Source organism: Aegilops tauschii, chromosome 5 (assembly GCF_002575655.3).
Source record: "Aegilops tauschii subsp. strangulata cultivar AL8/78 chromosome 5, Aet v6.0, whole genome shotgun sequence".
NCBI classification, from domain to species: domain Eukaryota; kingdom Viridiplantae; phylum Streptophyta; class Magnoliopsida; order Poales; family Poaceae; genus Aegilops; species Aegilops tauschii.
The window spans coordinates 435616866-435688452 of record NC_053039.3 but is presented as its reverse complement, the minus strand read 5'-3'; the positions used below and the strand labels follow the sequence as shown (position 1 = coordinate 435688452).

General features: G+C 49.0%; 3 protein-coding genes across 3 annotated transcripts; 1 reads left to right on the top strand and 2 right to left on the bottom strand.

Annotated features, from left to right (window-relative positions):
• Positions 1-23829: 23829 nt before the first annotated feature.
• Positions 23830-29194, bottom strand: LOC109749137 (wax ester synthase/diacylglycerol acyltransferase 11). Its single transcript, XM_020308124.4, has 7 exons — positions 28774-29194; positions 28070-28678; positions 27807-27873; positions 26130-26203; positions 25468-25683; positions 25220-25357; positions 23830-24200 (listed from the first exon to the last, which is right to left on the bottom strand). The coding sequence occupies exons 1-7, from the start codon at positions 29029-29031 to the stop codon at positions 24033-24035; spliced, it is 1530 nt and encodes a 509-aa protein (XP_020163713.1). The 5' UTR covers positions 29032-29194; the 3' UTR covers positions 23830-24032.
• Positions 29195-46289: 17095 nt separating this feature from the next.
• Positions 46290-49719, top strand: LOC141022955 (uncharacterized). The gene is made up of 5 exons (XM_073499246.1): positions 46290-46637; positions 46796-47152; positions 47471-47680; positions 47985-48593; positions 49597-49719. Exons 1-5 carry the CDS (start codon positions 46290-46292, stop codon positions 49717-49719), a joined length of 1647 nt encoding a protein of 548 aa, XP_073355347.1.
• A 12902-nt stretch (positions 49720-62621) lies between these two features.
• Positions 62622-68135, bottom strand: LOC109749144 (wax ester synthase/diacylglycerol acyltransferase 11-like). The gene is made up of 7 exons (XM_040390699.3): positions 67866-68135; positions 67141-67761; positions 66178-66244; positions 65997-66070; positions 65360-65575; positions 65087-65224; positions 62622-63027 (listed from the first exon to the last, which is right to left on the bottom strand). The coding sequence occupies exons 1-7, from the start codon at positions 68133-68135 to the stop codon at positions 62860-62862; spliced, it is 1554 nt and encodes a 517-aa protein (XP_040246633.1). The 3' UTR covers positions 62622-62859.
• Positions 68136-71587: the final 3452 nt, after the last annotated feature.

The window sequence follows — 71587 nt, the reverse complement described above, 5'->3', positions numbered from 1 at the left end:
CATAAAGGGCTTATATTGCAAGTAATATACAAAACATGCCACAGTCGGACGTCTGAGCGACATCACATAAAGGGCTTATATTGTAGCTTAATAATACAGTAGCTCGAGAACATAAATTATCACCAATATGAAACAAAAATAAGGTTAGTCCATCCGCAGGAATAACAATTCAATTGGGTTTACCACTTAAGCTTGTTCGCCGGGAATATATTTCCACGAGGATAGATATAGATGTACCGATTACTCTACTTGATCATGGATACGATGACTTGGAAGGATTAGACTCTGCAGAGTTTGTACTTAACCACAGCCAACGGATTTCAGTAGTCACAGGGACTAGTTCCGTTTACGGTGTTTTGGAAGAAACGCGTCTAACCAGTACACACCCATTCAACATTCCGAAGCCAGGGATCACCCTCGGCAACGTTCAAGAAAAACCTTGAGACGGGGAGGCTACAACCTCGCGTAGCATGGGATCAAATTTCTATACGCGCGCTCTAAGGGGGTGCCCCCCCTCTCGGTCCCAACCGGAAACACCCATGCTCCCTGACCGGATGACTGGCTTTAATCCTGGGCCAAGGAACCATCATCCCGGCCCCTCTGTTTGGTGTGTACACGGAAAGAGGTTACCAACTTACTAAACCGCATCTTGGCAAAGAAACACGTGGTAGCACGGAAGGGAAAAGAACGACAACGTGACTCCGTCCACGTTAACGTTGGAAATTGTCGGATGACGCAAGGCTGGTATGCTACAACAGTACCACCTTGCTGCCCTTCATGTCACCACATGATTAGGCCATCTCTCATCAGAGATCATCGCAACTTTGGAACATGCGGGTAGTTGCCTCACAAGCAACGAGGTACTCACCGACACTCATATGCCACGCACAAGCTTTCACGCAAACATGTAAAACACCTATCATATCAAAGGTTCAAACATGCTTGCCTGGTTCGGAGAAGTCGGAGTCTAGCTCGGCGAAGTTCGCGGCTCCGTCACCTCTTCCGGAACCTACGGCATAACGAAAACGGGCACTAACGTGAAAACCAACGCGTGCACAGAAACTTCTCCAATTTTTTTTCCAAATAAATCCCATAAAAAACTAGACAAAATTTTAAGACTGTCAAAAAAAGAATCACTCAAAAATCCTTTTTTATTAAAAAGTTATAAAGGTTTCTGTCCAGGGACTCATCTGTAATGAAACAGAAAAGTTCCAGGGTTTAAACTGAGAAACCAGAAAACGCTTCGGAAAGAAATGCGCTAGCTAAGGAGGGAAAACGTATTTTGCCCGAAGGCGCCAACAGAAAACGGTTCGAGGGAGAATAGAACAGAGGCTGACATGGGGGTCCACATGTCAGGTTTAAAAAAAGCTCGCCGGCGCCAGAAGACTGCGGTGGACGCCGGCGTTGAACCACGGCGAGTCAGGAGGATCAGAGGGTACCAAGAGCTTCAGCGTGTCCTTCCGCGTCGGTGGGTGGTGGACTCGACCGTCGGAGAGCACCACGTCGACGGCGACACTTTCTCCGGCGGACGGCGGCTCGGGTGATGGTGGGGAACTCCGGTGGTGAGCTACAAACCTCGAATTGAAGCGCGGGTCAGAACAGTGGATGCATAGGGAAGCTACTGGCAAGAGATGGGAGGCAGAGGTGCACGCACGGGAGCGAATCGAGCTGGATCCCGTGGCGGGTCGCGACGGCCGGTTGAGGAAGGAGACCTCCTCGGGGCTCTTCCAGTGGCTAGGCGTGCTCTAGGTGGAGTGCAGGGATGGTGTGGGTTCGAGTTGAAGCTCGGGGCCTCTATTTATAGGCGGAGCGAGGGGGTGGCCGTGAACGGAGAATCTCCGGCGAGCAATTACGGCGATGTCGTGGATGAGCAGGTGGTTTAGGTGGCCAGGCAGCATCAGTGAGGTGCACTGGTGCCGTTCCCCCGCAAATCTCGGTTGGTCTTGGCGTAATGGCGTCGGTCCACGGTGTGGTGGCCGCACGGGCACGACGGCGGCAGAGAGCGCGCTCCGCGCCCTGCGGTTCACAACGAGAGTGGCAGCGTGTTCTGGGGAGTGGAAGGCCATGCGGCGAGCTCCGGTGGCTTGGGCGGCGCTGGGTGGCGCCGTCTGCGCCGCGCCTCCCTCTGGCGGCCGCAAAGCCGCCGCTGGCGTCGGTCACGGGGCGGCGCACCTCTTCCTGCTCGTCGCCGACGTCCGCAAGGCTCCAGGCGTTCGTGCGGTGCAGGGACAAGGGGGAGGGGACGGGGAGCAAGGCGACATTGGGGCACTGTCGAGATCGACAACAAGTTCTGAAGAAAACGACAGTAGCACTGAAATGTTCTCTGAACTTTTCTGAATCTGATTTTGACAATGCACTGCAGGTGTTCGACAGAATGATTTGGCAATGAGAAAAATTTTCCTGGGGCTGGGACTTGGTGAGGTAACTGTTGGAAATATGCCCTAGAGGCAATAATAAATAGGTTATTATTATATTTCCTTGTTCATGATAATCGTTTATAATCCATGCTAGAATTGTATTGATAGGAAACTCAGATACATGTGTGGATACATAGACAACACCATGTCCCTAGTAAGCCTCTAGTTGACTAGCTCGTTGATCAATAGATGGTTACGGTTTCCTGACCATGGACATTGGATGTCGTTGATAACGGGATCACATCATTAGGAGAATGAAGTGATGGACAAGACCCAATCCTAAGCCTAGCACAAGATCGTGTAGTTCGTTTGCTCAGAGCTTTTCTAATGTCAAGTATCACTTCCTTAGACCATGAGATTGTGCAACTCCCGGATACCGTAGGAATGCTTTGGGTGTACCAAACGTCACAACGTAACTGGGTGGCTATAAAGGTGCACTACAGGTATCTCCGAAAGTGTCTGTTGGGTTGGCACGAATCGAGACTGGGATTTGTCACTCCGTGTAAACGGAGAGGTATCTCTGGGCCCACTCGGTAGGACATCATCATAATGTGCACAGTGTGACCAAGGAGTTGATCACGGGATGATGTGAGTTACGGAACGAGTAAAGAGACTTGCCGGTAACGAGATTGAACAAGGTATAGGGATACCGACGATCGAATCTCGGGCAAGTAACATACCGATGGACAAAGGGAATTGTATACGGGATTGATTGAATCCCCGACATCGTGGTTCATCCGATGAGATCATCGTGGAACATGTGGGAGCCAACATGGGTATCCAGATCCCGCTGTTGGTTATTGACCGGAGAACGTCTCGGTCATGTCTGCATGGTTCCCGAACCCGTAGGGTCTACACGCTTAAGGTTCGATGACGCTAGGGTTATAGGGAAAGTATTGACGTGGTTACCGAATGTTGTTCGGAGTCCCGGATGAGATCCCGGATGTCACGAGGAGTTCCGGAATGGTCCGGAGGTAAAGATTTATATATGGGAAGTCCTGTTTTGGTCACCGGAAAAGTTTCGGGTGAAATCGGTAATGTACCGGGACCACCGGGAGGGTCCCGGGGGTCCACCAAGTGGGGCCACCAGCCCCAGAAGGCTGCGTGGGCCAAGTGTGGGAGGGGACCAGACCCAGGTGGGCTGGTGCGCCCCCCCCCCCACCAAGGCCGAAGGCGCATGGGAGAGTGGGAGGGGGCAAACCCTAGGTCCAGATGGGCCTTAGGGCCCATCTAGTGGTGCGCCCCCCCTCTCCTCCCCTTGGCCGCCCCCCCTTGATGGGATCTAGGGCTGGCCGCCTCCTCTTGGGGGTGGAAACCCTAAGGGGGGCGCAGCCCCCTCCCCCCTATATATAGTTGAGGTTTGGGCTGCCCAAGACACATGAGAACGTCTCTCTTTCGGTGCAGCCCTTCCCCTCTCCCTCCTCCTCCTCTCCCGCGGTGCTTGGCGAAGCCCTGCGGGATTGCCACGCTCCTCCACCACCACCACGCCGTCGTGCTGCTGCTGGATGGAGTCTTCCCCAACCTCTCCCTCTCACCTTGCTGGATCAAGGCGTGGGAGACGTCACCGGGCTGCACGTGTGTTGAACACGGAGCCGCCGTGTTTCGGCGCTTAGATCGGAATCAACCGCGATCTGAATCGCTACGAGTACGACTCCCTCATCCGCATTCTTGCAACGCTTCCGCATCGCGATCTACAAGGGTATGTAGATGCACTCCCCTTCCCCTTGTTGCTAGATTACTCCATAGATTGATCTTGGTGATGCGTAGAAAATTTTGAATTTCTGCTACGTTCCCCAACAGTGACCACTCAAAGCACCCAGAGGCTGCCTGATTTTACTTGGAATTTTTGGAGAAAGATTTGAATGAATTTCACCAAATTTGACAAATCTGGTCCAAACTTGCAGCAAGTATAGTTTGAAAAATTTGAACTGAAGACCAGTGGATCTTCCTGGATCTTGGTTGAGGGTTCAAAGGACTAGGAAGGGGAATTGGTTTGGGGGCAAAAATCAAAGCAGAGATGGTAGCTCCTTTGTAAATCTCCAAGGGCTAGAATAGAAGGCAGAAATTTATTTGATAAGTTTCAAATGGAAAAATAATCATAGGGGGAGGTCCAACTTGCTGGATTTGATGCAAAACATGATCCAAAGATGAGGGGAGGGTTAGGAGAGGGGATTTGCACTAAGGCCATGGCAAGAGAGAATTGTTGAAAGTGGTAAAGGATTATTCCAAAAGCCATAGTGCATTTTCAAAGAGATTTTCAAAAGTCACTTTCCCCAAATGAAAAGCATTTTGTCTTGAGTCCAAATAAAAAGCAAGAACCTCCAAGACCAAAAACAGATCTTGGGTGAATCCAAATAAAACTCTTGCCATAAAAATATTTGAAAGGGAGAGTTCTTCTGAAAAATTTAAATCACCTCCCTCAAGTCAAATAAAATCTTTTGAAAAATCCAAATAAAAACTTGGGTGTCACAACACCTACCCCCTTAGGAAAAATCTCGTCCTCGAGATTTCTGCTGATCCTCAAATAGATATGGATACTCTGCCTGGAGAAAATCTTCCCTTTCCCATGTAGCTTCATCCTCGGTGTGGTTGCTCCACTGAACCCTGAAATTTTTTGTCGTTTTCTGACGGGTCCTCCTTTCAGACTCTTCCAATATCTTTACTGGCCTCTCTCTGTAGGTGAGGTCTGGTTGCATATCAATGCTCACATGAGGTACATGCTTCTCCGGGTTACTCACACATTTTCTCAACTGTGAGACGTGGAATACGTCATGGACGTCTGACAGCTCCTTGGGCAAGTCTAGTTGGTAGGCTACCGTGCCTCTTCGTGCCTTTATACAAAATGGTCCAATAAATCTCGGGGCTAGCTTCCCCTTAATTTTGAACCGTTGCAGACCCCTCATAGGAGATACTCGGAGGTATACGGAATCACCGGGTTCAAAGCTGACCTCTCGATGTTTTTGATCATAGTAGCTCTTTTGTCGGCTCTGTGCTGTCTTGAGTCGGTCCCTGATCTGCTTAACTTTCTCCTCGGCCTCTTTAAGCATGTCTGGGCCGAAGATACGGCTGTCACCTGTTTCTGACCAATTCAGTGGGGTACGACACCTTCGTCCGTACAATGCTTCAAAGGGTGCCATTTGCAAGCTGGCTTGGTAACTGTTGTTGTAAGCAAATTCGGCATACGGCAAACTCTCTTCCCAGCTGGATCCATAGGTGAGCACACAGGCAGGCTCTTAGCATATCCTCTAGGATTTGGTTTACACGTTCCGTTTGTCCATCAGTCTGAGGGTGGTACGCTGTACTGAAAGCTAGTTGCGTGCCCAGAGCTTGTTGTAGGTGATCCCAAAATTTGGAGACGAATTGTGTGCCTCGGTCGGATATTATAGTCTTTGGGACTCCATGCAAGCAAACTATACGGGAGAGATAAAGTTTTGCCAGTCTTTGGGTGGAGTAGGTAGTCTTCACGGGAATGAAATGAGCAACCTTGGTTAGTCGGTCTGTGATGACCCATATGGCGTCATTTCCGCGTTGTGATCGGGGTAATCCAACAATGAAGTCCATTCTTATTTCATCCCATCTCCACTCCGGTATCCGGTTTCGCTGGAGTAGCCCCGCGGGCTTTTCATGCTCGGCCTTGATGCGCTGACATGAATCGCAACAAGCAATAAATGTGGCTATATCTCTTTTCATACCGTGCCACCAAAATCTTTCCTGAATGTCCTTGTACATTTTGGTCCCTCCAGGATGGATCGAGTATGGAGCGGTGTGGCTTTCGGTCAAGATTTGCTGCTTGAGTTCCTCAATGTTAGGTACGCAAAGTCTGTCTCCGTACCATAATGTTCCTTCACTGGCTGTGACGAACTCTGAAGCCTTACCAAAGTTCATTTTCTTCTTTATACCTTCGATGCTGGGATGTCCCTGTTGAGCCTTCTTAATTTGTTCCACCAGGGTGGGTTGTATCTCCAGATTTGATACGGTGCCCTCAGAGACTAACATCATGTTGAGCCTAGCAAACTCTTGCTGAAACTCAGGCCTCAAGTTTTGCGGACCGTCATTGTCCGGGCTGGGGTTTCGACTGAGGGCATCGGCCACTACATTTGCTTGGAATTGTAGTCCTTCGAACTCAATGACCACTCCTTGGCAGTAACCCAAAGCGATTTGCTTATTTCCGGGGGACTTGATGATCATAGATTTTTCCAAGGGAAGTATCGAAAAACCATGTTGTAAAACAAAACTCTTCGAAACGAACGAATGGGAAGCTCCAGAATCAAACAAAACCGTGGCAGGTACTGTGTTGACAGGGAACGTACCGAGCACGATGTCTGGGGCATTCTGCGCTTCTTCCCTAGTCACATGGTTCAGGTGACCCTTCCTGTGGTTGTTGTTGGATTGAAATTGTTGCGCTTGGGGGCTGGATTGTTTCCACCATTGTTTGGCTTGGGGGCCGAGTTCCTCGGCTTTGGGCACTGTTTAGCATAGTGCCCTTCTTCACCACAAGCATAGAAGGTGACCCCTGGACGGTACGTGTACTCCTTGTCTCTGGCATGAAATTGTCTGACGGGCCTTGGATCAGTAGTCATGGATCTCCTTGCCTCTGTCCTTGGGACCTCAGTCTTGCTTCGGTTGCTGCGGGCAAGAGTCGTCTTGTCCCTCTTTCGCTTACGGATATCTTCCAGACTACGGCGCTCATTCTCCAAGGTAATGGCCTTGTCCACCAGAGTCTTAAAATCCGGAAAGGTGTGTACAATCAGTTGGCATCTTAGTGCTGGTGCCAGGCCGTCCAGGAATTTTTCCATCTTCTTGTTTTCTGTCATGTGTTCATCGTAGGCATAACGAGATAGCTGGGTAAATTGACCATTGTATTCTGTCACTGACATGCCTCTCTGCTTCAGGTCATCAAATTCTTTCTTCTTGATCTTTATGATGCTCCTGGGGATGTTTGCCCCACGGAAGCCTTCCTTGAACTCTTCCCAAGTGATGTTGTGTTCACTGGGATGCATGTGTAGGAAGTTTTCCCACCATGCGGCAGCTGCTCCAGTAAGGTAGTGTGGTGCATAAAGCACCTTCTCATGATCTGAACACTGAGCAATGATCAGTTTCCTTTCAATGTCACGGAGCCAATCATCGGCTTCCAGCGGCCTATCGGTGTGAGCAAAAGTTGAAGGGCGAGTCTTCTGTAGCTCAGATAACTTGGAATGTGGTTGATAGGGTTCACGGTGGTTTCCCATATTGATGACATGATTCATCATCTCTTGGTGTTGTTGTTGGCTTTGTTCGAAGAGACAGCATACTTGAGACAGGGCTGCTTCGCTGTCCTATTGACTGGACTGACCCTAAGTGAAATTGTTGCTAGTCTGTGTCCCATAAACCTCTTCTGGCTGATTGGGCATGGAGCGAGTCCACGGACGAGACATATTTCCAGTCTGGGGTATTATTTTACAAAACCCATGAGAAAAACTGTGTAGCATAAGAAAAATCTTGCAAAGGCAACAATTTAAAAGCCCTCAAGGTTTTCAAAGAAACATAAGCGATTTTGCATGGAGAGGAACCGCTTAGCTTATATCTTACACGCGAAAAGCAAACACACGATACAGCACTCAGGATGTGCGTACACATTCCTGACATGTTATTAGACTAGCGTACTCCTCCGGAAAGCAGCAAACACACCAATACAAACTAGCGTACAGAGGAAACACATCATACAAGCAGACATAACGCGCGGCTACTCGGCGCTCTCAGTCGGACATGGTGAAGATTTCCTTCCCCTTGCCGATGGCAAGACTCAGAGGTCCAGGAGAATCAACCTCCACCTCCTCTTTAGCTGGCTCCTGGCGCGTAACGCTGCGCTGCGGTGATGGCGCGGGGGCGACCGGCGGTAGAGTGGGAGTGGCAGGCGGTGCAGCTCTGACTGGCGTAGGAGCGATGACTCGGTCGAACTCCTCAGTGGTAGGCAGACGGCGAGCAGTGGCCAAAACGGCCGGTGCATAAGATGCTGAGGACGAGACGAATGTCAGAGGCGGTGCTGTGTGAAGAAGCTCCTTCCTGCAGGCAGGACCGCCCCGGACTAAGTCCATGCGGGCAGCCACAAGATCGTCCACGAGGTTGTCGAAAGACTCCTCCAGGGCCTTGAGATACTCCACAACCATCTCGATGGCTTCATCTCGCTCTCCCCGATGGCAGGCGAATGCATAGTGACTAGTGTAGGGCACATGGCATGGGAGGTAACGGTAGCGACGAGTCTTCATCGTAGGAAGGATGTCCCGAAGACGAGCTATCGCCTCACGGGCAGCCATCTGCATGGCATGCCTCTCCGTAGGCATGGCCCTTCCTACAAAACGGAAGTGGCGAGCTGCTGAACGTCCTCCTTTGAATTGCACCACAGCCTGGTGCATAGACACGTCGTCACTGAGCTTGTGCTGGTAGAGCGTGAACTCCGGGCGAGCCGCTGGCCCGATCGCGAGCTTGGTGATGGAGACGAGGAGCTTGACAACCCCTCGGGCACGTTCGTGAACACTCGATTCTCACAGCTGCTGCCAGCCATCTACAAAAGTAGGCAAAAATTCTGAGTAGTCATGTCATAAATTTATGATGACCAACAGAAAATAGCTACAATTGCAAAATGCTGAAAAAGCACAAACGACGCTAATAACCGATTAGCGATCGCACCTAGTGGCCTCCTACAGTCAGCCTGGCTCTGATACCAAGCTTGTCACGACCGGTTTTTCAATAAAATAATTATTGAGAGACCAATCCCATTTATGGACCAGTAAGGAAGAATTCCTTCTCATTGGTAGACAATATCTTGGTCACAGAAGAAAAATACCAGGAGTACTGAAATATAATACAAGGTTGAGCGGAGACTGCCCAACAATTTTATTACATGCACGCCGATAAAACGAGACGGCGGATGGGGTGGCATAACTACTACTCACGATAATAACGGTGGTGGAAATATCACCGCGAAGCAAGTGATATGACTCCTGAAGACTACAGCTCTTCGAGCATCGGAATCAGGCTCGAGGAGACTTATTGCGGGTGGCGGAAGCGTATATAATACAAGTGACCAATATCCGGGATCGCGCAGGACTGACTGGGACTCCTCTAGGCGTCGGACGCGCTATCAAACTCTTCATCCAAGAGATCGCCTTCGTCAACATCTGGCCAAATCAACAAGCCAGGTGAGTACTATGAAAGTACTCGCAAGACAGTTCGGACATGAGATATAACAAATGTAAACATGAAGCAATAGAACAAGTTAACCAGTGCGTTCAGACATAGAGATAATAAATACTGGGTGCCAAACGAGGGTCTGAATGACTCCTCGAGAGGAAACTGCAAGAATAGTAATACTGGTGCCAAACGAGGGTCTGAATGACTCCTCGAGAGGAAACTGCAAGAATAATAATGCTGGTGCCAAACGAGGGTCTGAATGACTCCTCGAGAGGAAACTGCAAGAATAATAATGCCACAGTCGGGCGTCTGAGCGACATCACATAAAGGGCTTATATTGCAAGTAATATACAAAACATGCCACAGTCGGACATCTGAGCGACATCACATAAAGGGCTTATATTGTAGCTTAATAATACAGTAGCTCGAGAACATAAATTATCACCAATATGAAACAAAAATAAGGTTAGTCCATCCGCAGGAATAACAATTCAATTGGGTTTACCACTTAAGCTTGTTCGTCGGGAATATATTTCCACGAGGATAGATATAGATGTACCGATTAATCTACTTGATCATGGATACGATGACTTGGAAGGATTTGACTCTGCAGAGTTTGTACTTAACCACAGCAAACGGATTTCAGTAGTCACAGGGACTAGTTCCGTTTACGGTGTTTTGGAAGAAACGCGTCTAACCAGTACACACCCATTCAACATTCCGAAGCCAGGGATCACCCTCGGCAACGTTCAAGAAAAACCTTGAGACGGGGAGGCTACAACCTCGCGTAGCATGGGATCAAATTTCTATACGCGCGCTCTAAGGGGGTGCCCCCCCCTCTCGGTCCCAACCGGAAACACCCATGCCCCCTGACCGGATGACTGGCTTTAATCCTGGGCCAAGGAACCATCATCCCGGCCCCTCTGTTTGGTGTGTACACGGAAAGAGGTTACCAACTTACTAAACCGCATCTTGGCAAAGAAACACGTGGTAGCACGGAAGGGAAAAGAACGACAACGTGACTCCGTCCACGTTAACGTCGGAAATTGTCGGATGACGCAAGGCTGGTATGCTACAACAGTACCACCTTGCTGCCCTTCATGTCACCACATGATTAGGCCATCTCTCATCAGAGATCATCGCAACTTTGGAACATGCGGGTAGTTGCCTCACAAGCAACGAGGTACTCACCGACACTCATATGCCACGCACAAGCTTTCACGCAAACATGTAAAACACCTATCATATCAAAGGTTCAAACATGCTTGCCTGGTTCGGAGAAGTCGGAGTCTAGCTCAGCGAAGTTCGCGGCTCCTTCACCTCTTCCGGAACCTACGGCATAACGAAAACGGGCACTAACGTGAAAACCAACGCGTGCACAGAAACTTCTCCAAAAAATTTCCAAATAAATCCCATAAAAAACTAGACAAAATTTTAAGACTGCCAGAAAAAGAATCACTCAAAAATCCTTTTTTATTAAAAAGTTATAAAGGTTTCTGTCCAGGGACTCATCTGTAATGAAACAGAAAAGTTCCAGGGTTTAAACTGAGAAACCAGAAAACGCTTCGGAAAGAAATGCGCTAGCTAAGGAGGGAAAACGTATTTTGCCCGAAGGCGCCAACAGAAAACGGTTTGAGGGAGAATAGAACAAAGGCTGACATGGGGGTCCACATGTCAGGTTTAAAAAAAGCTCGCCAGCGCCCGAAGACTGCGGTGGACGCCGGCGTCGAACCACGGCGAGTCAGGAGGATCGGTGGGTACCAAGAGCTTCAGCGTGTCCTTCCGCGTCGGTGGGTGGTGGACTCGACCGTCGGAGAGCACCACGTCGACGGCGACACTTTCTCCGGCGGACGGCGGCTCGGGTGATGGTGGGGAACTCCGGTGGTGAGCTGCAAACCTCGAATTGAAGCGCGGGTCAGAAGAGTGGATACATAGGGAAGCTACTGGCAAGAGATGGGAGGCAGAGGTGCATGCACGGGAGCGAATCGAGCTGGATCCCGTGGCGGGTCGCGGCAGCCGGAGTTGAGGAAGGAGACCTCCTCGGGGCTCTTCCAGTGGCTAGGCGTGCTCTAGTGGAGTGCAGGGATGGTGTGGGTTCGAGTTGAAGCTCGGGGCCTCTATTTATAGGCGGAGCAAGGGGGTGGCCGTGAACGGAGAATCTCCGGCGAGCAATTACGGCGATGTCATGGATGAGCAGGTGGTTTAGGTGGCCAGGCAGCATCAGTGAGGTGCACTGGTGCCGTTCCCCCGCAAATCTCGGTTGGTCTTGGCGTAATGGCGTCGGTCCACGGTGTGGTGGCCGCATGGGCACGACGGCGGCAGAGAGCGCGCTCCGCGCCCTGTGGTTCACGACGAGAGTGGCAGCGTGTTCTGGGGAGTGGAAGGCCACGCGGCGAGCTCCGGTGGCTTGGGCGGCGCTGGGTGGCGCCGTCTGCGCTGCGCCACCCTCTGGCAGCCGCAAAGCCGCCGCTGGCGTCGGTCACGGGGCGGCGCACCTCTTCCTGCTCGTCGCCGACGTCCGCAAGGCTCCAGGCGTTCGTGCGGTGCAGGGACAAGGGGGAGGGGACGGGGAGCAAGGCGACATTGGGGCACTGTCGAGATCGACAACAAGTTCTGAAGAAAACGACAGTAGCACTGAAATGTTCTCTGAACTTTTCTGAATCTGATTTTGACAATGCACTACAGGTGTTCGACAGAATGATTTGGCAATGAGAAAAAATTTCCTGGGGCTGGGACTTGGTGAGAATATATGTTGCTTTTATATGTTGCTTTTATAAGAATGACCGTGATGCCCTCATGTCCGTATTTTATTTTATCGACACCTCTATCTCTAAACATGTGGACATATTTTTCGATATCGGCTTCCGCTTGAGGACAAGCGAGGTCTAAGCTTGGGGGAGTTGATACGTCCATTTTGCATCATGCTTTATATCAAGATTTATTGCATTATGGGATGTTACTACACATTATGTCACAATACTTATGCCTTTTCTCTCTTATTTTACAGGGTTTACATGAATAGGGAGAATGTCGGCAGTTGGAATTCTGGGCTGGAATAGGAGCAAATATTAGAGACCTATTCTGCACAACTCCAAAAGTCCTGAAACTTCACGGAGGCACTTTTTGGAATTAATAAAAAATACTGGCGAAAGAATCAACCGAAGGGGGCCCACACCCTGGCCACGAGGGTGGGGGCGCGCCCCCTGTCTCGTGGGCCCCCTGGCAGGCCTCCGGTGCCCATCTTTTGCTATATGAAGTCTTTCTCCCTGGAAAAAAATCAGAAGGAAGCTTTCGGGACGAAGCGCCGCCGTCTCGAGGCGGAACCTTGGCGGAACCAATCTAGGGCTCCGGCGGAGCTGTTTTGCCAGGGAAACATCCTCCGGGAGGGGGAAATCGTCACCATCGTCATCACCATCGATCCTCTCATCGGGAGGGGGTCAATCTCCATCAACATCTTCACCAGCACCATCTCCTCTCAAACCCTAGTTCATCTCTTGTATCCGATCTTTGTCTCAAAACCTCAGATTGGTACCTGTAGGTTGCTAGTAGTGTTAATTACTCCTTGTAGTTGATGCTAGTTAGTTTATTCGGTGGAAGATTATATGTTCAGATCCTTTATGCATATTAATACCCCTCTGATTTTGAACATGAATATGATTTGTGAGTAGTTACGTTTGTTCCTGAGGACATGGGAGAAGTCTCTTGTTATAAGTAGTCATGTGAATTTGGTATTCGTTCGATATTTTGATGAGATATATGTTGTCTTTCCTCTAGTGGTGTTATGTGAACGTCGACTACATGACACTTCACCATTATTTGGGCCTAGGGGAAGGCATTGGGAAGTAATAAGTAGATGATGGGTTGCTAGAGTGACAGAAGCTTAAACCCTAGTTTATGCGTTGCTTCGTAAGGGGCTGATTTGGATCCATATGTTTCATGCAATGGTTAGGTTTACCTTAAATCTTCTTTCGTAGTTGCGGATGCTTGCTAGAGGGGTTAATCATAAGTGGGATGCTTGTCCAAGAAAGGGCAGTACCCAAGCACCGGTCCACCCACATATCAAATTATCAAAGTAACGAACGCAAATCATATGAGCATGATGAAAACTAGCTTGACGATAATTCCCATGTGTCCTCGGGGGCGCTTTCCTTTATATAAGAGTTTGTCCAGGCTTGTCCTTTGCTACAAAAAGGATTGGGCCATCTTGTTGCACCTTATTTACTTTTATTGCTTGTTACCCGTTACAAATTACCTTATCACAAAACTATCTGTTACCGGTAATTTCAGTGCTTGCAGAGAATACCTTACTGAAAACTGCTTGTCATTTCCTTCTACTCCTCGTTGGGTTCGACACTCTTACTTATCGAAAGGACTATGATAGATCCCCTATACTTGTGGGTCATCACATCATCATCAACATCCTTCCAAACTGATACTGCTCACATATATCATATAAATCATCTATAAGTCATTCCGTCATGTGAGTGTTGATCGAACAATGTGACCTAGTAAGAACTTGTGCTCATGACCGATGACGCGGCTATCGATAGATTAAGCACACACACTCTGCAGAGGTAGCGCACTTTACCCACACCACGGAACCCATGGCCTCGCACTCCCATTCGGGTGGACCAACGGCGTTCCGACAAAACCGATCTACTGCCATGATACTCTCCCGGCCACTCCAACCAACGCCCTTCTGGTCTAAGTCATGGGTGGCCCCGTGCCTACCAAAGGCATCAACGGCTACCGTCGTGGCAAAACAAAAACGGTCCCAAACGGGGACATGTGCTCAAAACCAACCATGCTCACACAAGGCTTATGTCGTCCTACCTGATCAGGGTAGCGCCTGCGCATAAACTTACCTCGTTGGAGGCACCGGCGAGAGGCACGACAATAGAACGCATTAGGGCCTTCCCCATAAAAAGCAAATGTGGTTGCACTGGAAAAGCCCGGTTTGGTGGCATCCGACCAACTAAATGAAGGAATTTATCCCCAAAGTATCTCTGTGATAACTAATACTCCGATATCATCTATCAACCTGTAATCCAAGTCATAGCAATATCCACCAAATAATCCAAAACATAATATCGTCATATCAAAATACTCCGAGGATAGCATAACTCTACGATCATGATAAATCCAAGAACAATAATATTCTACTCCAAAACATAACATCAACTAGCATCACGATGGAAATAACACTAGCCACTAGTAATCCAATGGCAACGTGATATCCAAAGTAATACTCCAAAGCATAATACCATCATGAAAATAATCATAACAGCCACTCAGAATCCAAAGACTACATGTCAACCACATAAGATGCAAAATATTAAACCTAGAACTCCAAACAATATCATGGCAATAGCAAGATCAACCAATACTCCGAGAAATGCCATGAACAAATCACAAGTAGCTAAAACAATATTTTAAACAAAAATAAGAAGAACCATGTCACTGCATTGCAATCATGCAAATGGAGGGTGTGGCTTGCCTGGGGTGGAAGAAATCACCGGGAGAAAGTGCGAGAAGCTCGCGGAATGAATCACCGGAAATCTTTCTCTCTCGGAGGGGGCTGAATAAGGGAAAGGGCATAATGGTAATTTTGAGAATGTCAAAACATGGTGAAAATGAATCCATCGGAACGGGTTCGACGAAACGAAGAAGTGGGCTTTGGATTCACCAGATTTGGAGCTACGGGTAAAAAGATACGGACGTTTAAAGCTTAGGGACTAGTCTATAAAAATACTTCTACAAACAGGTCCCTAGTAGTTAACCAGAACGTGTCTTTTATGAAAATACGTCTTCCACATTGGAAAACGCTTTCTGGCCCGAAGAAGAGCTGGAAGGAGTTTTCGTGTAGGGGAGACGTATTAGCGGTAATACGCCTCCACTTATCCACGTCAGCATCCGGCTGGGTCAACGCGGAGTGGCTGACGCGCGGGGCCCGCGACCAGTTGGCAGGGAGGGGTCATTGATACGTGTCCAACGTATCTATAATTTATGAAGTATTCATGCTATTATATTATCCATCTTGGATGTTTATTGGGCTTTACTATGCACTGCTATATTATTTTTGGGACTAACGTATTGACCCAGAGCCCAGTGCCAGTTCCTGTTTTTTCCCTTGTTTCAGTGTTTCGAAGAAAAGGAATATCAAATGGAGTCGAAACGGAATGAAACCTTCTGGAGAAGTTATTTTTGGAAAGAAAGCAACCCGATAGACTTGGAGTGCACGTCAGGAAAGAAACGAGGGAGGCACGAGGCAGGAGGGCCACCCTCGTGGGCCCCTCGTGGCTCCCCTGACGTATTTCTTCCGCCTATATATATATATATATATCCATATACCCTAAAACCATCTGGGAACAGAATAGATCAGGATTTCCGCCACCGCAAGCCTCTGTAGCCACCAAAAACCAATCGGGACCCTGTTCCGGCACCCTGCCGGAGGGGGGGATCCCTCACTGGTGGCCATCTTCATCATCCCCGCGCTCTCCATGACGAGGAGGGAGTAGTTCACCCTCGGGGCTGAGGGTATGTACCAATAGCTATGTGTTTGATCTCTCTCTCTCTCGTGTTCTTGATTTGGCACGATCTTGATGTATCACGAGCTTTGCTATTATAGTTGGATCTTATGATGTTTCTCCCCCTCTACTCTCTTGTAATGGATTGAGTTTCCCCTTTGAAGTTATCTTATCGGATTGAGTCTTTTAATGATTTGAGAACACTTGATGTATGTCTTGCGTGGGATACCCGTGGTGACAATGGGGTATTCTATTGATCCACTTGATGTATGTTTTGGTGATCAACTTGCGGGTTCCGCCTATGAACCTATGCATAGGGGTTGGCACACGTTTTCGTCTTGATTCTCCGGTAGAAACTTTGGGGCACTCTTTGAGGTTCTATGTGTTGGTTGAATAGATGGATCTGAGATTGTGTGATGCATATCATATAATCATTCCCACGGATACTTGAGGTGACATTGGAGTATCTAGGTGACATTAGGGTTTTGGTTGATGTGTGTCTTAAGGTGTTATTTTACTATGAACTCTAGGGCTGTTTGTGACACTTATAGGAATAGCCCAATGGATTGATCGGAAAGAATAACTTTGAGGTGGTTTCGTACCCTACCATAATCTCTTCGTTTGTTCTCCGCTATTAGTGACTTTGGAGTGACTATTTGTTGCATGTTGAGGGATAGTTATATGATCCAGTTATGTTATTATTGTTGAGAGAACTTGCACTAGTGAAAGTATGAACCCTAGGCCTTGTTTCAACGCATTGCAATATCGTTTGTGCTCACTTTTATCGCTTGCTACCTTGTTGTTTTTATATTTTCAGATTACAAAAACCTATATCTACCATCCATATTGCACTTGTATCACCATCTCTTCGCCGAACTAGTGCACCTATACAATTTACCATTGTATTGGGTGTGTTGGGGACACAAGAGACTCTTTGTTATTTGGTTGCAGGGTTGCTTGAGAGAGACCATCTTCATCCTACACCTCCCACGGATTGATAAACCTTAGGTCATCCACTTGAGGGAAATTTGCTACTGTCCTACAAACCTCTGCACTTGGAGGCCCAACAACGTCTACAAGAAGAAGGTTGCGTAGTAGACATCAAGCTCTTTTCTGGCGCCGTTGCCGGAGAGGCTAGGTAAGCGGCACTCACACCCCGTCAACTAAGCTCTTTTCTGGCGCCGTTGCCGGGGAGGTTAGTGCTTGAAGGTATATCTTTAGATCTTGCAATCGAATCTTTTTGTTTCTTGTTTCATCACTAGTTTAGTCTATAAAACAAAACTACAAAAAATGGAATTGAGTTTGTCTCATACGCTTCATCTTTTTAATATCTTTCGTGAGAATGATGGAAAGGAGAATTGTGCTCAAGTGCTAGGAGAAGAAATCTATAAAATGTTTGGCACTAAATCTTTGAATGATGAGCATGATTGCAATGTTGTTAGTATGAATTCTTTGAATACCCATGATGCTAATGATATGCAAAGCCACAAGCTTGGGGATGCTATATTTGATGAAGATGATATGTTTAGCCCCCCAAGTTTTGATGAGCAAATTTATTATGATGAAAGCATGCCTCCTATTTATGATGATTATTGTGATGACACGTATTCTATAAATAATAAAGATAACCATGAAACTTGTCATCATGATTTTAATTTTCAATTGGATTATGCTTCACATGATAGTTATTTTGTTGAGTTTGCTCCCACTACTATTCATGACAACAAATTTGTTTATGTGGAGAGTAGTAAAATTTCTATGCAAGAGGATCATGAAAAGAATGCTTTAGGTGCTGGTTATATTGTTTAATTCATTCATGATGCTACTGAAAATTATTATGAGGGAGGAGCACATGCTTGTAGGAATTGCAATAATATCAAGTCTCCTCTCTATGTGCTTAAAGTATTGAAGTTATGCTTGTTTTGCCTTCCTATGCTAGTTGATTATTGTTCCCATAAGTTGTTTTCTCACAAAATCCCTATGCATAGGAAGTGGGTTAGACTTAAATGTGCTAGTCATATTCTTCATGATGCTCTCTTTATGTTTCAATTCTTATCTTTTATGTGAGCATCATTGAAATCATCATGCCTAGCTAGGGGCGTTAAACGATAACGCTTGTTGGGAGGCAACCCAATTTTATTTTAGTTTCTTGCTTTTTGGTTCTGTTTAGGAATAAATAAACCATCTAGCTTCTTTTTAGATGTGGTTTTGTGTTTTAATTAGTGTTTGTGCCAAGTAGAACCTTTGGGAAGACTTGGGTGAAGTCTTTATGATCATGCTGTAAAAAACAGAAACTTTAGCGCTCACGAAATGAGCTTCAACTTTTTACTGGAGAGTGCTATTTAGTTGATTGTTTTTTCAGATGATTACTAGACAAATTCCTCAGGTCCACCAATTTATTTTAGAATTTTTGGAGTTCCAGAAGTTTGCGTTAGTTACAGATTACTACAGACTGTTCTGTTTTTGACAGATTCTGTTTTTCGTGTGTTGTTTGCTTATTTTGATGAATCTATGGCTAGTAAAATAGTTTATAAACCATAGAGAAGTTGGAATACAGTAGGTTTAACACCAATATAAATAAAGAATGAGTTCATTACAGTACCTTGAAGTGGTGTTTAGTTTTCTTTCGCTAACGGAGCTCACGAGTTTTCTGTTAAGTTTTGTGTTGTGAAGTTCTCAAGTTTTGGGTAAAGATTCGATGGACTATGGAATAAGGAGTGGCAAGAGCCTAAGCTTGGGGATGCCCAAGGCACCCCAAGGTAATATTTAATGATAACCAAGCGTCTAAGCTTGGGGATGCCCCGGAAGGCATCCCCTCTTTCGTCTTCGTTCATCGGTAACTTTACTTGGAGCTATATTTTTATTCACCACATGATATGTGTTTTGCTTGGAGCGTCATTTTATTTTATTTTGTTTTGCTTGTTGTTTGAATAAAGTATCAAGATCTGAAATTCTTAAATGAGAGAGAGTCTTCACATAGCTACATAATTATTTAACTACTCATTGATCTTTGCTTATATCTTTTTGGAGTAGTTTGTCATTCACTCGTGTGCTTCACTTATATCCTATGAGTAAATGGTTGAATGATTTGAATGTCATAAATCTGAAATTATATATGTTTCATATGCCTTTCCCATGGGGAGTAATGCCTTCACACATAAGAAGTAGAGGTGGTAAATTTATTGAAGGTTAGCAAGCATTGTATTGGTCACTTGAACAATTCATGAAAGAATATTGAAGGAAGAGAGGTTTCACATATAAATATACTATCTTGGACATCTTCTATGTTTGTGATCCCCATTAATTATTTTAAACCTGAGCAAATTAGTTGAAGTTGGACAAGGAAGACAACATAATGAGTTATGCTTGGGTATATTTGTATAAGTTATATTGTTTTGGATCCTCTAACATGTGGTGCTTGCTATTTAGAATCCTTTGCTAGCCAAAATACCTGTACTAAGCGGGAATACTGCTTGTGCATCCAAACTCCTTGAACCAAGTTTCTTCCATGAGTGTCCACCATATCTACCTATATGCGGTATTTACCTGCCGTTCCAAGTAAATTTGCATGCGCCAAACTCTAAACCTTCAAATAATAATCTGTTTTGTATGCCCGAATCGCTCATGTAGCGACTACGGGTTAGCAGTATCTTCCATGCTAGGTGGGTTATTCTCACGATGAGTGGACTCCGCGCATCATTCACGAGAAAATGGCTGGTAACCGGGATGCCCAGTCCCATGATCAAAAGATCGAAATCAAATCAAAAATAATTGCAAACAAACCTCCCCCAGGTTTGATGTTAGTTGGAGGCACCCGTTGTTTCGGGCAAGCCATGGATTGATGATTGTTGGTGGAGGGGGAGTAAAAATCTTTACCTTCCTGTTTGGGAACCGCCTATAATGTATGTAGTATGGAAGATATTGGGAACTCTTGGTCGTTATGTTGACAATGAAAGCATACCTCTCAAAATTATTTTCATCTCTGTTTTTGCTTCGAGCTCTGGCACCTCTGCAAATCCCTGCTTCCCTCTGCGAAGGGCCTATCTTTTACTTTTATGCAAGAGTCAGTAGTATTCCTTCTCATTCCAACCTACTCTTTAGTTGGCAAGCATCATATGATGGAAAGATCTAAGCATATATGGCCATTCAAATATATTTGATCATGAATTATTACTGTTGACATTACCCTTGAGGTAAAAAGTTGGGAGGCGAAACATTAAGCCCCTATCTTTCTCTGTGTTCGATGAATACTATTTGTTCTAAAAATATGCTTTGAGTGGTAGCAATCATGGAAGACTAAATGATAGTTGAGTATGTGAAGTTTGCTCAATCAAAGCTCTGACATAGACTCTTCCTGATAATAAGATGAATTGTAATTGTTTGATGACTAATAACACGGTTTGTTAGTTTTCAAGAAAGTTTATAATCTATACTTTAACATGTGAATAGTTTGTTACTTGATCATGCAAAGTTCTATGAGTTGAGCTACTGTTATGACATATAATGATGCTAGAAAAGGTGATTGAAATTATCATTGATCAAACTTATGCACCTGCTAGCATTCACACTTCATAAATTATTTCTTTTATCATTTACCTACTCGAGGACGAGCAGGAATTAAGCTTGGGGATGCTGATACGTCTCCAACGTATCTATAATTTATGAAGTATTCATGCTATTATATTATCCATCTTGGATGTTTATTGGACTTTACTATGCACTTTTATATTATTTTTGGGACTAACCTATTGACCCAGAGCTCAGTGCCAGTTCCTGTTTTTTCCCTTGTTTCAGTGTTTCGAAGAAAATGAATATCAAACGGAGTCGAAACGGAATGAAACCTTCTCGAGAAGTTATTTTTGGAAGGAAAGCAACCCGATAGACTTGGAGTGCACGTCAGGAAAGAAACGAGGGAGGCACGAGGCAGGGGGGCGCGCCCACCCCCCTGGGCGTGCCCTCCACCCTCGTGGGCCCCTCGTGGCTCCCCTGACGTATTTCTTCCGCCTATATATATATCCATATACCCTAAAACCATCTGGGAACAGAATAGATCGGGAGTTCCGCCGCTGCAAGCCTCTGTAGCCACCAAAAACCAATCGGGACCCTGTTCTGGCACCCTGCCGGAGGGGTTGATCCCTCACCGTGATGTGTTCTAGCTTTGTCTCTTGGAGACACACCACACTAGGACTAGCCGCCAGCACTACTTGATACACCGCATGCCTCCGCGCCGGTGCGTTTAGGCCACGCACATTCCACACCATCGTCTTGATAGGTTGTGTCGCCATGGAGCAAGCCCGCCGCTAGCAGCCTGACCTGGTACTCAGAGAGCACCTGCCACCTCCTGTGGCACCTCCACCAATGGCAACACCGAACCCTCCCAGCCAAATAGGGCTAGCAAAGCCCTAATGTGTTCGTCCGAGAGCGGCGACTTGAACAGCTGCACATACATCTGCAGCGCCTCGTACCCAATCATGTCCCCCTCGTGAGCCAAGCAAAGCTTGCGGATAATGATCTGCTGCTGTTTGGTGGCCGAAGATGGCCGCCTAGACTTGGCGATCCTAATGCGCCTCCTTGCCGAGCCTGCTGCCTGATATTTCCTCCTAGGGCGACGCGAGCTGGGCGCCCCTTCCAACATCAGCGCGCCGGCAGCAGTGGATTCACGGCACATTGGATGCCATTGCAAAAAGCCACCGCATTCGCCGAGGGATTGGGGCACAGGGTGTGGCTAGTGCTATGGACGTGCCCACCCTCTACGTCTGCATGGATTCCCGACAGCTGCATGGGGGAACCAGCCGCATGCATATCCATCTCGGGATGGGGTAAAGAGGTGTGGCCCCCCACATCTCCCTCGTCCGACAGGCTGATTTGCAGCCAACCCGCGCTGCCCGCCTGATCCTGCCGCGCATCCCCAAAGGCCCGGCGGGGCCCCACGGGCGTGGCCGGCCAAGACAGGTCGCTGTCGTTGTCGTGTGCCCCATCGCTCAGGTCCAACACACCAGCCGGGGCCCGCTGATCATCTAATCCTGCAGGGGGGAGATCTCCATCTCCCCAATGAGGACCGAGCCCAACTCCTGCTCCTCCGGCGCACCATCATCAGCACACTCCACCATGCTCTCCAGCCCATCCAGCGGCTGCCACCTATTAAGGCAAACCGACGCGGGTGACCGGTCCAACCTCTGACCCGCCAGCGTCAGCATTGGGCCACGAGCCGAGCCACAAGACGATGCCCGCGCCATGCATGCCACTTGTGGTCGGACACCGCTTTCCGCAGGCAGGGGGTCACCCCCTGCTGCTCCACCGCCACACGTCGCACAGCAACAGGCTCCACAACCCTTTCCACAACGGGCCGCTCTGTGGAGCGGCCCCCACCATCCACCGGATCAGCCCGCGCCAGGGCATCTGACGTAGGCGATGACGCGGCCAACACTGTGGTTTGAATCTGCGCCTGCCTCGCCGGAGGCGCCGAAGCCATCGAGGAGCCAGCCGAGGCCGCGGGCGAATCGATTGACCACGAAATGATGACGCGGCCAACAACACAGATCTCAAAGCGCATCCAACGAACGGAAAATCGATTGACCACAAATTAAAAGTCAGCTGACTGAAATGTAGCTAAAGTGGAGGTTGAACAGTGCCCGATAATCACCCTCCGAACCCCGCACAACTTTGATTGCGGCGACGAGGAAGCCATCGATCGCCGCAGCGGCCGTCACTGCGTAAGCGCAGTATGCCAGTGAGCTCTAGGTAATAACGGAGATCGGGGAGCAGGCGAAGCATCGGCGTGTGGCGCCACCGGCCTGGTAGACGAAGTACTCGCTGGAACTGTCGGGCGAAGCATGGGCATGCCGCTTATTGTGGACCCCGCGGCTGACAAGGAGGAGGACCATGTCGTCTGCGGCGGCGATGATCATGGGGAACTGGCGGGGCTCGTACGTCGGGCCCCACGCCGTCGCAGTGGACGGTGAAGCAGGAGACCCGCGGCGGGTGGGCCACCCAGAAGGTCACCCGAATGACGCCGCGGCCCGTCGGGGTACACGCGTAAGCTGTAGCCGGCGTCGATGTAGCCCCGGACGTCGAGAAGGATCGACTTGGGAGGCAAGCCCAGATCGTCGAGGTGGATAGGTGGGCCGGGGTTGTCGGTGTCGTCCTCCTCATCCGTGGAGGTATCGTCATCGTCGTCCTCCTCCTCCAATGGTGTTCTCGACGTCGTCGTCCTCGTCGACGATGAGCGACGAGAGATCGATTGGACTCTCTTCCTTCCCCATAGGCGGCGGCAACCGGCGAGTCCTCGTGTTCGAGATTGAGAGGGGAATGAATTCTTTTTTTAGGAACGAGAGGGGAATGAAATAGGCCTCGATTCTGTGATGGGCCGTGAAACTCCAAACAAGGTTTGGGGCCCAAGAAAGTTTGAAGTGTTGATTGCATCAACTTTCTTTTTCTTTTCTAAAAAATAATCAACTTTTCTCCTTCTCATATCTATGTTATTTATTTTCTCTCTAAAAAAATCTATATTTTTGCAAGGAAAAATCTATATTGTTTACCGAAAAAATGTACTCCATCCGTCCCATACGGATGTAATAACGTCTTATATTATATATAGGACGGAGGAAGTATGTTTTTTTAGTTGAAAAAAAACTATGGCGTGATCAGAGAATGGGGGTTGGTCAAAATCCATTCTGGCATTAAAACAAAAAAAATTCAACGTTAAAGAAACGAAATCAAGATATAAGATGAGTATAATATTATCCCTGTTGGTGCATCATTGTCCATACTTAGTACATTTGACTTGTAACCTTAGTTTGGTACATGTTCTGGTTCTTAATTACTATGTTGCAACTCGTGATACACACAACAAATATATAGGAGCATATTGCTGCCGTTATACAATTTTAGGAAGCACACTAATGTAACTGCATATTGATTATTCTTTCTTGACGAATGTTGAAAGTCTTGAAGCCCCATCCTTAATGTGCCCGAAAGACTCAACGAAGTCATCCATAAGTTGAATATAATCTGGAATTATTTCCTCGTCGACCGACAAACTTACCATAATAGTGCTATTGTAACTCTGGCATTGCACAAGCAGAGCCTGCAAAACAAATCTTTTTGATTAAATAAAAAATTGGGTGAGAAAATGATTATAATTTTATAGGTTTACTTATGTTCATTTTATTTTTCATGATGAAGTTTTACGTGTGTAGTTACAAAAAATTGAGCCTAGCTTGGTTGGAAGGGTGTGCTCGTGTAATGAAGTGTTACATGTAGTGTTACTGCAAAGAACTGACGTTAGCTTCTTGGTAGGGTGTGCTCGTGTATTCCCACCAAAGGTCAAGCCATATCCTTAAGAGCAATGCTAGGTTCACGGGGTATTTTTTCACGGGATCAACGGACTAGGGCTAACGTGGGTGCTTGGGATGGGAAGCTGGGGATGAGGCGGGCCCCACCCCACTGAAAATCAGGGGGGAGGTTAGTTAGTTGGAAAGATTAAGTAAAACCTTCGTAATTGTCCGTGCGTGTAGGTTTATTGTATCCTAATTAGGTGGCCATTTACTGACAGAATATCAAGATAGATGTAACTTAAAATGCCTCTACCTTTTGTTGGTCTTGGGTTGAAGTTCACACATAGCAGAAAAAAAGGAAGATGAAATGCATCTATGAAAATACTATAAACACTATTGGCGAGAGGCGTCAGATTACAACTCTCCTTGTTTGAGTACTCTTTAACTCGAATTTGTTCGTTACAATTATATATATATATATATATATATATATATATATATATATATATATATATATATATATTGTAGTTACTCCCATGTGCATCCATCATTTTGGAGGCACTATATGACCAAGTGGTAAATTAAGCATGCACATGCGGTTTTTTGATGTTTTGGGTCATATTCTTGCCTTTTTGCTCCAATAAGCTAGAGTACATAACTTAGCAGAGTTCTTTTGATAGTTCAGAAATAATTAGAGTGATTTTTTGATTGAAAGTGATGCATGAGGACTAGTGTCCGCGCATTTTATCTGATAGATTATTAGGTTGAAAAAAAAGTACAAAGCTGGATTAAGGTTGAAGGTTTTGATGCAAGATCATGAGTGACTTACTTGTGGAGCTCCATAAACACTAGGCGCAATGAAGACAACAGGGTGCCCATAGAACTCTATTTGTTCAGTTGGTCCAACAAGGTTTGAGAACGCAAGTGTTGTATTGGCAAACATACGACCAAAGATAAAAGCGCCAGCCTGGTTGGATTATCAGTGTTAGTTTGTTAAACAAGGTGTTGCTTAATTATGTGAGAGTTAATTGTAGAAGGAGAACAAAATAAACTAGTACAAAGTGGCAGCAAAAATACCTTCAAACCAAACATTTTGAGAAACGATTCACCCATCTTACACGTGAAGATAACTTCAAGCGAGCTCTTCTTCCTATCCACGGTCTTCTTTGCCTTGCGAACATATGCAAGTGGATCATCGTGGATCGCCAAATGAAATGGAAGGAGGATATAGCCTAGTTGATTTCCCCAGTCCACATCGTTGCTCTTACCAGAGTCGATCATATCAACATATGTCTACACGGTTATAAGAAAACATTAGGCCTTAATGGCATGCTACAATTGGTATTGAAATTATGTAAACCTCTGTCTGGAAATAAATTATGTCCCAACAAATGTGTAATCAAACTGACCACTCCAATATTGACTAGTACTCCCTTCGTCCGAAAAAACTTGTCTCAACCTTTTGTCTCAAAGGAATGTATCTAGCACTAATTTGATGCTAGATACATCCATTTGAGGGACAAGTTTTTTCGGACGAAGGGAGTAATATACATTGAAATTATTTAGGTTGGTTGGGCGAACTCATTAGTTTGTCAAGAAACATATTCACACATACAATGATTTCTATTATTTTAATAAACATGTATATTTGTATGAAAAGTAACGATATATAAATAAATTTTAAAACTAATGGCATGCACTTCAAAAAAAATTGCACACATTTCCATGAAGAAGCTTACTTGTAGGCTAGTGGTTGGTCTTGTATCGACAAGGAGGATAGAGCGCAGACATATTTTGCTGGTGTTATTGGCACCTATCATAAATTGAAGGTAAGTTCACAGGCGTGTATAGTTCACAGATAAGTACTCTCTGTCCTAAATTACTTGTCGCGGAAATGAACGTATTTAGAACTAAAAATATGTCTAGATACATTCATGTCTGTGACAGGTAATTTATGACGGAGGGGTCCAGCAGAAGAAGTTATAACATATGGACGCGTCTAGCCGGCGGCCGGCTGCCCACTAGCACTCCGTGGTGGCCGGCCGAAAAAGGTAAGTTTTTGTCTCCCTGACTCATATTAGAAAAAGTAAACAGGTGTGGATATATGTGAAGAGGATAAATAATTGCAAAGCATCCATATGTGAACGTATTTAATTTGTGTTTTCAGTTTTTTAAAAAACCATAACTTTCAAACCGTGCGTCGAAATTAAGATCCGTTTTCATTTTTGGAACCCTTGTGTCGCGCTCTTCGAAACTAGATCCCGCACGGCTATGTTTTGATGAAAAAAAATTGTGCAATTTTCTCCTTGTTTTGTGCAACTGCCTAGACGTCGGTGTGCAACTACCTGACAGGGATGTGCAACTTTTCTCCTATACCGTAAACATGCAGATTCCAATGATGGTGCAAAACTAACTCCTTCCAATGAGATGTGCAACTTCGTCTGTTACCCAGGCCAACTGCATAGTAGTTGATCTGCAACTTTTCCCTGCCCGTGGATGTGCTTCACTATTTGCTGCATCGGCCAACAACCTAACAGTGGATGTGCAACTTCGTATACTGCCATGGCCAACTGTCTAACTGTGATTTGCAACTTTCTCTCGTACCCCATGGATGTGTAGTTTTCCTGCTAGCACACGGCCCAAACCACCCCCCAGTGAGTTTTGCAACTTTAGCACTCTGTTTATATGCAAACTTTTTACTACCCTCGTGAATGTCAATTTTTTACCATTCAACTGTCCCTGCCTGTGAGATGTGCAACTTCGTATATTGCCCCTGGCCAACTACCTAGCAGACTATGTGCAACTCTATTTGTTGGTCCCGCCAACTGAAAATACAGGTCCACAAATAGAGAGCGTAAGGAGTTGCACATTGACTAATAGGCAGTTGGCTTGAACAATAGACTAATTTGCACATATCCCTTGCAGGGGAGGTGTGGTAGGGTGTGCCAACAGTGAAAAACTAACGCATCCACGAGTAGGGAGAAGGGTTGCACAACGACTACTAGGTAGTTGGTCGGGACAGTAGACTAGTTGCATCATATAGCACGAAAGTTGGCATCGAAAAAATTTCGTCGAAACATACCCATGTGGGATCTAGTTTCAAAGATCTTGTCACGAGAAATCCAACAGTGAAGACGGATCTAAATTCTGACGCATGGTTTGAAAGATATGACTTTTTAAAAATTTGAAAAACCTGAAATAAATAGACGTGGATCTGTTTTTCGTCACATGTGGCAAGTCTGACCACATTTAATGCTAGTAGTCACATGCACTAGCAGACAATACATGCATGTATGCATGCGAGTGACAGAGCGGCCGCTCATTCTCTCCAACGAGCGCGCGAGCACTTTTAAGATTTCAGGATAACATATACTCCTAGTACAATACACCTTGTTTTGTTGCCAAACATCACTTACCAGATTTGCGAAAATAATATCTTGATAGAGCAGCAGAAGTCGCTCCGACTAGCACGTCATTGACAGTCTCCGGAAACAAAAGATAAAATACACACATTAATGACTCTTCACGTGGGCTGCACGTAGTACCTAGAAGGGTTAACTTGTATAGTATGACCATTTTTACCTAGCTCCAAGGATGCAGATGAATACACAGAGAATCACATCACAGATGAGGATTCTAGAAGATTGGCATGATCGAAATGGTAGCTAGATATACTTACGCAGTCCATGGCATTCTTGATGAACTTGACGTCCTCCAAAGGAAGGCTCCGGTGCACGAAGCGCCGGCGGGAGCTGGACGCGGCGCCGTGATCCACGTACTTGAACGGCGTGTGCGGGTCTCTCAGGAACGCAATGGTCGCGGCGAAGAGGGCGACGTCCACCACGGTGTTCCACGCGAGCACAAGATACGACCAGGCCCACGCGAGGAACGGCAGGACACCCCCCTTGGACCGTGGCCGCGGCGCGTAGATGGCGCCCGTGCGTGCAGGCTGCTCCGGCATGGCCGGCAGGCGCGTCGGGTCGGCGGCGCTGCGCGCGGACGCCAGGAGGAGCGCGATGAGCGTCGTGCCGTCGCCGAGGGAGTGGTGCACGCGGATCACGGCGGTGCAGGTGGCCTCGGAGGTCGGGAAGTCGAGGAAGTGGAACTCCCAGAGCGGGCGGGAGCGGTCCATGGGGAGCGCGGGCAGCGAGGCCAAGTAGTCTTCCACGGCCCCGTCCGGGTCGGCCGCCACGGCGACGGGGTCCAGTGTCGGGACGATCGTGTGGTCGTCCACGTTCACCACCGTGCGCACCCACCGCGGGTTGCCACCATTGGACTCATCTGTCACCTGCCACAGAAGACCAAAACTAGGATCACCTACCTTCGTCGATAGCGATCTACTAAGATTCTAGGTAGTACTAACTACTAAGAGCGTATATATACCTGAATGCTGCAGAAGCGCGGGTATCGGGCAAGCTGGGCGGCGATGCCGGCGCTGAAGACGGGGAGGTTTACGGGGCAGCCAAGGCCGAGGGTGACGACGATGTATATGGGTTCCATGAGTCTCGCAGTAGGCGTGACGGGCTCCCCATCCGACGTGGGATCGTCCGCCGGTGCCTTTCTTGGCGTGCGTATCGGGAGCAGCGGGCTTGTCGGCAGAGCGGCCACAGAGTGGCTGCCATTGGTACCGCTATCGCCCATGGCCACTGAACTGGTGAGTGGCTGCAAGAATGGTGAGCTCGCTAGCTACTCGATCGCTGCACTTATGAAGTGATCAGCTCGATCTGTAGGTGTAATATGTACTGTATACGGGATGAGGATTGCTAGCTAGCTGCATCACTGTGCGCAGTCACATGCTCTGGTTTTTACAGGATGGGCCGGGGCCGGGCTCAGTCGACAGTAGAGGAGACAGAGAAGCACTCCACCATTACTAGCGATCTGGCAGGCAGCAGGCGTATACAGCAAGTTAACGAAAGTAACTCCGGTGTTCCCCGGAGACGCCATCCGTCCAGGTCGAGATAAGATGGATCTAAGCGGCAGCCAGCAGGTGAAGCACAGGAGGTTCACCTGGCGTCTTCCTCCTGCTGCGGGCTCCTGGAATCGACCCATCTGCCAAGTGATCCAAGCACAGGGATTTTTAACCGCCAGCCTCCACTGAACTGAAGCTTCGGGTCCGTTTGTTTCAACTTCGCTTGGATTTTAATCATCTGTGGATTTACTTCAGTGCCGCTTCGCCACCGAACTACACTTTAAAGTGCTTCAGGAAATTGCGCTAAAAAAGGCCCAAATTCAGTTTCAGTTTCACTGGCAAAACTGATTCCAAATAGCTATTTGTTTCAGATTTCAGATTTGGCTTCACTGGCAAAGCTGAATCTGGTCTGGTCTCATAATCCAAAACAAACAGGGCCTCATTAGGGCGCGCCGGCGTTGCCGCATGCAGTATATCATCAGGATGTGATGCAGACTGAATACTTGATCAATGAATTGGTCTTTCTTGGTGGATACGATGTTGCCGCCGCAATATAGGTGAGCAGGTGATGGGATTGAGAGGGCGTCACTCTCTAATACTGAGATAATCATGCGCTGACGGCAATGATGATAACTGATGTTATGTTATGATCCAGCTAGACTCTGTCCCGAAATGACAAAGAGAACTAACTGGAAGAACACATCTGTACACATATGTTTGGACCGGTGGTCACTACAGTAATACAGAGTTGCTTTAATTAGCCGGGTGTCCGTATTAGACACAGGTTGCATAGCGTAGCAGAAACTGCATCCCGACTTAACTAGGTCCAGATCGGGTGCAGTTTCTGGAAGCATCGACAGCTCAAGTGTGTACGTACACCGTCGTGTGTACTGGTAGCAGTAGCGGTCAGAAATATGAACTGCACATGGTCCTGATCCCTGCATTGTATTTTATTGTCTTGTATATGGTATCCGAGAATCCAGTACGAGTAGTAGTTACGGCAGTACCAGTCAAATCTACCACTACGTATACTCCATAACTACTACGAGTACTGGTTTCACGCCGTGAGGCGTAGAGTACTCTATGATCTTGATCTAGACATCCAGTACGCCTCACTTAGTAACTCTCTGGGCTTTAGTTTCGTGCCGTTCTTACTGCGAGATGCATGAAGTCTGGCTTGGTCCAAAGGTTACTGAACTAGTGTGTCCATCGTTCAGACAGAGAGCACTAGCTAGCTAATCAAAACAGTACTAGCTCCCAGCCCCTCCACGAGCCAAAACGCGCAGCCGGCCATCACCCGGCCCCGGCGCCCACCCTGGCTGCCCACCCCATCTCATCTGACCTTGCCGGCGAACACGTCGTGTGACACAGACACTCCGACTGCAGCCCAGATCCGGGGCTTTGATGACGCTGCTGCATGCGTCCTCTCTGCTGCCGGCCAACCACCGTATTCATGGCGCCGCTGGCAGCCTGGCGTCGGTGGTGTTCAGTGATAGGATTAGCCATGACGCAGTCGATGGTGTCTGTGGCCATCCACTCGTGCCTCCGTGTGCATACGTACGTGTTCCGGTATTGCTGCGTTTCCAGCCGGTGCTAGCTTGGATAATGGATCCACGGGGTTGCTGGCTTGCTAGCCGGAAAGCACTCGGCCAGAAGGCAGCCAGCTTTGGTACGTACGTACGTGCTCTAGGCGGAATCAACTCGTCTACGAGCGAGCGACGTACGTTCGGACCTAGGCAAACAATTAGTCCCAGAGGTAGCTAGGGTGTCCGTCCGTGATCTTCGAAAGCAAGCAGAAGGAGAAGGTAATGTCGTCGGTGAATTTAGGGGACAAGCAAGTCGCGGCGGTGGCAGGGTGGCCACGGTATAAGTGAACCTCCAACAGTTCCCATCTCTTTGAAATAATACGAAAACACTAACACCCACACATGTGGGCGTTAGCCAACTCGCCCACACGCCTCGATCGCCACCCAGTGCCTTTTGCACAAATTTTGGCACGAGAGGGTTGATTTTGTGTGCCACGTAGGACAACTCGCGTGTGTGACGTATGAGGGAGTTCGCCCACTGTTTTCCCTCCGAGGTCAGCGGTTGCGACTCGGGGCGTGCGGTGGAACTGCCGTCGTGCCCGCACGCCCCGCACGACTTCTGTCCCCCATCTCCCACGACTGCCCATTTTCCCACTCTCCCACACCCAAGTTGTCATTTGCCATGTTTTTTGCAGGTTACATGGCAACCGCCCTATTCGTGATTGTAAGCAGATGACAACTCTCTTTTACCCCGAACATGTTATTGTTGCCACGTCTGTTTTTGTAGCGCTACATGGCAACTGTCTAGTGTTAGTAGGTGGCAACTCCTAAATATACCACCGTAGTCCACATGCCCGTCTCCTCTCCCACACACCAAAAGCTATCAGTTGCCATGTGTTTTTGTAGGGTACATGGCAACTGCCCTAGCGTGCTTGTAAGCAGATGGCAACTCTCTTTTACCCCGGACATGTTTTTTGCCATGTTTTGTAGTGCTACATGGCAACTGTCTAGTGTTAGTAGGTGGCAAGTCCTAAAGTTTTCAAATCATGGCAACTGTAGTAGACCAGACCATTCATGGCAACAGCTGCAGTTGCCCAAAAATGGCATGCGGCACTTGACCTGAGATGGCAACTGCAGTTGAACAACCATGGCAACTGTAGTTGTCCGACATGGCAACTGTAGTTCAGCGACATGGCAACTGCAGTTGTCCGACATGGCAACTGTAGTTCAGCGACATGGCAACTGGAGTTACACGTACATGGAAGAGGGTCCGGACCATAGCAATCGCGGCGGGACGCGTGGTTACTGCCACGCGGGGCGTGTGGCTCGCAGGCGGGGAGGGGCGACGGGCGAGACGGGTCGTGCGGGCCGCGTGGTCGCTCGCCCGGACGTGCTCATGCGGGCGATCGCGCCGCACACCGAACGTGCGGGCTGTGGCGGGGGGCGCCCGGACGTGCTCGTGCGGGCGGGCCTGTGTCGATGCCACACGGGACGTGCGGCAGATACCCCCTAGATGCCACACGTGTGGCAGTTATCGACGTCCAAATAATAACCGTTGTTCACGAGTAGTTAGGGCAAAAAAATCATCCGAGGATGGAGACCGCAGGCTCTGGCGACGCCCTGGGAGACTCCCTCGCCGCGGCGGATCCTCCATCGCCGCCGGCCTCGCTCCCGCCGTCGCTCACCGCCCCCTCTCCGTCGTCGACCCCCCCCCCCCCCCGCCCCGTCTCGTGTGGTGTGGGCGGACATCGCCGAGGCCGACGACATCGCGGCGGGCCGCCCGGTGGTGTGCCGGGATCGCTTCCCTCCCCCTGCCCCCGTTCGTGTGCTGCGGCTGGATGTCACCGGTGGCCTTACTCCCAGGGGTGGCAGTTCGGCCACCCGCGCGTCCGCCAGGTGCTGTCACCGGCCGCTGAGCTCGCCTCAGTTACCGGGCGGGCAAGGTGCCGCCTTGCGGTCGGGAAGCCGTCACCGCAGACGCCACGCGCACGGTTGGGGCGTTGCTGGTCGGGCCGACCGCGGCTCAGCGCGCGTCTCCTGGAAGGCCGGTGCTGTTGGGGAACATAGCAGAAATTCAAAATTTTCGACACATCACCAAGATCAATCTATGGAGTAATCTAGCAACGAGGGGAAGGGGAGTGCATCTACATACCATAGTAGATCGCGATGCGGAAGCGTTGCAAGAACGCGGATGAAGGAGTCGTACTCGTAGCGATTCAGATCGCGGTTGATTCCGATCTAAGCACTGAAGAACGGTGCCTCCGCGTTCAACACACGTGCAGCCCGGTGACGTCTCCCACGCCTTGATCCAGCAAGGAGAGAGGGAGAGGTTGGGGAAGACTCCGTCCAGCAGCAGCACGACGGCGTGGTGGTGATGGAGGAGCGTGGCAATGCCGCAGGCCTTCGCCAAGCACCGCGGGAGAGGAGGAGGGAGAGAGGTAGGGCTGCGCCGAGAGAGACAGGAAAACTCATGTGTTGGGCAGCCCTAGACCTCAACTATATATAGGGGGGGAGGGGGCTGCGCCCCCTCTAGGGTTCCCACCCCAAGGGGTGGCGGCCAGCCCTAGATCCCATCTAGGGGGGCGGCCAAGGGGAGGAGAGGGGGGGCGCCACTAGGGTGGGCCTTAAGGCCCATCTGGACCTAGGGTTTGCCCCCTCCCACCCTCCCATGCGCCTTGGGCCTTGGTGGGGGGGGGGGCGCACCAGCCCACCTGGGGCTGGTCCCCTCCCACACTTGGCCCACGCAGCCTTCTGGGGCTGGTGGCCCCACTTGGTGGACCCCCGGGACCCTCCCGGTGGTCCCGGTACATTACCGATATCACCCGAAACCTTTCCGGTGACCAAAACAGGACTTCCCATATATAAATCTTTACCTCCGGACCATTCCGGAACTCCTCGTGACGTCCGGGATCTCATCCGGGACTCCGAACAACATTCGGTAACCACGTATATCTATTCCCTATAACCCTAGCGTCATCGAACCTTAAGTGTGTAGACCCTACGGGTTCGGGAACCATGCAGACATGACCGAGACGTTCTCCGGCCAATAACTAACAGCGGGATCTGGATACCCATGTTGGTTCCCACATGTTCCACGATGATCTCATCGGATGAACCACGATGTCGGGGATTCAATCAATCCCGTATACAATTCCCTTTGTCTATCGGTATGTTACTTGCCCGAGATTCGATCGTCGGTATCCCTATACCTTGTTCAATCTCGTTACCGGCAAGTCTCTTTACTCGTTCCGTAACTCACATCATCCCGTGATCAACTCCTTGGTCACATTGTGCACATTATGATGATGTCCTACCGAGTGGGCCCAGAGATACCTCTCCGTTTACACGGAGTGACAAATCCCAGTCTCGATTCGTGCCAACCCAACAGACACTTTCGGAGATACCTGTAGTGCACCTTTATAGCCACCCAGTTACGTTGTGACGTTTGGTACACCCAAAGCATTCCTACGGTATCCGGGAGTTGCACAATCTCATGGTCTAAGGAAATGATACTTGACATTAGAAAAGCTCTGAGCAAACGAACTACACGATCTTGTGCTAGGCTTAGGATTGGGTCTTGTCCATCACATCATTCTCCTAATGATGTGACCCGTTATCAACGACATCCAATGTCCATGGTCAGGAAACCGTAACCATCCATTGATCAACGAGCTAGTCAACTAGAGGCTTACTAGGGACATGGTGTTGTCTATGTATCCACACATGTATCTGCGTTTCCTATCAATACAATTCTAGCATGGATAATAAACGATTATCATGAACAAGGAAATATAATAATAACCAATTTATTATTGCCTCTAGGGCATATTTCCAACAGTCTCCCACTTGCACTAGAGTCAATAATCTAGTTCACATCACCATGTGATTAACACTCACAGGTCACATCACCATGTGACCAACATCCAAAGAGTTTACTAGAGTCAACAATCTAGTTCACATCACTATGTGATTAACACTCAATGAGTTCTGGTTTGATCATGTTATGCTTGTGAGAGAGGTTATTAGTCAACGGGTCTGAACCTTTCAGATCCGTGTGTGCTTTACGAATATCTATGTCATCTTGTGGATGCTACCACGCGCTACTTGGAGCCATTTCAAATAACTGCTCTACTATACGAATCCGGTTTACTACTCAGAGTCATCCGGATTAGTGTCAAAGTTCGCATCGACGTAACTCTTTACGACGAACTCCTTTTCACCTCCATAATCGAGAAAATTCCTTAGTCCACTAGATACTAAGGATAAGTTTGACCGCTGTCATGTGATCCATTCCCGGATCACTATTGTACCCCTTGACCAACTCATGGCAAGGCACACTTCATGTGCGGTAGACAGCATAGCATACTGTAGAGCCTACGTCTAAAGCATAGGGGACGACCTTCGTCCTTTCTCTCTCTTCTGTTGTGGTCAGGTCTTGAGTCTTACTCAATACTCACACCTTGTAACATAGCCAAGAACTCCTTCTTTTTTGAACTCTTTCAAAATCATGTCAAGGTGTGCGTTCTTTGAAAGTATCATCAGGCGTCTTGATCTATCTCTATAGATCTTGATGCCCAATATGTAAGCAGCTTTATCCAGGTCTTCCTTTGAAAAACTCCTTTCAAATAACCCTTTATGCTTTCCAGAAATTCTACATCATTTCGGATCAACAATATGTCATTCACATATACTTATCAGAAATGTTGTAGCGCTCCCACTCACTTTATTGTAAATACAAGTTTCTAACAAACTTTGTATAAACCCAAAAACTTTGATCACTCCATCAAAGCGTATATTCTGACTCCGAGATGCTTGCTCTAGTCCATGGAAGGATCGCTAGAGCTAGCATACCTTTTAGCATCCTTAGGATCGACAAAACCTTTCTGATTGTATCACATACAACCTTTCCTTACGAAAACTGGTAAGGAGACTTGTTTTGACATCCATCTGCCAGATCTCATAAATGCAGCTAATGCTAACATGATTCCGACGGACTTAAGCATCGCTACGGATGAGAAAATCTCATCGTAGTCAACTCCTTGAATTTGTGAAAACACTCTTTGCCACAAGTCGAGCTTCATAGACGGTAACCTTACCGTCCATGTCCGTCTTCTTCTTAAAGATCCATTTATCTCAATGGCTTGCCGATCATCAGGCAAGTTCACCAAAGTCCATGCTTTGTTCTGATACATGGATCCTATCTCGGATTTCATGGCTTCTAACCATTTGTCGGAATATGGGCCCACCATTGCTTCTCCATAGCTCGTAGGTTCATTGTTGTCTAGCAACATGACTTCCAAGACAGGATTACGTACCACTCTGAAGTAGTACGCATCCTTATCGACCTACGAGGTTTGGTAGTGACTTGATCTGAAGTTTCATGATCACTATCATAAGCTTCCACTTCAATTGGTGTAGGTGCCACAGGAACAACTTCATGTGCCCTGCTACACACTAGTTGAAGTGACGGTTCAATAACCTTATCAAGTCTCCACCATCCTCCCACTCAATTCTTTCGAGAGAAACTTTTCCTCGAGAAAGGACCCGTTTCTAGAAGCAATTACTTTTGCTTCCAGATCTGAAATAGGAGGTATACCCAACTGTTTTGGGTATTCTATGAAGATGCATTTATCCGCTTTGGGTTCGAGCTTATCAGCCTGAAACTTTTTCACATAAGCATCGCAGCCCCAAACTTTTAAGAAACGACAACTTAGGTTTCTCTAAACGGTGTCGTCTCAACGGAATTGCGTGGTGCCCTTTTAAAGTGAATGCGGTTGTCTCTAATTCCTAACCCATAAACGACAGTGGTAATTCGATAAGAGACATCATGGTATGCACCATATCCAATAGGGTGCAGTTATGATGTTCGGACACACCATCACACTGTGGTGTTCCAGGCGGTATTAATTGTGAAACACTTTCCACAATGTCTTAATTGTGTGCCAAACTCGTAACTCAGATATTTCTATGATCATATCATAGACATTTTATCTTCTTGTCACGACGATCTTCAACTTCACTCTGAAATTACTTGAACCCTTCAATAATTCAGACTTGTGTTTCATCAAGCAAATACACTCAGTATCTACTCAAATCATCTGTGAAGTAAGAACATAACGATATCCACTGCGTGCCTCAGCACTCATTAGACTGCATACATCAAAATGTATTACTTCCAACAAGTTGCTCTCTTGTTCCATCTTACTGAAAACGAGGCCTTTCAGTCATCTTGCCCATGTGGTATGATTTGCATGTCTCAAGTGATTCAAAATCAAGTGAGTCCAAACGATCCATCTGCATGGAGTTTCTTCATGCATATATACCAATAGACATGGTTCGCATGTCTCAATCTTTTCAAAAACGAGTGAGTCCAAAGATCCATCTACATGGAGCTTCTTCATGCGTTCTATACCAATATGACTCAAACGGCAGTGCCACAAGTATGTGGTACTATCATTACTATTTTATATCTTTTGGCACGAACATGTGTATCACTGCGATCGAGATTCATTTTAGGTGCAAGACCATTGAAGGTATTATTCAAATAAACAGAGTAACCATTATTCTCCTTAAATGAATAACCGTATTGCGATAAACATAATCCAATCATGTTTACGCTCAACGCAAACACCAATCTCGATGGTAGGGGGAGCATGCGATGCTTGATCACATCAACCTTGGAAACACTTCCAACACACATCGTCATCTCACCTTTATCCAGTCTCCATTTATTCCGCAGCTTTTATTTCGAGTTACTAACACTTAGCAACCGAACCGGTATCTAATACCCTGGTGCTGCTAGGAGTACTAGTAAAGTGCACATTCATATACTATATATCCAATATACTTCTGTCGACCTTGCCTGCCTTCTCATCTACCAAGTATCTAGGGTAGTACTGCTTCAGTGACCGTTCCCCTCATTACAGAAGCACTTAGTCTCGGGTTTGGGTTCAACCTTGGGATTCTTCACTAGAGCAGCAAATGATTTGCCGTTTCATGAAGTATCCCTTCTTGCCCTTGCCCTTCTAGAAACTAGTGGTTTTACTAACCATCAACAATTGAGGCTCCTTCTTGATTTCTACTTTCGCGGTGTCAAACATCGTGAGTTGCTCAAGGATCATCATATCTATCCCTGATATGTTATAGTTCATCACGAAGCTCTAATAGCTTGGTGGCAGTGACTATGGAGAACCATCACTATCTCATCTGGAAGATTAACTCCCACTCGATTCAAGAGATTGTGGTACCCAGACAATCTGAGCACATGCTCAACGATTGAGCTTTTCTCCCTCAGTTTGCAGGCTTAAGAAACTTGTCAGAGGTCTCATACCTCTTGACGTGGGCACTAGTCTGAAATCCCAATTTCAGTCTTCGAAACATCTCATATGTTCTGCGACGTTTCAAAAAAAACGTCTTTGGTGCCACAATTCTAAACCGTTAGCATTACGCACTGAACTATCACGTAGTTATCAAAACGTGTATGTCAGATGTTCCGCAACATCTACAGACGACGCTGAGGTTCAGCACACCGAGCGGTGCATTAAGGACATAAGCCTTCTGTGCAGCAATGAGGACAATCCTCAGTTTACGGACCCAGTCCGCATAATTGCTACTATCAACTTTCAACTAAATTTTCTCTAGGAACATATCTTAAACAGTAGAACTAAAGCGCAAGCTATGACATAATTTGCAAAGACCTTCTGACTATGTTCATGATAATTAAGTTCATCTGATTAATGAACTCCCACTCAGATAGACATCCCTCTAGTCATCTAAGTGATACATGATCCGAGTCAAACTAGGCCGTGTCCGATCATCACGTGAGACGGACTAGTCATCATCGGTGAACATCTCCATGTTGATCGTATCTTCTATACGACTCATGCTCGACCTTTCGGTCTCTTGTGTTCCGAGGCCATGTCTGTACATGCTAGGCTCGTCAAGTCAACCTAAGTGTTTTGCATGTGTTCTGAGGCCATGTCTGTACATGCTAGGCTCGTCAACACCCGTTGTATTCGAACGCTCGAATCTATCACACCCGATCATCACGTGGTGCTTCGAAACAACGAACCTTCGCAACGGTGCACAGTTAGGGGGAACACTTTCTTGAAATTATTATAAGGGATCATCTTACTTACTACCGTCGTTCTAAGCAAATAAGATGCATAACATGATAAACATCACATGCAATCAAACAGTGACATGATATGGCCAATATCATTTTGCTCCTTTGATCTCCATCTTCGAGGCACCATGATCATCTTTGTCACCGGCATGACACCATGATCTCCATCATCATGATCTCCATCATTGTGTCTTCATGAAGTTGTCACGCCAACGATTACTTCTACTTCTATGGCTAACGCGCTTAGCAATAAAGTAAAGTAATTTACATGGCGTTATTCAATGACACGCAGGTCATACAAAAAATAAAGACAACTCGTATGGCTCCTGCCGGTTGTCAAACTCATCGACATGCAAGTCGTGATTCCTATTACAAGAATATGATCAATCTCATACATCACATATATCATTCATCACATCTTCTGGCCATATCACATCACATAGCACATGCTGCAAAAACAAGTTAGACGTCCTCTAATTGTTGTTGCAAGTTTTTACGTGGCCTGTATAGGTTTCTAGCAAGAACGTTTCTTACCTACGTAAAACCACAACGTGATATGCCAATTTCTATTTACCCTTCATAAGGACCCTTTTCATCGAATCCGTTCCGACTAAAGTGGGAGAGACAGACACCCGCTAGGCACCTTATGCAACTAGTGCATGTCAGTCGGTGGAACCTGTCTCACGTAAGTGTACGTGTAAGGTCGGTCCGGGCCGCTTCATCCCACAATACCGCCGAAACAAGATAAGACTAGTAGCGGCAAGAAGAATTGGCAACATCTACGCCCACAACTGCTTTGTGTTCTACTCGTGCATAGAAACTACGCATAGACCTAGCTCATGATACCACTGTTGGGGAACGTAGCAGAAATTCAAAATTTTCTACGCATCACCAAGATCAATCTATGGAGTAATCTAGCAACGAGGGGAAGGGGAGTGCATCTATATACCATAGTAGATCGCGATGCGGAAGCGTTGCAAGAACGCGGATGAAGGAGTCGTACTCGTAGCGATTCAGATCGCGGTTGATTCCGATCTAAGCAATGAAGAACGGTGCCTCCACGTTCAACACACGTGCAGCCCGGTGACGTCTCCCACGCCTTGATCCAGCAAGGAGAGAGGGAGAGGTTGGGGAAGACTCCGTCCAGCAGCAGCACGACGGCGTGATGGTGATGGAGGAGCGTGGCAATCCCGCAGGGCTTCGCCAAGCACCGCGGGAGAGGAGGAGGGAGAGAGGTAGGGCTGCGCCGAGAGAGACAGGAAAACTCATGTGTTGGGCAGCCCTAGACCTCAACTATATATAGGGGGGAGGGGGCTGCGCCCCCTCTAGGGTTCCCACCCCAAGGGGTGGCGGCCAGCCCTAGATCCCATCTAGGGGGCGGCCAAGGGGAGGAGAGGGGGGGCGCCACTAGGGTGGGCCTTAAGGCCCATCTGGACCTAGGGTTTGCCCCCTCCCACCCTCCCATGCGCCTTGGGCCTTGGTGGGGGGGGGGCGCACCAGCCCACCTGGGGCTGGTCCCCTCCCACACTTGGCCCACGCAGCCTTCTGGGGCTGGTGGCCCCACTTGGTGGACCCCCGGGACCCTCCCGGTGGTCCCGGTACATTACCGATATCACCCGAAACCTTTCCGGTGACCAAAACAGGACTTCCCATATATAAATCTTTACCTCCGGACCATTCCGGAACTCCTCGTGACGTCCGGGATCTCATCCGGGACTCCGAACAACATTCGGTAACCACGTATATCTATTCCCTATAACCCTAGCGTCATCGAACCTTAAGTGTGTAGACCCTACGGGTTCGGGAACCATGCAGACATGACCGAGACGTTCTCCGGCCAATAACTAACAGCGGGATCTGGATACCCATGTTGGTTCCCACATGTTCCACGATGATCTCATCGGATGAACCACGATGTCGGGGATTCAATCAATCCCGTATACAATTCCCTTTGTCTATCGGTATGTTACTTGCCCGAGATTCGATCGTCGGTATCCCTATACCTTGTTCAATCTCGTTACCGGCAAGTCTCTTTACTCGTTCCGTAACTCACATCATCCCGTGATCAACTCCTTGGTCACATTGTGCACATTATGATGATGTCCTACCGAGTGGGCCCAGAGATACCTCTCCGTTTACACGGAGTGACAAATCCCAGTCTCGATTCGTGCCAACCCAACAGACACTTTCGGAGATACCTGTAGTGCACCTTTATAGCCACCCAGTTACGTTGTGACGTTTGGTACACCCAAAGCATTCCTACGGTATCCGGGAGTTGCACAATCTCATGGTCTAAGGAAATGATACTTGACATTAGAAAAGCTCTGAGCAAACGAACTACACGATCTTGTGCTAGGCTTAGGATTGGGTCTTGTCCATCACATCATTCTCCTAATGATGTGACCCGTTATCAACGACATCCAATGTCCATGGTCAGGAAACCGTAACCATCCATTGATCAACGAGCTAGTCAACTAGAGGCTTACTAGGGACATGGTGTTGTCTATGTATCCACACATGTATCTGCGTTTCCTATCAATACAATTCTAGCATGGATAATAAACGATTATCATGAACAAGGAAATATAATAATAACCAATTTATTATTGCCTCTAGGGCATATTTCCAACAGGTGCCGCCGTCGCTTCAAGTCCGGCCGCCGCGCCGCTGTCGCCATGGCCGGGGTTGGCCTCGGTGGTCTCGCGCTGATCCCCCTTCCACCCTTTCATCTCAGCCTTCGGTACTTCCCTTCCCCCGCATCCTGGTGCTGCTCGGACCCCGGCCTGGCCACGCCGCCCCCGTCCTGATCTGCCGGCGGCTCCTGCGGCGGCGCTCGGGGAAACCCTTGCCCTCCGCGAGCTGGCCTCGGTGGAGACGAACCGGGCCGCGCTGGTCATGGGTCGCGCCTTGCGCCGGCCTCGGGCCTTTCTGTTGCTGGACCGCTGCCAGTTGCGACTTCGAGCCCAGCCGAGCGGTCCATATGGCCATCTCTAGAGTTTCCCTCCCAGCCCGCATCTGCTCCAGTCCCCCCCCCCCCCCGCGCACCGCTCCAGTTCTCCTCCCGCCGCCCCCCGCCTGGTGCCCCCCGCCGTCGTCCCCTGCCTCCGCACCACCACCACCCCTCCCCCGCCGGCCATGCCCCGGGAATGGGGGGACGAGGTGGGCCGCCCCTAGCGCCGCACGGATGACCGCCACGACCCCCCGCGCTCCTCCCCGGATGGCCTTTGGCGGGAGGCTGACCTCCGGCATCAGTTGTCCTCCCACCCGGCCCGGCGTTCCCCCGCGCGTGACGCTCGCCGGCCTTCCCCCCGCGCTGATTGTCGTTTCCCCGAGCGCGACAGCCGCCGCTCCTCCGAGCGCGACAGCCGCCGCTCGCCGGGACGATGTGCCTCCCCTTGTGCGGACTCGCGGTCGCCGGCTGCGGAGTCCTGACGCTCATCTCGGCGGCGGTCTCCCTCCCCGGCGCGCCGTCGGGACCGCTCCGCCTCCCCTCCCCGGCTGCAACAGCAACCGTCCGCCCGCCGCTACCAACCGCCCCAAAACCAGCCCTCCTTCCCCCGACCAATGGGGGCAATGGCAACCGTGGGCGCCAAGGCGCTAAGAAGAAGAAGGGACCCCTCGCCGCCCTCCCCCCTGCTGCCCCTGCGCCGCTCGCCGCGACGGCTCCCTCCACGGTCGCCGACACCGCCCAGGACGCCTCGCCGTGCTTCAACTGCGGCCGCTCCGGGCACTTCTAGGTGGCCTGCCCCAACCCACCGATGTGCTACCTCTGCAAGGACTCCGGCCACCCCGCGATTCTCTGCCCGGACCGTCCGGTGACCGAGGAGCTCATGGTGCACGGCCACGGCATCGAGGACATGGGCTTCTTCCACATTGAGGTGTCGGACGTCCCCCCTCCCTCCCCCTCGCTCCTGGCGATCGTGTCAGTTGTGGGCGAGGGCGTCGCCGCCCCGGAGATGATCGAGGCCGAGATCAACCACATGTGTCGGTGCAAGTGGGATTGACAGGTGGCCCCCACTTCCGCCAACACATTCACGGTGGTCTTCCCCGATGCCATCAGCATGGGCTACTGCACCCGCAGCGGCAATATCACCTTGGTCCTCAACGAGCTGGTGGTGGACATCTCTGAGCCGAAGTGGGATCCCAAGGTGGTGGCGGTCCTGGACACAGCTTGGATCCTCATTGCCGGCCTGCCCGATGTTGCCCGGTCTGAGCACGTCATCCGCAGTATGTCCAAGATCCTTGGCAAGGTGGTGGTGGTCGATGAGTCTCGCTTCGCAAGGAGGAGGAGGCCGGGTCAAGGTGAAATCCCTAGACTCCTCCAAGCTCCCCGCCACAATCTGTGTCTTCTTCAACGACGAGGGCTTCGACCTCAAGATCTGCCCCGAGCCGCCAAACCACATCGGTCGCCCCCGCTTCTCCGACGATGGCCACCAGGGGGTGGCCCAGCTGATGCCGACGACTCCCACCACAGGCGCCCTCGCTCATCCCGCCATGACGACCTCGAGGACGACGACGATCTGTCGGAGCACTCCCACTCCCCCTCCCGCGATCCTGCCAACCCACCTCCGGGTCGTGGCGGCTCCAGGTCCGGGCGCACCCGTGTGACGGCCGTCGCTCTCGTGGTTGCTATCCGGCTGGCCGCCCCTCCACCGGCCTCCCCACCCTCGTCGGAGACACCAGTGACATCTCCAGTATGGGTCTGCTCGTCCTCCCGCCCTCGTCGCCCCGCTCTCCGTCCGCCGACTCCGTCCTGCGCCCGACGCCGCTGAGCCCGTGGCCCTCGTCCCCCCTGGACCGATCTCCCCGGTCTCCACGGGCGGCGACGGGGGTGTCCCGCTCTCCGCGCCCGCGCCTGCTCCCCCCCCCTGAGGAGGACCTGGCCGGGGGCACCCTGGAGCCCCCCACCTTGCTCCCTCCTCTGGCGGTCCCCGACGACCCTCTCGCCACTCCAAGTCCATTGGTCGTGGCGGTGCCCGATGACGTGACCACCCCTGTCACTGCGCACCCCCCCCCACGGACTGTGGCGTACGCCCGGCAGCCCCGCTCCACCTCGACGCCGGTGGCTGCCTCTCGCCGCAGTGCCCGCCTCGATCCGGCCCGTCCGATGGACTTCTCGGCCCCGTCCGTCCCCGAGCGTGCTGAGCTTCGGGCGGCGGCCAGGAACCTCGAGCCAGGTGCGGATTCCATCCCCCCAGTTCTTCCAATTGTTCCTTTTCCGCGCTCGAGGCCGTTCCCCTGGCCACCTCACCAAGGTGGCCACTGACTCAGCCATCATCTTCAGGGGGGAAGTTGGACCCCCCCCCCCCTTAGAGCAGATCGAGGCCATTAGGGCCCGCGAGATCTTAGAGGGCAAGTTGGCTGAAACCCGGGCGCGTCTCCGCCGCCAACCCGCGGAACCGACCGCCACCCCTGCTCCGATGGTGGCCGGCGAGGTGATTCGTGGGCGCACCCGCTCTCGCACTGCGGCCCTCTGGGCGCAGAGCGCCTCACGTGTCCTGGGGTCAAGCAGCCCCCCGATGGGGGTCTAGATGTGAGTCTTATTCTGGAACATCCGCGGTTTCGGCCATGACGGAAGACGTCGCCAACTCATCGAATGCATGCGTGACGAACACATCGACATCATTGCCATCCAGGAAACCATGCGCACTGAGTTCTCCCTCCCCGAGCTTGACTGCCTTTGCCCTCACCTATTCGCCCGTGATACGTCTCGAACGTATCTATATTTTATGAAGTATTCATGCTGTTATTTTATCATTCTTGGGTGTTTAACAATCATTTTATAGAAGCTTTATATCATTTTTTTGGGACTAACCTATTGACCCACTGCCCAGTGCCAGTTGCTGTTTTTTTGCTTGTTTTTTACATCGTAGGAAATCAATACCAAAGGAGTCCAAACGCAACGAAACTCCACGAAGATTTTTTATGGACCAGAAGGAACCCAATGGGCCAGAGCTGCACCTGGGGGGTGCCCCCAGGGGGGGCACAACCCACCAGGGCGCGCCAGGCCCCCCTGGCGCACCCAGGTGGGTTGTGCCCACCTCGGTGGCCTCCCACACCCCTTCTTTGCTCTATAAATTCCCAAATATTCCGAAACCCTTCGGGGTTACCCTAGATCAGAAGTTCCGCCGCTGCAAGGCTTTGTAGCCACCGAAAACCAATCTAGACCCATTCCGACACCCTGCCGGAGGGGGGAATCATCTCCGGTGGCCATCTTCATCGTCCCGGCGGCCACCGGGATGAGGAGGGAGTAGTCCACCCTCGGGGTTGAGGGTTTGTACCAGTAGCTATGTGTTTGATCTCTCTCTCTCTCTCTCTCTCTCTCTCGTGATCTGTATCATGGGCTTTGTTAATATAGTCGGATCATATGATGTTTCTACCCTCTATACTCTTGTTACGATGAATTGAATCTTTACCCTTTGAAGTTTTGTCTTGTCGGATTGATTATTCAGAGATGAGAACACATGATATATATCTTGCAATATGAATACTTGAGGTGACAATTGGGGTATCTTATTGATTCACTTGATATATGTTATGGCATTCAACTCGCGGATTCCCGCGGTGATATTGGGGTAATCTATGCATAGGGGTTGATGCACGTTTTTCTCCGACAGAAACTTCGGGGTCTCTTTATAGTTCTTTGTGTGGATTGAGTATTATGAATATGAATTTGCTTTGGTGTTATTTTAGTACGAACTCTTGAATAGATCGAACGAAAAGTATAGCTTTGAGGTGGTTTCGTACCCTGCAAACAATTCCTATCTTTTGTTCTCCGCTAATAGGAACTCGCGAGTGATTCTTTATTGCACTTTGAGGGATAATCATATGATCCAACTATGTTAGCATCGTTGAGAGTTTGCACTAGCAAAAGTACGGACCCTAGGCCTCATTTTTAAGCATTGCAATACCGTTTTTGTGCCCATTTACTATTTTCTACCTTGCTGTTTTTATTTATTCAGATTATAAAAATATATTTCTACCATCAATATTGCACTTTTATCACCATCTCTTTGCCGAACTAGTGCACCTATACAATTTGCCATTGTATTTGGTGTGTTGGGAACACAAGAGATTTCTTGTATTTGGTTGCAGGGTTGTTCGAGAGAGACCATCTTCATCCTACACCTCCCACGGATTGATAAACCTTAGGTGATCCACTTGAGGGAAAATTGCTACTGTCCTACAAAACTCTGCGCTTGGAGGCCCAACACGAGTCTATAAGAATAAAGTTGCATAGTAGACATCAGCCTGGCACTGGCTCCCTTCTAGTGGGACCACGGGGCACTCGGGTGGCATCCTTTTAGGAGTAAAGGATGCCACCTTCGAGGTGGGCGGCATGGAGCGGGGCGAATTCTTCGTTAGTATGGAGATCTTTGAACGGGCAGTCAACTTCAAATGGGAGGTCGTCATCGTTTATGGACCGACGGATCATTGTCGCTCCCCAGCCTTCCTAGCTAAGCTGCACCAGAAGGTCTCCGCTTCCCTCCTCCCTGTAGTTGTGGGAGGAGACTTCAACCTCATCCGCTCCCCGGATGAGAAGAACAATGACCGGATCAACTTCCCCCGGATGCAGATGTTCAACGACTGTATCGCGGAGCTCGGCCTCCGCGAGCTAGAGCGGACGGGTGCCAGGTTCACCTGGACAAACCATCAAGTGGACCCGACGCGATCCGTCCTGGATCGCGTCCTAGTTTCACCGGAGTGGGAACTTAGGTGCCCCTTGGCCTCGCTGCGTGCGATCACCCGGATCGGGTATGACCACGTTCCCCTCCGCCTCTCCACCGCTGACGAGCGCCCCCCATCCCGTCGCGTTTCTGGTTTGAGCTCTTCTGGCTCAACCAGGCCGGATTCCGGGAGGCGGTCGTGGCTAAGTGGATCTCCGCGCGCACAACATCCCTACACTCCATGTCCGCCGTTGACTCGTGGCAGTTCTGTGCCAAGCTCGCTCGCCAATTCATGAAGGGGTGGGGAGCTAACCTTGGCCGTGACCTCCGCAAACGCGAGCGGCCCCTCATGTCGGCTATCCAAGCCTTGGACGCCCGCGCCGACTCTTCCGGGATCTCCCCGGATGAGTGGATGCTGAGATATAATCTCGAGGATCAGCTCTCGACCATCTACACGGATGAAGAGGCATACTGGAGGCTACGCGGCACCCAATGGTGGGTGCTCCACGGGGACGCCAATATGGCCTACTTCCAGGCGATTGCCAATGGGCGGCGTCGTCGGAATTCCATCCATTGCTTGTGGGATGCGGATACCCCCCTCGTCCGCCCTTCGGACATCCGTGTACATGTCAACGACTTTTATAAAGCCCTATTTTCCGCCACCCCTCGGGGTGGGGCTGCACTGGCTCCCGACACTTGGTCGGCTAACCAGTTGGTATCTGCCCAGGCGAATGCCGCTTTGGTGGCGCCCTTCTCTAAGGACGAGGTCCTCGCAGCCATTAAGGGTATGAACCCTTCCTCGGCCCCGGGTCCGGATGGACTGCAAGTGACGTTTTACAAAACGTTCTGGCAGACCATCAAACTGGAAGTCATGGCCCTTTTCGATGAGTTCTACTCGGGGACCATGGACCTTGGGCGCGTTAACTATGGGGTCATCACCCTCATCCCCAAAGTTCCGGGTGCTTCTGACATCCGCCAGTTTCGGCCTATCACCGTGATCAATGTGATATTCCGGATCCTGGCCAAAGGGTACGCCCACAGGATGATCCTTCTTGCGGACTCAGTAACCCACCCCAATCAATCCGCCTTCATCCAAGGGCGGTTTATTCTGGATGGGGTGTTGGTCTTCCATGAAGTCCTTCACGAAGTCCGGTCCAAGCACCATCGAGCGGTCTTTCTGAAGCTCGATTTCCACAAAGCCTATGACACGGTTCACTGGCCCTTCCTTCGGGAAGTCTTGCTTCGCAAGGGCTTCGATGATCGGTGGGTGACCAGAGTTATGCAACTCGTCTCTTGCGGTCGGACCGCTCTGAACATTAACGGTGAGATCGGGCCTTACTTCCCCACTCTCATGTGGGGTTCGTCAGGGTGACCCGTTCTCACCGTTTCTGTTCAACATGGTCGTTGATGCCCTTGTCGTCGTCCTAGATAAGGCCAAAGCCGTTGGCCATATTCACGACATAGTCCCTCACCTGGTAGGAGGGGGAGGGGTCTCCCTCCTACAATATGCAGACGATACCATAATAATGGTGGAAGGCTCTGCGTCAGACATTGCCAACCTGAAGTTCCTCCTCCTTTGCTTCCAATTGATGTCGGGACTCACAATCAACTTCGATAAGAGCGAAGTGATGATTCTTGGGTACCCCCCGGAGGAGGCCCAGGCTATAGCTGATCGACTGAATTGTCGGTTGGGTACTTTCCCCACGACCTACTTGGGGATACCCATTAGTGACTCGCATCTCACCGTAGCTGACCTCCGCCCGACGGTGACTCGGATGCAGCACCGCGTAGAGCCCTGGAAAGGGAGGTGGCTGTCGAAGGCTGCCCGCGTGATCCTCATCAACTCCTCGCTTGCCAGCCTGCTTTGGTTTCTTATGAGCTTCTATAGCCTACATGAGACGCTCCATCAGGAGATCGCCAAATACCAGTCCAGGTTTTTCTGGGCAGGCGAGGGGAATAAGCAGAAATACCATATGGTGAGCTGGCCGGACATTTGCAAACCCAAGGACCAGGGTGGCCTTAGGGCTTGTCCTCTCGGCGCATGAACATTGCCCTCCTGACCCGATGGCTCTGGCGAATCGCCAATGTGGAAGGAGGCCTCTGGCTTACCATCATCCGGAACAAGTACCTTCGGGACCAACCACTCGCTTTCTGTCAGTGTTCCGGTGGCTCCCAGTTCTGGCAGGCCGTGATTCAGCTGCTACCCGTACTCCGCATTGGCACGTCCATCTCGGTTGGCTCCGGATCCTCGACCCTGTCCTAGTTCGATCGTTGGATTGGCGACTTACCCCTGGCCGCGCGATTCCCAGAGCTATTCGCCATTGCGATGGACCCTCGGGTCTCTGTCGAGACGGCCCTTATTGACTTAGGGCGCCTCGCTTTCCGTCGTCCCTTCGGCCCCCTTGAGGTGGCCGCTTGGGACGCCCTCCTCCAGGACATCGCCCTTCTCCCGATAGATGTCGAGGGCGCCACTGACTCCATCTCTTGGCGATTGGAGCCCTCCGGCCGCTTCTCCACTAAGTCCCTATACTCGGCCATCGCCCCCTCGTCGGCCCCTGAGCCCTTTAGCCTGATCTGGGACATCCGCCAGCCTCTCAAGATCAGGATCTTCTTGTGGCAGTGGATCCGGGGACGCCTTCCCTCTGGGGTTGAGGTCCTCAAGCGTAACGGACCAGGAGATGGGATTTGTCCCCTGTGCGGCACGGTGGAGGATGCTAACCACATCTTCTTCTCTTGCTCCACAGCCCAATTCCTGTGGTCCTGCTTTCGCGAGACGGTCGGTGGATAGTGGTGCAACACCAACTTCCCTGACTTGTTTCCAGAAATCTACGCCTCCTCCCTCGCTACCGCCATATTAGATGGCTGTGCGTTGGGGTTCTTGCCTGGACGCTTTGGACCATTCGCAACAAGCTTGTTATTCAGAAAGTTCCTCTTCGACGTGCGACTGACGCCATCTTCAAAATGTGTGGTTACTTGCAGCTCTGGCGGCCGCTTAGCCGCTCCCAGGACCGGGACGCCATCAACACCCTCCTCGCCGACCTTCGCTCGATGGCCTTCCGCGTGGCGCCCCTGCTACCGTCCCCTCCTCCGGAGCCCGATTAGTCCTGTTGTTCGGGTTGCTGTGTGTGAGTGTGTTGTTTTGTTTCCAGGGCTTGTTGAGCTGTGCCCTCAGCATTAACCCTATTCGGTACTTTGTGTGTGTGTTTGAGAGATTTGTGTGTATGTGTGTGTGTTTGAATCTTGTTGGATGTTTGGCTTGGGCGGTTTGCTTTATAATATAAAGCGGGGCGAAAGCCTTTTTCGGTAAAAAAATTATCCAACAATTCCCGTAATCTGGCCTTAATTTTGCATTATTTCGTAAAAATGGTCTTCTATTCGCGCAGGTTTATGAGGAGATGTCCTTCCCGTAGAATTTTGGTTGAATAGTAACCGTCTCAAACGTCCACGTGCGGCCGGCATGCTCCCCGCCGGAACCTCGTCGGAACGCCACCACGCTGGGATGTGGTGGCGCTGCGGCTGCTCGCGTCGCTCCTCTAGGGCGGCCACCACGTGCCTGCATCGCCGCCCGCCGGTGGCCATCACCTATGTCACTGACTGGCAGGCCCTAGGCCATTTAGCTAGGTTTTTAAAAAATAATACTCCCTCCGTTTCTAAATATTTGTCTTTCTAAAGATTTCAAATGGTCACCACATACGGATGTATATAGACATGTTTTAGAGTGCAGATTCACTCATTTTGTTTCGTATGTAGTCACCATTTGAAACCTCTAGAAAGACAAATATTTAGGAACGGAGGGAGTAATAGATTTAATGGAAGAAGTTTACAGAACTGACAAAATTTGCTCTAGACAACTTCCCTTACAAGCTACGGAAAACAAAATAAAACTGGTTTTACGGGAAGATTTTGAAGGAAACTGTTGGAGTTGCTCGAAGGAGAACTCTCTCATGCGGAACGATGTGATACAACACTTTGTCGAAAAGAATCACGAAGGAGGCATGGGAGGCAATCGAAGACATTGCACTACGGTCACACCCATGTCAGGCATGTACACACATCAAATCCATAATGAGATGCTACAAGAGCCTATATTCAGAAAAAGAAAAGAGAAAAAAGATGCTACAGAAGCCTGAAGATGGAATAGGGCCATGAAAATTCGCAGGGGCGCGCATGTTGGCTCGCCCCTGCTTGATCCTTCATTCGCGTTGTGATTCATGCACTCGTTTCCTCCTGAGTATGCCTAAAAACAACATGTAAACTATGTACGCTGTGAATTCGCAGCGGCGAGCAGGCCAAGTTTTGGCACTGTCATTGGATCGCGATCGTCCACTTCGGCTCCAGTACCCGGACCTCTTCAAGCATTCCATTCGAAAAAATCGAACGGTTACCGCCGCGATGCAGCAGGAGCGCTGGATCCATGACCTGCGGCACGGCAACGTCGACGGCATCTTGCCTCAGTTCGTGTCTCTGCATCGGGTGATCAGGAGGACGGCAATCAACCTCACAACCGCGCGCTCGGCCTACGACATGCAATTTGCCGATCGGCCGCGGTCCAAGCTTAAGTCGATCATCTGGAAGGCTTGGGCTCCGGGCATACAAAGATGTTCAGCTGGCTGCTGCACCATAATCGGCTATGATGCAATGATCGCCTGCAGCGGCTACTTTTGCGCGCTCTACAACAGGAACTTGGGGACATCGGTGCACCTGTTTCGGGAGTGCCCGTTTGCCAGGGAGATCTAGTCGCAGGTTGCAGCTTGGAGAGGATGTTCCACGTTCAACACCAACGTGCAAGCGCAGGCGAAGACGACGTCGGAGATCGTTGTTAAAATAGGTCTAGCGTGTCATGTACACGTATCCTGTACGTATATAATTGTATGCTGATTGTTATATATATATAAAGACGTGGAGAGGCTTTGCCCCACGGAAAACCCTAAACCCTATTTTCTAACTTGGTATTAGAGCCTACCCTAGCCGCCGCCGCCTCTCCTCCCGCCGCCACCGCAGTTTCCTCGCGGCCGCCGCGATGTCCACCGCGCCGGCACCCACGATGACCCCCTCCTCTGCGCTCACGCTCACCACCCCCTCCGCGCTCGTCCCGATCGCCCCCGTCATCGCCCCACCCGCCGCGACGGCTCCCACCCCCGTCCTTCCGCCCATCGCGGTCTCGCTTGACCGCAGCAACTTCATGCTCTGGAAGGCTCTTGCCCTCCCCAACTTCGCCGGAGTTCGCCTCCACAGCATCCTCGACGGCTCGGCCACCGCGCCGGCGCCGACCGTGACGACAGGCACCGGCGAGGCCGCCCGCACCGTGTCCAACCCCGACTACGAGCAATGGTGGACGCTGGATCAGAAGGTTCTCGGGCATCTCCTCGGTTCGATGAGCATGGAGATCTCCGCGCAGCTCATTGGCTGCAGGTCGGCCGCCGCCGCCTGGGCGGCCGTGCACACCATGTTCGCCGCCGAGAACAGCGTCGGCGTGCGCAACCTCCGGCGCCAGATTCAGGCGCTGCGCAAGGGAGATCGTCCCGCCGGCAAGTATATGCAGAAGGTCAAGGCCCTCGCTGACTCGATGGCCGCCGCCGGCTCTCCTCTTCGCGATGATGAGATCATCGACTACATGCTGACCGGGCTCGGCTCGGCGTTCAACCCCATCGCCGCCTCCATGAACTTCGCGGGCGTGCCAATCACGTTCCCCGCGTTTACTCCAGCGTTCTCCACTACGAGGCCCTTCAGCAGCAGCAGTCCGAGCACGAGGATTGGCAGTCCTCCGCCAACGCCGCGTCTCGGCCAGTCTACAACAACACTTTCGGCCGAGCCTCTGATTCTGGCCGCCCGAGCGGCGGCCGCCCCTCCGCCGGTTCCCTCCCGCCCAGCACGCGGCTATGGCAACAGCCAGGGCAACCCCTCTGGTCGTAACAACAACAATGGCGGCAATAGCCGCAATGGAGGAGGAAACGGAGGTGGCAACGGGGGTGGTCGCAACCGCCGCTGGCGTCCCCGGTGCCAGATATGCAAGAATTGGGGTCATGAGGCCGGCGAATGTCGCAGCCGCTATGATCATGACTACCGCGCCGCCAACTCCGCGTCCACATCCTCCTCCCATGAGCCGCCGCACTAGATTCTGGACACCGGTGCGACGGACCACCTGACGAATGATCTTGATCATCTGCACTTCCACGAGCGCTACGGCGGGAAGGATCAAGTGCAAGTGGCAAATGGTGCAGATTTGTCTATTTCGCATATTGGTCATTCCACTATACCCGGTTCATCCCTTCGTTTACGCAATATTCTTCGTCTACCACACATTCATCAACATCTTCTCTCTGTTTATCGTCTCGTCCTTGATAATGATGTTTTTGTGGAATTTCACCGTTTCTTTTTCCTTGTCAAGGACACGGCCACGAAGAAAATCCTTCTTCACGGCAGATGTCATGGTGGACTCTACCCCATCCCGTTCGGTCGCGCGTCGCCATCCTCCACCCGCCAAGCGTCCCTCAGCGTCAAGACTACCCCGTCCCAGTGGCACCAACGTATCGGTCATCCCTCGAATAATATTGTTCACAACATTGTTAGGAATAATGATTTAGTGTGTTCTTCTGAATGTCAGACTTCTGTGTGTGATGCTTGTCAGCGTGCTAAAAGTCGACAATTGCCTTATCATTTATCACATCATGTTTCCACTATGCCTCTTGAGTTAATTCATTCTGATGTTTGGGGGCCAGCTATTGCTTCTTCCGGAGGTTATAAATATTATGTGAGCTTTGTTGACGATTACTCTCGCTTCTCTTGGATTTATCTCCTTAAGCATAAGTCTGACGTTGAGCAAGTATTCTATGCCTTTCAGGCTCATGTTGAGTGTCTTCTCCACACTAAAATCATAGATGTTCAGTCCGACTAGGGTGGTGAGTATCACCGGTTGCATCGTTATTTCCAACGCACTGACATCTCTCATCGTGTGTCTTGCCCGCACACGTCTCAGCAGAACGGCATTGCTGAACGCAAACACCGTCATCTTGTTGAAACGGGCCTTTCTTTGCTGGCTCATTCTTCTCTCCCATTGCGTTTTTGGGATGAGGCATTCCTTACGGCATGCTATCTCATTAATCGCATGCCTACACCTGTTCTTCAACAAGATACACCCATATATCGTCTCCTTAAAGTGCACCCTGATTATAAGTTTCTTCGCACTTTTGGGTGCGCCTGCTGGCCTAATTTGCGCAAATATAATGCACACAAACTTGCTTTCCGATTCACCATGTGTGTTTTCTTGGGCTATAGTCCGATGCATAAGGGATACAAGTGTCTTGATCGTTCCACGGGACGTATCTACATCTCCCGTGATGTTGTTTTCGACGAGTCTGTTTTTCCCTATGCCACTCTTGGGGTCACTGTCGATGTCTCTTCTTTGGCTGATGTTCTCTCTTTTCCTCCCACTGAACCGGCTACAGGTGACCATATGCGCAAATACGACTTGTCCTATTTGTCTACTGACACGCCTGTCCCAGGCCCTGTTGCTTCTATGCAGGATTCTTCGGCTTCGCCCTCTCCGGCGCTCAACGTGCATGGCGCATGCACGCCCTCTGCCCGCCGCCCCCACGTGGCCGTCGCGCAACCCTCCTTGGCGATCGACGTGCATGGGACATGCACGTCTTCCCGCTTGGCTCCCGCGTCGCCCGGCTCGGTCGTCGCCTCGCCGGCCTGGTTGGTCCATCGGCTACCGCCTCGCCTGGCTCGACCGGCCCGTCCACGAACCCGGCCGCTTCGCCCGGCCCCTCCGCGGCCTCCTTGCCGCGCGGTGACGCGGTGTCCCCCGCCCCGGTGCTCGAGGATGCTGCTCCGCCATCGCCACCGCAGCTCGCGTCGCCCTCTGTCGAGGGGAGTCCAGCTCCCTCGACCGCGACGCCCCCAGCTGCTCCTGCACACACCATGGTTACCCGCACCCGTGATCATACTCGCCGTGCTCTTGTTCCTACCGACGGGACTATCCGCTATGATCCCCGTCGCCGTGTGTTTCTTGCGGTGCCTGTCTCTCATCGTGATGCTCTCCGTGAGACTGCCTGGCGTACCGCGATGATTGATGAGCTCACTGCTCTGCATCACAACAAGACTTGGGTTCTTGTGCCTCGGCCGCGCGGTGTCAATGTTGTTGGGAGCAAATGGATCTTCAAGACCAAGCACCGTCCGGATGGCTCTGTTGATAAGTACAAAGCTCGTCTGGTCGCCTGTGGTTTCACACAGCAGCTTGGCATTGACTATGGTGATACCTTCAGTCCGGTTGTCAAGCCGGCCACCGTTCGTTTGGTTCTTGCCTTGGCTGTTTCTCGCGGTTGGAGTCTTCGGCAGATTGATGTCAGCAATGCTTTCCTTCATGGGTATCTCTCCAAGGACGTCTATATGCAGCAGCCACCTGGTTTCGAGGATGCTCGTTTTCTCTCGCATGTGTGCAAGCTTCAGCGCGCCCTCTATGGACTCAAGCAGTCCCCTCGTGCATGGTACGCTCGGCTCAGTGCTCGTCTTCTCGCTTTGGGTTTTGCCTCCTCCAAAGCAGATACGTCTCTGTTTTTCTTCCGCTATCGTGATGTTCAGATCTATATGCTTGTCTATGTGGATGACATTGTCATTGCCGGATCTTCTCCACGTGCGGTTGATGGTCTTGTTCATGCCCTCGCTGCTAGTTTTCCTATCAACGACCTTGGGCCGTTGGAGTATTTTCTTGGTCTGGAAGCGTCCTACAATTCAGGGGGATGACATTGACTCGACAGAAGTATGCCTTGGATCTTTTACACCGTGTGAGCATGGAGAATTGTAAGCCTACTTCCACACCGCTGTCTACTTCCGAGCAGCTTGCACGAGTGTCTGGACGGCCTCTCAGTACTGATGATTCTTTCCGGTATCGCAGTGTTGTTGGTGGACTGCAGTATTTAACACTCACCCGTCCGGATATTTCATTTGCAGTGAACAAGGTGTGTCAGTTTCTCTCACAGCCCACTGATGCTCATTGGGAAGCTGTTAAGCGGATTTTACGCTATGTGAAAGGAACGTTGCACACAGGGCTGAAATTTCGCAAGGCTGTCTCTACTAGCATTAGTATCTTCACGGATGCAGATTGGGCAGGTTGTCCGGATGATCATCGATCAACTGGAGGTTTCGCCATATTCGTTGGACCGAACCTCATTTCCTGGAGTTTGAAGAAACAACCAACAGTGTCGAGGTCGAGCACAGAGGCCGAGTACAAAGCCTTGGCGAATGGAGCTGCTGAAGCCATCTGGGTAGAGTCACTACTCAAAGAGCTTGGAGTGTCTCAGCAGCGTGTTCCGGTTCTCTGGTGTGATAACTTACGGGCCACATATCTGACTGCCAACCCAGTTTTCCATGCACGTACCAAGCACATCGAGATTGATTTTCACTTTGTGCGTGAGCGTGTTGCTTCTGGAGCTCTTGAGGTCAGATTCATTTCTTCTAACGATCAGCTGGCTGATGTGTTTACTAAACCAGCCACCAGACAGATGCTAGACCGTTTTAGTACCAATCTAAACCTTGTACAGAGTAGAAGTTCAGATTGAGGGGGAGTGTTAAAATAGGTCTAGCGTGTCATGTACACGTACCCTTTACGTATGTAATTGTATGCTGATTGTTATATATATAGAAAAGACGTGGAGAGACTTTGCCCCACGGAAAACCCTAAACCCTATTTTCTAACTATCGTCGCTCAAATTCTCGGTTGGGCACCCCTGGAGACTAGGAGAGGGATGAAGTCGATGCTTGCCATGATCCTCTGGCGCATCTGGTTACAGCGAAACGGCGGCACGTTCAGAGGGAAATCCCCAAACGTCTGCAAGGTGATCAACAAAATCTGGAGTGACACGGAACAATGGCGTCTTGCCGGAGCGACATGTTTAGCGCCCCCGTTCGGGGATCCAGGGTGAGATATCAGCAATGGGCCTTGATGTGAGCAGGGAGGTGGCCTCGTGGCTCCCAAAGATGTTTGTAAACTCTCTCTGGCTACTTAGCCAAAACCTTTTGTAATCTCTTTATGCTAAATCAATGAAATGCCAGTAATACGTTACAATACTTCAATTTTGTACTGATCCTTCATACGTAACGTCTTACTCCCTCATTTTCGACTACATTGTGGACCTTGCATGTTAAGGTCTTTGCTTCTTTTTCATTTTGTTCGTCTGATTTCTCCATTCTTAGTGTTGGACGAACTCTTCTTCCTTCGCCCTTGTGCATCCTTCTATGTTCTGTGATCTTAGCCTCTCTGTTCGCTTGCTATTCCCACATTTTTTTCTTCGCTGCTTGGCCTGCTTTGCTTATAGCGTTCCATAGGCACATGCGATCTTTCCGAGCAAAGTTTGATGGATCAAAGTTTCAATTTCGTAGGGAACTTTTGCTTTTACTCTTACTTTGTTTTCTTTTTTCTGCTTGTTCACATGGCCTCTCAAATTATCAAGGTTCTAAATCGCTTTTTTTGCGGCATCATGATGAGATTCTACCTATAGCTATTTCAGTTATTGCGAGCTATCACGGAAGCTACTTAGAACAGTGTTTTGAAGGGGAAAAGGGTATAGCAACAAAACACATGCCAAGTAAAGACTAAAGAGAATCTGGCATATACCTAATTAACATATGGGTAGGTGGTTTATTTTCTCACTTGGTTGCGACAACATGAGTGTTGGTGAGAGTCGCCTTGAAGCGGTCACTAACCGGTCCATGCTCCAATATAAAACAACCTCTCAAGAAAGATTGGATTCTACACTTTTGGGGTTTCTAATTTTTCATGTTAGTTAGTTATATACTACCTCTGTTTCTAAATATATGAAGTTTTGGCAGTTCAAATTAAACTACTAAAACGTCATATATTTAGAAACGAAGGTAATACATTGGTTTTTTGATAAATTTACATGTACAAATGATTACATGATATTTATTTTCCCATGCACACTTACGAGATAATGGCCTTAGCAATAGCTGATAGCGAGCTAAGCTAATAGCGCTAGGATAGCAGTACAAAGTACAATAGCTTCACTTTTAGCCTCCCAAAAAGCTATAGCTAGCAATTTAAATCCTTGCGAATCATTGTACCAACCATTTTGATCTTTCAGATTTGCGGAGTACAAATCATATAATGTAAGCTCTTCTTTACCATATGTTCTACCTCATGTCTGTGTGACCGATTTACACGTTCATGACCACCATTCTTCGCCTACTACTCTACAGCCAACTGAAGAAGTTCCTTTTGTTTTTGAAGGAACTTCGTTCCAGATTCACACGTGTTCCGATTACGAATAAGATTCTTCAAATATTTCAACAAAGATGTCATTACGAAATTAATTGGGATACTTACGAGAGAATGCCCATGGTGTAGGCCCATGATGACATACGACTTAGCTAAAGGTCCCGGCCCATGAAGAATACAATCCATGGGATAGCCAAGCAGGGGGTCATTCTCAAGTCGATGTCAAGGCCTAAAGTCGATATTCCCCAGGAGGCCGCGCCCCAGGCAAACCGGCTTGAACACGCGACTATCGCGAGTACAACACGAGCCGGAGGCTCGAGAGTGGGATTTGGCGGAGCCCAGTTGGCTGTGCCAACAACCTTCTTCGTCTTATTTGGTTCGATGTGGTTGGAATATGAAAAACACCCTTGTACCCATAGGTTTAGGTGATATTGAATATTTCAAACTCCAATTGATAATGTTAGAGCTGCTACTAGATTGACAGATTCAATCTAGAGGCCAAAGGACAGGGTTGTAATTGATGACATTTGGCAGTTGTCGACCCTCTTGAAAGCTCCAGTTGCACAGAACTAGATGATATCTTAGTCGCGTGACTGACTGACATCCACGAGCCGAATGCTGGGCTCGAACCAGAGTTGGGAGTAGACAATCACGTCATCCCATCCTCATCAAACTATGGATCAACGAGCTCGCACCCGAGCAGGAGCCGGCAAGACCCCTCACCGCACCGCCAAGAGGCCTCTCCTCGTTTGTGTGATGACCTTTTGCCGTGTCACCGAGAGGACTCTAGTCGGCGGCGTGATGACGTTTCACTCCATTGTTGAGAGGAGTCTCCCCGGTGGTGTGATGATCTTTCGCAACGATGTCGGGATGCTACTCCCCATCATCAGGACGATTCGCCATGTTGTCGGGATGATAATCCTTGATGATGCGATGATTTTCCCTGCAATCAGAATGGTGCTCCCCGACCACATGGTGATCTACCGCGTAACCGGTGTACACCGCCTTGGAGAAATAATGACTCGCCTTGGCGTCGAGATGCCTCTCCTCAGCAGCAAGATGACTCTTCCCAGTGGTGGAATGATTCTTGCAGATGTTGGGATGACCTTCATTATAATGCGCGGGGTGTCTTGGCACAAAGCCGAGTGGACCATGTGCGAGCAGGTCGTCGTGACAGGGAATGAGACATGCGAGTGTCTCAGCTTCTTTGGAGCCGATATGCTTCGGTCGAGCAATTCGTACAACCCCTTTCCCTGACAGAGTGTCGATGGGCTCGAGGATCGAGAAGTACGGCGACAATAGCAAGGCGAAGACTTGGCTGGCTGACTACCTCGTTGTCATGTAGATTGGTGGTGGGGATGATTATGTGGCAATGCTTGTACTTAGAGGGATCAGCTCTTGCCTGGCTCAACAACCTGCCAGAAAATAGCATTCAGAGATGGAGAAAGCTGGAAGTCGCGTTCTTCAAAAATTTGCAAGGCACGTAGAAGTGGTCAGGAGGCCACCATGATCTAATGCTTTGTGCACAGTCACTCAAAGAATCCACTCGGGATTATACCCAGATATAGAATCAACTTAGCAATTATGTGGAGAATGTCATGGAGGACCAATGATCCATGCCTTTCGGTGGGGTGTGAGAAACGAGCACCTCCACCTCAAGCTTGGCCGCACAGAGGTTACCTCCATGCACCGATGATGAAAATAGCCAATAGGTATGCTAATGGTGAGAAAGAGGACAAGATCATGAAGGGGGAACCTCGGAACAAACCAATTGGTTATAAGAATGAAGAGAACAACCCGACCAAGCATACCACTGGATAGTGCATGGCCCTAAAAAGAATCGGGTTGAAAAAAGAAAATAACCTACTAACAACGATGATGGTGGTGGTGGTGGTGATGATGTTGAGGATTATACAGACGAATACCCGGAGAAGGGTGTGCTTTTGATTTTTGTGGATCCGAAAATTAATCAAGTGCGAAAGGTTCATAGTCGAGAGGTCAACGCCATAGCCCATAGCCTCAGAACCCTGAAGTATCTGAACTGGTCTGAGACACCGATTACCTTTGACCCTACAAATCACCCCACATGTGCCATTTTGGGTACGCAAGCTCTCATGGTGCATCTTCTCATTAATGGATTCCGTCTGCAAAACGTTCTAATGATGGTGGCAGCGAGCTCAGTATCTTGTGTGCGAGCACGCTGGAGAAGATGGGAGTCCCTCTCTGACTGGTATGACTTTCCATGGTGTGGTACTAGGCATCAAGGCCAAGCCACTTAGACAGATTTCTCTGGAGGTCCTCTTTGGTGGTGAGAGCAATTTCTGAAAGGAGGCCCTCTCTTTTGAGGTGGTCGAGCTTTAGAGCGAATACCACTCCATTTTTGGGTGGCCGGGTTACGTAAAGTTCATGACCCGTCCATTCTATGTGTATTTGAAGTGAAGATGTCGGGGCCAGAGGTGCCATCACTGTAGTCGAAGACCCGAAGTATGAAGAGGACATTGCAAAAAAGAACGCGAACATTGCTGATGCGAATGTGGCTGACGCCGAGCTTGCCAACTACAAGGTGTTGGTTGATCCTACCAAGATGCCCAAGAACAAGAAATCAACCCCAACTTAGCCCTCTTTCTAGTCACTGATGGAGAAAAAGAAAGTCCAGGCTCGTTGGCCATGTCCTGGTTTTCATCGAGGGGAAATTACCCTAGGAAGAAGAATAGTGAACATATTGGTTCGCTTGTGGGTTGGGCTACGGGGTGAAAAATAGAAAGAGAGGGGGGAGGTTAAGTGGGTCGTGCTGCTCTGGTATCTCTCTCTCCCAATGTTGCTTTTCCTTTTCCATTTAATAAATAAATATAGACTACAAGAAATGTACATACGTTTAGGAGAAGAGTTTGTGCAAAATGCTATTTTTCCTTGACTTTATAAAACAAGTGTGATTTAGGAAAAAGATTGTGGGCATGTTTGAAAGATTTAATTCAAACTCTTTGAACTTAGTTCAAATGAGTTTGAACTAGGACTAGCTGTTAGAAGTGTCCAAAATCTTGAGATTTTTGGTGGAGCTTTGATAAATGCAAAGCGAATTTGTGGCAAAGTTTGGAGACCAAACTTGAACAATGAAATTGATTGAGAATTTTTGGAAAGCTTGATAGGGAAAAGTACAAGGCCATTAAAAGAAAAGGAGGAAGCTCAAATGACTTGCTGAAAATGATCATAGTTTTTAATTTGGTGTGGAACATTTAAAGACATGAAGAAAAGAAAAGGCAAAAAAAAATACCACACAACATATTGCAATATGATCCAAAATATATTACAAAGATTTCAAATGGTCCTTGGTTTTGGGTTGAGGCTGTTACACACCGTCGGCGCTCCATCATTTCCAGGGTTACTGAATCTTGGGTCCATCCTTCATGTCCTTTAGGACAAAAGGACACGGTTTTGTCATAGAACACACACACACACACACACATCCTTCGTGTCCTTTAGGACAAAAGGACACAGTTTTGTCACAGAACACACACACACACACACCCCACACACACCCCCCACACACACACTCAAGTGGCTCGTCCGATGCAGTTTCAGTGGGTCAGGCTCTAGTTCGAGTCCCTCTCACGGCATTATAAGCCACCTTTTTGGCCAATTAGCCAGACACTGGCCGATGGGCTCAGGGGCCGCCTATGACTATGCAGCCACTAACAGATGGGCCAGCAGGGGGTGTCCCACGCGTCACTAACTGAGTCAAGTAATGGTCAACTACTTTCACCTAACGGGCAAGCTCCCGCTTGGGCATTTGTGAGGGTGGGCTGAGCGGTTGAGGGGAAAGAAATGTTAGATGGCTTGGACGAAACTGAGCAGAACAAAGGAAGGAGGGGCATGAATATAGAAATCCCTTGTTTAAAACACGAACATTTTTTGAAGACACGAACAATTTTTGAAATGTTCAACATTTTAAAAAAAATAAACTTTATTGAAAATGTGAACATTTTCTCAAACTTGCGAACATTTATTTAAAAACACAAACATTTTTAATGAAATCACGGACATTTTTTGAATTTTTCAAAATATATATAAATAAAAAACAAGAAGAAAAAACAAAAACAAAAACCAATAAAACCAGCAAAGAAAACAAACAGAAAACAGGCCAGTGCCTATCCGGAGCAGCGATAGTTTGCCGCTTAATGCGGCAAATAGGATTTGCAGGCGTGCACGGAATGGACTAGTTAACACACAGAGAACGGGCAAGGCGGGAGAATCCTTTCGGTGGGCTACTTAGGCCTTCGACTGCCGATCGGTGCAACAAAGGATATAGTTTCTAGCTTGTTTTGTGGAGCACCAACTTGATTAGAGTCGGTCAGTTTGATCAGATGGCCAATAATCTTAAATCATTGTTGAGAGCCTTTGATGGAGTTTTACTTTTTTTATAAATGTATTCGATGTCATTTACATGGCTTTAGCTTGGAGGGGCAAGATAATGTCATGATGGCCATTGCCAATGGACAAGAGACAAAAAAATGAGCATCCCAAATATTGGCTTCAAGAATGCTTTAAAAGTACTAAAATGTGATTGTACTAAAAAGATGTGATATCATTACAATGTGGAAAAAACCAGAGGTGGATGCCACATTATTGGTAAACAAAGTGTGTCCATGGGCACAGAGTACCCCCTGTATTATGCTTCAAAAAAACCAGTATTTAAATTTTTGTGTTAATGGACATATCAAAGACAATTCTAGAGTTATGAGTACAAAACTGAAATCTCATAGGAGGACAATTAATTAATTAGCATGGTCCTCATATAAATGGATAATTCATATTATTCCTTGTGATACATCATTGTCCAACAATAATAGTGTGCCTAATACATTTGACTTGCAACCTTGGTTTGGTACAATTTATCATTTTAGCTACTTTGTCGAGACTCATGACACACACATATCGAATATGTAGGAGTATAATGCTGGCATTATACAATTTTCATACGGGCACTAAGTAATTCACCATTGATTATATTACTCTTTCTTGATGGATTCTGAAAGCCTTGAAGCCGCATCCTTAATGAGTCCGAAGGACACGACAAAGTCATCCAAAAGTTGACTATAATCTGGAAATATTTCCTCATCAACTGATAAAACTATCTTAATAGTGTTATTATAACTCTGGTAGTGCACAATCAAAGCCTGCAAAAGAAACCTTTGTGATTAATTACAAATCAGGGTGGCAGAATGATTGAATTTTATATGTTTACTTCCATTTCTATTTTTTCCATGGTGAAGTTTTACTTGTATTGTTCCAAGATGTTAACCTAGCTTGGTTGGGTGTGTGTATTCATGTATGCCCACACAAAACCAAGTTATCTCCATAGTCGCGTAGCTATTTAATGACAAAACTATCCGCATAGCTATATCTAGAATGGCATCTAACCATATGTGGTGTCTTGGGTTCAAGTTCACTTACAAAAGAAGAGGAGGGAAAAATGCACCAATGCAAATACTCCTAACTATCTCATTGTTCTATAAACTCCATTGGAGAGAGGTTTCATAGTACACCTCACCTAGTTTTGAGTACTCTTTAACGAATTTGGTCCGTCTAGTTATATACGTTTAGTTTCTCCTTCTTGCATCTATAATCTTGAATATAACTATATGACCATGTGGTAAAGCATGTATAATGTTGTAGTTCTGTATTCTCCTTTTTTCCCGAATAAACCAAAGTAGATCAAATGCGTGGTTTTGATAATTTAGATTGAGTGGCTTTATGTTCGAAAGCAAAGCACACTAGTAGAAAACGAAGCTTTATCACCGGTTCGTAAGGGCCTTTAGTGCCGGTTCTGCAACCGGCACTAAAGAGTGGAGACTAAAGGCCCCCCTTTAGTACCGGTTCGTCACGAACCGCCACTAAAGGCCCACCACGTGGCGTGAGCTCGCGCTGTGGTTTTTTTTTTTGAAATTTTGGAAAAAAAATTGAATTTTATTTTATTTTCAATTTTCTGAATTATTTGATGATTTAGTCTCTAATCACCCCTCTTAACTACTCAAGTGTGGATCACTCATTCCAAATCGGTCACCCATCCTCTCACTCCCCCGGCGTGAGCACGCTTAACTTCGGAGTTCTATCCCCTCTACTTTCCAAGTCTGCACTTGTTGTTTTCCTGACAAATGTAAGCTGACAATCCTATTAACCCTCGGCAGTTTAGCTTGAGCATTAGGTCACACGTTTCACCGTTTGAGTTTGAAACTATTATTCTAAAAAACAGTAATCATTTAGTAACACTAATATTTTTTGAATAAGTTTGACCACAGTTTGACCAGATTTGACCAAAATTCAAAAAATTGAAATAATTATTTAGTAACACTAATATTCTTGAATAATTATCTAGTAACATTTATACTTCTTGAATAAGTAGTTTTACCATAGTTTGACCAGATTTAACCAAAAAAACTGAAATTTGAGCATATCTTTTTTTTCCTTTTGGAATTTGAGGATTCTAAAAAATTGCAAATAGGCCGTAGGCAGTCAAAATCGTATGCGGATTTCCGTGCTGAATTTTTTGATATATTATACGTTTTTTTCTGACATCGTATGCAAAAGTTATAGCCGTTTTACATTTTCCCTACACTTTTTGCAAAACATGTCCAAATTGAAGTTTTCAAATTTTCCTAACTAGTAGATGTAGTAATATAACTACCTCTCGAAGGATTTTATTTTTTGAAGTTTTTATCATTTTATTTTGATTTTTTCAAAACTGAAATGGCGATACATGGGAGGGGGAGGGGGGGTAGAGTTTGAAAATTGCCCTATAGTCCCGGTTTATGTCTCCAACCGGGACTATAGGTCAGACCCCTTTAGTCCCGGTACATGGCACGAACCGGTACTAAAGGTTAGCCCTTTAGTACCGGTTTGTGCCACGAACCGGTACTAAAGGTGATCGTGGGGCCCCGGCCTGACGCCAGCCTGCCACCACCCCTTTAGTACCGGTTCGTGGCACGAAACGAACCGGTACTAAAGGTTCAACATAAACCGGCATTAATGCATAGCCGTTCGAACCGGCACTAATGGTACCATTAGTACCGGGCCAAAATCAAACCGGGACTAATGTGTCTCACATTAGGTCCTTTTTCTACTAGTGGCATTACGACCAATGTCCTTGCATTGTGGATTGTTTTGTAGATGAGTTGAGTTTGATAAAAATTTGGTTTAAGATTGAAGATTTTTCAACATAAGATCGTGTTGACTTACTTGCGGAACTCCATAAACACTAGGCGCAATGAAGACAACTGGATGCCCACACAACTCTATTTTTTCAGTTGGTCCAACCAGGTTTGAGAATGAAATAGTTGTATTGGAGAACATACGGCGGAAGATAAAAGCGCCTGCCTGCTAGGATTGTCCAGTCAAAAAGTTATAAACTTGGATAATAACTAAAAACAATATTAGTTTATTAAACAAGGAGTTTCTTAATTCGTGTAATTCGGTTTTACGAAAAACATATAAGTTGGGTAGAAAATATACCTTCAGACCAAACATTTTGACAACAACTTCACTTGTCTTACATGTGAAGATAGCTTCAAGTGAGCTCTTTTTCCTGTCCACGATCATCTTAGCCTTCCGAACATATGCAAGTGGATCATCGTGCATCGCTAAATGAAACGGAAGGAGGATGTAGCCTAGTTGATTTCCCCATGCCACATCGTTGCTCCTACCGGATTCTATCATATTAGCATATGTCTGTACATAGTTGTAAGAAAACATTAGACTAAAATAGTGATATGCTTTGTAATGAGATGATCTCTTGCATTCCGAAATAATTTACATTTCAACACCCATGCAGTCAAACTACTAGTATGATACACTGAAACTAATTAGATTCTTCAGGTGTGCATATATGATATCAATAGTTTTACAAGAGTTGTTTCATAATACGGTGATTCATACTATCCTTTTACTAACATTAATATGAAAAGTAATGGGCCAAAACTCGGCGTTGAAAATCGTTCTGACAACTGAAATGTCATATATTTACATAAGTAAGGTGTAGTCATTCGGAGTGCAGAAACACAAATATGAATATCAATAATGACATTGTTTTGGAAATTTACATATTTTGATGAAAGAAAAACTTTTCTTCTGAGGGAAATGAAAAACTTACTTGTAGGCTAGCGGTTGGCCTTGTATTGACAAGGAGGACAGATCGCAACCAGGTTCTGTAGGTGTTAGAACCACCTAACACAAGTTGAAGATCATTTACATGAATTAATGTGTATAGTAAGTACAGTAGTTGGCTTGTGGGAGAAACTGTATACCCTCATTGTCCGGCTTACATTACTTACCAGACTTGCGAAAGTAATAGCGTGACAGAGCAGCGGAAGTTGCCCCAACCAGCACATCATTGACAGTCTCCAGAAGAGAAAAACACAGGCAAAATTAATTATTAGCCAAAAAGGACAAAATTAATTAATAGTAGAAAATAAATAGAGCGACTGCGCGTTAATGTTCGGGCACAACTCACTTCAAGCTCTGTGACATATCACCTAATATTACAGCACGCAAATAGCTAGACGCACACAGAAGCATAATTATAAATTTATAACCACTAAGGCCACACATGTCAAGAGATCCTGGCCGGTTGATAGCTTTGTTAATTCAAAGCCGGGCTCTTCTTGAGCCTTCGTTCCAAAAAAGAAAAACTGATGATATGAGATTTAAGATGGTTTTTCCCCGCAAAGAAAAAGATTAAAGATGGTTGTGAGATTAAAGACATTCTATAGCTTAAAGTGTATGTCTACAGTATGTTTTAGTAACTGGTAACCTCATATCAAGGTTTGGATATGAAAATTGAACACTTTTAGGCTAGTCATAGTGGTGAGTAACTTAGACTAATGTTATGATACTAGTCTATGTTACTACTATCTTTACAGTGCAAAGTGTCATAGAAGTAGTATTATATATGATTGTATTTATTAACTACCTTCATACATGCCAAGCGTATAAGCTGCGAACTAATTATACAACTATTTTTATCTGGCTCGGAGGAATGCCGTACGTACACAGGCATAGTGTAGATGAGGATTTTAGAACAGTTATATGATCATCGATCCATCGAACAGGCAGCTACTTCCTCCGTTTTTAAATATAAGGCTTTTTAGAGTGGACTACATACAGAGCAAAATAAGTAAACCTACACTCTAAAATACGTCTATACATATCTGTATGTAATTCATATTGAAATCTTTAAAAGGTTTTATATTTAGAAACGAAGGGAGTAGATAGCTAGGACATATATATATACTTACGCAACTCATGGCATTCTTGACGAACTTGACGTCGTCCAAGCTAAGGCTCCGGTGCACAAAGCGCCTACGGGGGTTGAACGTGACGTCGCCTTCCGCACGTCTGAAGGGTGTGCACGGGTCCCTCAGGAACACAGTCGTCGCAGCGAAGAAACTCACGTCCACCATGGTGTTCCATGCGAGCACGAGATACGGCCAGATCCACGCGATGAACGCCGCTAGGGCGCCAGCAGATGCCGACTCCCGGTGCCGCGGCGCGTAGATGGCGCCTGTGCGCGCCGGCTGATCTGGCATGGCCGGCAGGCGTGTCGGGTCAGCGGCGCTGCGCGCGGACGCCAGGAGCATTGTGATGAGCGACATCCCGTCGCTGAGGGAGTGGTGCACGCGGAACACCACGGTGGAGGCGGCCTCGGAGGTCGGGTAGTCGAGGAAGTGGAACTCCCATAGGGGGCGGGAGCGGTCCATGGGGAGCGTGTACACTGAGGCCACGTAGTCCTCCACGGCCCGGTCCGGGTCGGCCTCCACGGCGGCGGGATCAAGCGTCGGGACGATCATGTGGTCTTCCACGTTCACCGCCGTGCGCGCCCACCGCGGGTTGTTGCCGTCCTTTGAACCATCTGTCACCTGCCATTTGACACACGCATGCACGCTGACGCGTTTAATTAACCTAGCTAGTGACAAAATCGCTAAGTATGCTTTTACTGGTAAAAGTATGCATGTGTGCGTACTTGGATGCTGCGGAAGCGCGCGTAACGCGCAAGTTCGGCGGCGACGCCGGCGCTGAAGACGGGGAGGTTTACGGGCGAGCCAAGGCCGATGGTGACGACGATGTATATAGCTTCCATGAGTCTTGCAGTAGGGGTCACAGGCTCCTCCGTAGCCGCCGAGGAATCGTCCGTCGTCGTCCATTCAGCCGGTGCTGATCTCGGCGTACGAATCGGGAGCAATCGGCTCGTAGGCACGGAGGCCATCGAGGGGCTAACACTGCTAGCGTCCATAGCTACTTTAGTTTCAAGAGACGATCGCTGCATGTACTACGGAGTGATCTGCTTGATCTGTAGGTGTAGGTATATATAGGATGAAAATCATCTGTGGTTGATGCATCCTGCCTCTGGCGTCGCCCCTCTCGGGCGACACAGGAGCGGCCCCAAACCCTAGCCGCCGCCACCTCTCCTCCCTCCTCCCGCCTCCCCACCGCCACCCAAGGAGGCCACCGGCTGCCGCACGTCTTCCGGTGAAGGTGGCGGCGACCGGCGAGGATATGCTCCCACGCGCCGATGTGAGGGGCTCTGGAAGCCAGGGCGGCGGCATTGGGTGGAGATGGCGGCCTCGATCTCTCCAGTGGATGGTGCGCGCGGGTGTTGGCCGTCCCTCACGGCTGCGTGGGCGGCGTGAGAGCGGCGAGGTCTTGCTGCAGCAGCGGGTGGCTCTTCTTCCTCCCGGCCCTTTCCCCTCGCTATGGTCTCCTCTCGTCGATCTGGTGGCTGGCCTATCAGATCTGGTCGTGCGAGGATGGGGTGGTGGAGCCCTGGAACGGGGGAAACCCCTGGTCGATTCGCGCCGACCTCGACGCCAGCGGTGCTCTAGTGTCGTTCTCCCTCTTGAGGGCGGGTCAAGCTTTCAGGTTCGTCCCCCTCCTCCCCCATCCTTCTCCAGGCGAAAGTCTTGGCCTTTTGGCCGGACGGCAGAGGCGTTCCGGCGTCTTGGTCCTCCCTGGAGGCGTCGTTCAAGGGGTGGTTGGGGGTTGTGGTCCTGGTGCGTAGTGGTTGGTGGTGGCGGCAGTGCTCGGTTTCCCCTGGTTGTGGGTATTGGAGGTGGTGTCTGGGTCCTTCCGCATCTTTTAGCGACTCCTTGCCTTGTCTGCTGGTTGGTCGCCGGCCGGTGGTTGTCGTCCGCGTGTATTGCACGGTCTGGACGAATGGGAGATGGTGGTCTCCCCTCCGTCAGTGGCCCGAGGCGGCGGGCGGCGGAGTCGATGTTTTCCTTTAAGCGGTCTGGATCTTCATGTCCACGGGAATTGTTGTCGTCGGGTGGCTTCGGTTCTGTCGTTCTGGTTGCGCAAGATCTCCGACGGTTTGATTGCTGCTTCTACTGGTGCTCTGTTCGCTGTTGCCGCTCGTCGTAGTGATATGTGCGTGTTTTATTTCAGTTTTTGGTCAAGTCTTTGCCTATGTAATCCAGCACCATTGTATCCTAATCAGTTGATGGCTTCATTAATTTAAAGTCGGGCTCTCATGCCTTTTCTTTAATAAAAAAAGGTATATATAGGAGGAGGACTATATATGCATTTCTCTTTCCGTGAGGGCATCTCCAACACCGATTCTCAAACCTTCCGTATGCTTCGGAACGCAGAAGCCATCCAACGCAGACCTGTATCGGTCTGCTCGGCTGTCTGGAAGCATTTTCTCTCACAAACCGGAGACAAATGTGGGTGCATTGCGGGCGTCCGCACCACTGCCACGCTCGCGTCTGATCGCTCTGGCCCGCCCAAACGCCCTCCCTAGCCCACACGCTTCCTGTCCGAAATGGTCAACGGTGCTCAAGAGCGTCGGTGCCGCATTCATGTCCGACCAGAGCAGATGCGACCTCCCACTACGTCGGCATTGAAGCGACGCGCCGGCCGACAGAGTGACACCCGCGCCGCTTCCTGATGCACCCGAGTGCTTCGCGTTCAAACGGCACCATGTTCGTCCGTCCGTTCGTCTGTCGCCCACATTAAGGACATGTGATTGCTGAGAAACCTACTCCGGCATCACCCGTCCGTCCCTGTACCGCCCACCATTGCCGCCTCGACCGCTATATAAACTGAAGCCCCGGCCATATCCGCATTCATCCTCCTTCGGTCCCTTTCTCCTCTTCTGCGCCACTCCCACCATGGCTCCCTTGTGGTCCAAAGCTCTTTGGGACGGACTTTCGCCGGAGCGGAAGAAGGAGATGGTCGTCATTGCTGCCGGCTGGCAGGCAGCCGGAGGTCACCGATGTCCCAATGGAGGATGCGGTCGAGGATGAGCCGGCACCACCCTCCTCGCCGTTGTCACCCTCGCCGGTGCATTGCACCATGACCATCGGTGAGGCCCGTTTCCATTACATGGACATGGTGCGGGGGAGTGAGAGGAGCAGTTCCGAGAGGAGCAGGCCAACGCCGCCTACAACCTCCAGCTCCTTCAGGAGCACCAATACGTAGAGAAGCAGCTCAACGCTGGCAGGAAGTTCGCGACGGACTCGGACATGGCGGAGCAGGCGGTGTTGTTCAAGTCCTAGTGCTCCGCCCACGACATCCACCTCGTCCTCTGGCGGTACCGCCAACGTCAGGCGGAACTGGAGACCGCGTACAAACAGTTCGATGAGGCGGTAGACGAGGTGTGGGGCAAGACCGACGAGGAGGAGGACATTGCTTGCTCCGCCTAGGCCGCGCCCCGCCGCCATGACCAGGAAGTCAGCACGTCTGCGAGCGCTGCCGATAGCGAGGAAGAGTAGTGCACGGTAGGTCGCTGCCGCTCAGCTCCCAAGAGGGCCACCGCTCCTCCCTTCCCTTTGAAGCCAAGCTTGGTGGTCTGAGCATCGTCGGCCGATTAGTCACTTAGCGGCGACGTGGAGGCTGACAGCTTCACTTTCCAGGGCACCTGAGGCGGAGGTTACGGAGGCGGGGCTGGAGAGCACCGAGGCGGAACTAGAGAAGGCGAAGCTTCATTTCTCGGGGCTATGGCCGGACATGGGAAACAGGCGTCGGTGATCATTTACTTTAGGTTTAGAGTAGAAGTATGTCCAAAATTATACCTCCAGAGTCGGACGAGCTCCGCTTATTGTTAAAGTATGTCCGAAATGTAATGACTTTTTTTATGTTTATATGAAAACCGCCGTGTTTGCATAAATCTTTTCAGGTTTATATCAAAATCGGGCGGGTTTGCACGAATTTCTTCCGGTCGAATCAAAAAATTGTTGAACGTATGCAGGCAACATTGGATGGCTGCCTCCCGCATCAATGTTCGCGGACTAGTCCTCTTGTCCGCGAGCGGGTGCAGGAGGAAATTTGCGGGTGGGCATTGGAGATGCCCTGACCTTCCTCGACTATACTACACACATGGTTTGATTGGTAATAGCCCTTTAAGAAAAAACAAACTGGTACGAGTACGTATGTGTGTTAATAATGAACCCTGGTAAGTGCCACACGTGTCGCGAAGCAATTCCGCCCACACGCCTTTCTAATCACCATTATGACAAGTCATATTTTTTGTTTTTTTACACATGCATGTAAATAGGGACAAAAACAAATAATATCAGCGGGAATCTTTTGGGTTTTTTAAACTTTAAAATATTTTATCTCTTAAATAAAAAATCCAATTGAAAATCTGTTTTCACTATTAAATTCGTCGCGACAAGGACTTAGAAACCAGATCCCATATCAATATGTTTCAATGATATTTTTTGGCGGTCAAAAGTTACCATGTCT

What these genes read in the sequence shown, in the direction of transcription:
- LOC109749137 (XM_020308124.4), bottom strand. Translation starts at nt 29,031, where the DNA reads ATGGGCGATAGCGGTACCAATGGCAGCCACTCTGTGGCCGCTCTGCCG. An exon ending in ATATTATTTTCGCAAATCTG is followed by an intron (nt 26,204 to 27,806) that starts GTAAGTGATGTT and finishes AATTTATGATAG; the next exon opens with GTGCCAATAACACCAGCAAA. An exon ending in GACCAACCACTAGCCTACAA is followed by an intron (nt 25,684 to 26,129) that starts GTAAGCTTCTTC and finishes ATAACCGTGTAG; the next exon opens with ACATATGTTGATATGATCGA.
- LOC109749144 (XM_040390699.3), bottom strand. Translation starts at nt 68,135, where the DNA reads ATGGACGCTAGCAGTGTTAGCCCCTCGATGGCCTCCGTGCCTACGAGC. An exon ending in TCAAGAATGCCATGAGTTGC is followed by an intron (nt 66,245 to 67,140) that starts GTAAGTATATAT and finishes TCTCTTCTGGAG; the next exon opens with ACTGTCAATGATGTGCTGGT. An exon ending in TCAAAATGTTTGGTCTGAAG is followed by an intron (nt 65,225 to 65,359) that starts GTATATTTTCTA and finishes CAATCCTAGCAG; the next exon opens with GCAGGCGCTTTTATCTTCCG.
- LOC141022955 (XM_073499246.1), top strand. Translation starts at nt 46,290, where the DNA reads ATGGAGCGGGGCGAATTCTTCGTTAGTATGGAGATCTTTGAACGGGCA. An exon ending in CGCGATCCGTCCTGGATCGC is followed by an intron (nt 46,638 to 46,795) that starts GTCCTAGTTTCA and finishes TGGCTCAACCAG; the next exon opens with GCCGGATTCCGGGAGGCGGT. An exon ending in CCAATATGGCCTACTTCCAG is followed by an intron (nt 47,153 to 47,470) that starts GCGATTGCCAAT and finishes ACGTTCTGGCAG; the next exon opens with ACCATCAAACTGGAAGTCAT.